This window comes from Gadus chalcogrammus, chromosome 5, assembly GCF_026213295.1.
Source record: "Gadus chalcogrammus isolate NIFS_2021 chromosome 5, NIFS_Gcha_1.0, whole genome shotgun sequence".
NCBI lineage: Eukaryota > Metazoa > Chordata > Actinopteri > Gadiformes > Gadidae > Gadus > Gadus chalcogrammus.
In genome coordinates this window covers 7,898,145-7,960,041 of record NC_079416.1, presented here as the reverse complement: position 1 = coordinate 7,960,041, position 61,897 = coordinate 7,898,145, and the positions used below count along the sequence as shown (strand labels likewise).

The 61,897-nt window shown below is 47.5% G+C and overlaps 3 protein-coding genes across 5 annotated transcripts; 2 read left to right on the top strand and 1 right to left on the bottom strand.

Moving 5' to 3' along the window:
- Positions 1–2,403: 2,403 nt before the first annotated feature.
- si:dkey-16j16.4 (uncharacterized) lies at positions 2,404–17,854 on the top strand. Its single transcript, XM_056590291.1, has 5 exons — positions 2,404–3,053; positions 6,517–6,598; positions 6,736–7,319; positions 11,512–11,565; positions 15,649–17,854. Exons 1-5 carry the CDS (start codon positions 2,985–2,987, stop codon positions 15,784–15,786), a joined length of 927 nt encoding a protein of 308 aa, XP_056446266.1. The 5' UTR covers positions 2,404–2,984; the 3' UTR covers positions 15,787–17,854.
- Positions 17,855–18,425: 571 nt separating this feature from the next.
- Positions 18,426–29,910, bottom strand: slc4a1ap (solute carrier family 4 member 1 adaptor protein). The gene is made up of 14 exons (XM_056590289.1): positions 29,070–29,910; positions 28,758–28,986; positions 28,323–28,451; positions 27,347–27,407; positions 27,080–27,219; positions 26,554–26,714; positions 26,198–26,267; positions 24,997–25,186; positions 22,647–22,740; positions 22,063–22,300; positions 21,489–21,566; positions 20,676–20,755; positions 20,293–20,356; positions 18,426–19,902 (listed from the first exon to the last, which is right to left on the bottom strand). The coding sequence occupies exons 1-14, from the start codon at positions 29,907–29,909 to the stop codon at positions 19,853–19,855; spliced, it is 2,424 nt and encodes an 807-aa protein (XP_056446264.1). The 5' UTR covers position 29,910; the 3' UTR covers positions 18,426–19,852.
- A 224-nt stretch (positions 29,911–30,134) lies between these two features.
- On the top strand, positions 30,135–38,417 carry supt7l (SPT7 like, STAGA complex subunit gamma). Of its 3 annotated transcripts, none has more exons than XM_056591182.1 (5): positions 30,135–30,207; positions 30,397–30,826; positions 31,370–31,658; positions 32,683–32,920; positions 34,787–38,417. In XM_056591182.1, the coding sequence occupies exons 2-5, from the start codon at positions 30,402–30,404 to the stop codon at positions 35,110–35,112; spliced, it is 1,278 nt and encodes a 425-aa protein (XP_056447157.1). In that variant the 5' UTR covers positions 30,135–30,207; positions 30,397–30,401; the 3' UTR covers positions 35,113–38,417. The 3 variants fall into 3 exon arrangements, with proteins under 3 accessions (XP_056447157.1, XP_056447156.1, XP_056447158.1); XM_056591181.1 differs by having other exon boundaries at positions 31,370–31,694; positions 34,787–38,415; XM_056591183.1 differs by lacking the exon at positions 30,135–30,207 and having other exon boundaries at positions 30,402–30,826; positions 31,370–31,694.
- Positions 38,418–61,897: the final 23,480 nt, after the last annotated feature.

Here is a 61,897-nt window from a genome sequence, read left to right as displayed (position 1 = left end):
CATGGTGGGAATAAAAATGTGCAAAAGATCCTTTTGACCTGGAAGGGAGCCATGAGTCACCAGGTCATTGACCTGAGCCCAAACATGTAAAGCTCTCAGGTTGGCTACTGTGAACGTGTGTAAGCAGATACATATAATGAATCCAACCTATTATCTCTTTCTGCTTCTACCTGTACACAGTGACAGCTGAGTGCATACTGTTTACTAATACAGCTTGAAGGGGTAAACAGACCCCAGCATGATGATGCATGGGTCTGCATTGTCATAGCTATAATAGGCCAATATGCTTCAAGAGGTATAGTTGCTATTTGTAAATCTATATTTTTAGCAACATTCATATATATTTGGGAACATTATCTTTGTGATTGATTACATTTTATAATTGAATCAAAGGAACTGATAGTTCACATGCAATGCAAATGTACGCACACACACCCATACACCGAACGCACACACACACCAGACACACACAAACACACACACACACACACACACACACACACACACACACACACACACACACACACACACACACACACACACACACACACAACCACACACACACACACACACACACACGAAAACACTTCAAACCACACGCACACAAATAAACACACACACACACACACACACACACATACACATTACAAACCACATACACACGAAGAAAAGACATACACACACACACACACACACACACACACACACACACACACACACATGAAAACACTTCAAACCACACGCACACAAATAAACACACACACACACATACACATTACAAACCACGTACCGGTACACACGAAGAAAAGACATACACACACACACACACACACACACACACACACACACACACACACACACACACACACACACACACACACACACACACACACACACACACACACACACACACACACATCTGGACAAACAGACCACATTTGCAACTACTGTCTGTTACGGAAAGTAGTTGCAAAGAATGACCTCATTGAAACCGGATGCCTCACTCACAGCAATAATACATGACTTTCTCTCTTTCTGTAATAGCCTGCAAGTCCAATGGTCTGCAAGGTGCCTGACCTGATTACAAGGAGATCACAGGGATTCTGCATGGGGGATTTTGCTCCGTGACTTTTCAAGTACTATTAGTATTTTCAAGAAAAAAATCGTCAAGTACCTTAAATTAGGTTGTTGAAAACATTTTCCAAAATGCAGTATTTTTTCCGCATGATAAAGCTCCTTATTGTGTGTGGTTTAAGAGGGCCTGGGGTAAAACGCATCATCCCTGGTCCTCAGTGTGGAAACTGGAAGGAATTGAACTGAACCAGTGGGCTTGTGTTGCAAGTAAGGGGGGGGTCGCCATGGCTGCCGACCCAGACAACCAGCCCCATGCCATGGCCAGATATCACTAGTGGACAGACAAGCTCCTGCAAGGATTCATCTATCTCTATGCAGGCCTATATGTGCATGTGTTGTGTAGCATCGCCCAGTCCCTTATTCAGACTCTAACCACATCCAAACAGCATCAAATTATTTAACCTTGCAAATCCACAATTCTCGGCCAATAATGCCTTTGAGTAAACTTCTCCAATAAACCCATGTATCTTTGATTGGTATGGTTGTGGGTTTGAGAAATAATGATGACCCATTCTACACACTCATGGTAGTGTAAGACGCTTTGGATAAAAGCATTTACCAAATATTGTATTAACATGATTATGATGACACAATTTTATTCCATCATTGAGTATCACTCCTTCCCTTTGCAGCAGTGTGTAAAACATAACATTGCTGCTGGCTTAACACTCAGTAAGCCAGCAGCCCTAATGGGAGAAGCTATGCAGGTGGTCTACACGGCTAAGTATATAGACCGTGGCGTGATGCCAAACGGAAAATGGGGCTTAGTGGTACCTGGAAAGCACAGTCAGGCAATCATGTCATAGTTTGTGGGCTTGATTTCACGTAAACAATGCAAAGTACAGTTGGATATTATGTACACAGCACAGTAAAACTCTGCCTTAATAACTAACCCACAAAATGAGTAGTACATATATTTATTATATTTTTGTTACAATGTAGATCATTAGGAAAATCTTCAATACATCTTAAAGCCATTTGGCTCATCGGGAACCGAGTAACGCTTTTCTGTAAAGATACCGGAATTTAGTTGAATAAGAAGAGGCATGGCACTTTCAAATGAATAGTGTTGTAATCTAAACATAGACACTACAAACCGAGACACATAATATGCCTACATGTTGTATAGGCCTATCTTGGTATCAGATGAGTTGAACAGATGAGTGAATGTGGCTTTAAACGCTCCCCTCCTCCCTGGGTCGAAACATGACATCACTGAGCCGAGCAGCCAATGAGCGAACAGGATGCACAAGCGAGAGGAGTACTATGAGTGTTCATCATGTAAACGAAGTGCATTTTGTTGTGTGTATGTATGCGAGTGTGCGTGTGTGCGTGTCTGGGGCGCAAAGAAAGTTGCTTCTTTTTTTATTCGTGTTCTTTTCAACGTGACGTGTTAGGCCTATGTACATTCTTCGTCCCAGTCTTTAAGATGAAGAAGGACGGACAGAGTGAGGTTACCGGTTCATCCACTGAGCTCCGGGAACGCGACTGTTCGAGACGCGTCGCAATGCAACTCCAATGAACGCGCAATAACAAGCGTATTAACTACTTGCAAACTTCCAAAATGCCTATTGACGCAGTTTCACCTATTTCGATATCACTCTCGGCAACAAGATAAGTTTGGTGGTGATCGATGGTCGGTCTCGGAGCTGACTGCAGCTGTTCAACAGTATTGTTTTTGTACATACGTTTTGCAATCAGCAGAAGTGAAAGTCCTGTGCCTTTTAATGTGCGAAGTGGTACAATTTAATGAAGCGTAGTTGACGTGCTGCGTCGGTCCAGTATTTTTTATTTTTTACAGCTACGACATTTATAGTAGAACAATAAGCCATAAGCAAAGCAGGGGGACAATGCTGAAGACGTTGACAAAGAAGCTTAGAAGACATTCGCTCAATGAGATCCATCCCTTCCAGCTAAAGGTACGTATTGGTGTGGAATTATAACGCATAATAACTCATTGTGTGCTCGTCCCATTAGGTTGGACCAGTTGGCTATAAATCCTACGCAGAATAGTTGTAACTTTTTGATACGTGTCCTGGATTATTGCCTTTAGTAGGCCTACAATACACCTTCGAAAATAGCACTAAAAAGAAAGTGGTTCGTGTTTGTGAAAGGTGTGGGTTTGCTTTGATTATGTGACATGCTGCTTAGTAGGCCATAGGCTATGCAGTTATTGTTTTCATCGAACTAAGTTATGGTGCATTCATGTAAGGAATTGGGTTTTGTTCCATTGCTTAAGTCTAAATACTAATGCGTCCAAAAGGCTGAGATCAGCATTGGTTGGCCTACACATGCACGCACACACACGCACACGCACACGCGCACACACACACACACACACACACACACACACACACACACACACACACACCACACACACCACACACACACAACCTAACACACACACACACACACACACACACACACACACCACATACACTGTACATTCTGTAACACGTCATCTAACACACATTCTCATCCTCTTTCTCACCCTCTTCTCTCACACACGACCACACACACAACCACACTCCCCCCCCCCCCCCCCCCTGCACACACGGACAGAAACAGATAAGCTTACAGTTAATAAGCTGAGATACTGTGTGCTATTTTAATTATTATCAGCAGCCATCTGCTCTCTTTTAGAATACCGTATAGCAAATAATCTATCGGTCATTGATGCCCTCGCACATGCTCATAATGCTTTATGATACCATCAGACGGTATATGATACCATGAGTGACTATGTGTTCCTTCTCTTGCCTAACTCGTCTCACGGTGCCACTGACTTGTGGATTTAACAGGACAACATGTCTTCCACTGGGACAATGCTATTTGGTCATCTGTTGATTTTAAATGAAAAGCAAGGACATTACAACCCTCGCTTTGCAGATTGAGCCATTTGTTTACACTTCATCTCCAAAAACAGTCCAGGCCACGAAGGGCCCTCCGCACAACGCCAAACACACGAGTGCGTTGAACTCTTCCTCACTCCCTCCCTACCTGAATGCCTAACTGAAACGCCACACAGAGTCCTGGAGGCTGTCAACCGAGAATAAGTGTTAAGGGTTAATGAGCATCGCTCCACTAGGGGACTTAGGCCTCTATTGACCCGGTTTCGGTCCTGGTGCAGGGTAGCTTACCCTGATCAAGACTATTTACACTATGGCCATGGAGGTAGATCTGTTAAAGCCAAGCTGACCGTGATATGTGGATTTGCATTGTTTTTTTCGGTGCGTGTGTGTGTTTACTTGTGTTTGTGTGTGCGTGACCCAGAGAGGAAAAGGGAGAGCTAGAGTGTCCCTTGTCCATGCGGAAGGGCAGAGCAATGCTGATGCCTTGTATGTGTGTCCCTGTAGGTGTTTATGTGTGTGTAGTTGAGTGTATTTGTGTGAGTGTGTGTGTGTGTGTGTGTGTGTGTGTGTAGCAGAGAGAAGGCAGAGGGAGGACGAGTGAGAGAGTATTGGGTGGCATGCGTATACGCGGTGACATTGCGCGCTGCAGGACTGCCATTGATCCCGATTAGTAGACGGCTCAGCGATGCAAGTCAGAGACAAGGATTCCATTCAACTACTCCTGACACACAAACGCACTAAACACAGTCTCTCCATACCCCCCCCCCCCCCCCCCCCCCCTTTTAGCATCTTACGCACGATAAGCACCTAGTAGCTAATTTATGCTGTCTCAACACTTTTTTTTTAAGTCTCCATTGAGACATTGAATGGAATTAAACATGCTGTAATAATCTATGAGTAACACATGCATAAGCAAATCTTCAATCTTCGTGTTTGTTTCAAATTGGCTAAATCATTCATCATTCACACAATACTTCACGGCGTGCAGCGTTGTTAACAAATGGGTGTCAGACCGGTGACGGTCAGTGTTAATGGTGGTGTCATTGTTGCGTGACACAATAGTTCATTTACCTGACTGAAATGGTTTCTGAGGAGTTCCAAAGAACATTCGATGTCACCCCACCCATAAGGATTAACTACTTGTTACCACTTATATATCGGCTGATACATTTAAGTACAGTTCTTAATTATTATTACTGTTATTTATAAAGTATAAGTCATCTTCTCCTTGAGAGAAATCGAACATGGTCCCTATAAGTTAACAAAGTTTCAAATCAAGTAGCTTTTCTTTAATATCGCAGACATTTGATATCGCAAACACCGTTCATCTGTGGCTGGGGATCCGGGCTTGTAGGAAATACCATTGTCAGGGTGGATGCATACCTGCTTCCCTCCCCAGTATATTTCTAAAGCCTTTGTGAGATTCCTCTTAGATGGAGAAAGACAGCAGGACCCGGCTATGCGTGGGTTGTTGTTGTTTATCTTAAGACTTGCTGCGGAAACGTGTGGATCTTGAATCAACAATCTTACTTTAAATGAAGTCATTAGGACCATGCTCAAATGTTTCCCTAACCCAAATCTCTCCCCAAAAAAAACACACTCCCGTTTTAATTGCCTGTGAATGCGAGTACAGAGAAGGCGTGTAGGCAAGTATGAATTGCACAGTGGAGGGGGGACACTGTTGGTGCGTGCATGTGTTTCTGTGTGTGTGTGTGCGTGTGTGTGTGTGTGCATGTGTGTGCGTGCCTCCCTTCACACATATAGACGCACACACCCAGTGTGTGTGTGCACACAGGCCCAGATGGCAGCTGCTCGCCCATGCCTCAGTGTGGTAATTACGGAGTGTGAGCAGCATTACTTAACTCTTCGCACTGCAATCAGCCAGCTTTCTGTTTTGTTGCTACTGCTGTACAGAGAAGGAATAGATTTATTTTTTTATAGAACTAGAACTTGATCAGATGCTGAAACAAAACGGAAGTAGCTACCAGTTTAGCCGGTGCCACATACAAATAAGCTGATTCATCTGCTCTTGTTAATGCTAATGCAAGTAAGTGTTGCTTGTTGGCACTGTTAACAAAGACAGCAGTTAGAATAAAGTATTTTATGTAATTGTTGGTATTGTGGTGGTTAAAACCTGTTATTTATGTCATGGTTGTAGAGCAGTGATGTGCGTTTTCCCCTTGTGGCTTGAACTAAGCACAATGTTGTAACTTGGAAGTTACTTAATAATAAGGTCACTCTTGATTTTTGCCACTGCAGTGTTTGTGGTGTGCTTAAACGTCCAGTATGTGTTCTTTTTTAAGGTGAATAAGGGTCAGGGTTGTAATTCTTATTTTGGTCAGTTTTGTTCACTCTATGTTAGGATAAATAATGCTTTGCTATCTCTTTGCTATTCAAATAAATCACTGACCTCGAATGGCTTCAATTCATGAGAAGGGAAATGGAAACACAACTCATTTAGTATACAAAGGGTTTCACAGCGATGTCATGCATTTGAGCGAACCTTAATACATGCGTGCTTTTTTCTCAGATTTCTTACCATGGCAGTGGGGAAGGGTTTGAGAGTGATGACTCAGAGGGGGAAAATCAGGAACTTGCACAAATCGACAGAGGTGTGTATGTAGTTCTTTACCAAACCCCATGGGTTTATAATTAGTTATTGCATTAGTTTATCGTCATGACAACGCATTAACATTTGACGTTCAAATGTGTGTGTGTGGGTGTGTGGCTGTGTTGCGTTGTGGGGCAGAGAGGCGTCGGAACTGCGGCCTCACCCCGTTGGCCACCAGCCAGCAGCACAACCAGGGGCCGCTCTCCCCGGCCCGTCTACGCAGGCTCCGCCTACTCCTGGACGCCAACCTGGACCGCCACTCGTCGGAGGAGGAGCTTGAGCGCATCAGCCGAATCGGCGAAGGCAGGAAGTGGGCGTCGGCCTTGCACCAGCGCCACGGCGACCGCCACAGCAGTGCCTCCAGCGACGAGGAGGTGAGGGACCTGTGCGGCGCGGCCGGCGGTGGCGGCGGCGGAGGCGGCACAGGGGTCATCGGCTGCGTGTCGCCCGTAAACCCGGCCAACCCTTCCAGGCCTCTGGTGGTGGTGGAGCAGCCTGGGGCTCGCCTGGCCGCCTCCCCCAGCCCGGTGCTCTTCAGCTCCAGCCCCCCGCACAGCCTCAAGCCGCCCCCGCTGAGGTTCCAGCTGCAGGTAGTGCAGCCGGTGGCACGGCCCATCCTCCTGACCCACTTTGACCAGTCGGCCGCCCCGTACCGCAGGAACCGCCACGGCTACGCCGGGGAGCCGCGCCGGCCCAGTCTGGACCTGGAGAAGATGCAACAGGTTAGTGTGGCGAGGTGGTCTCGGCGTCCATCATGGACCACGACTTACTCAGCTGTCAGCTGTTTGTATTTAATCTCTGTCATTACAAAATAAAATAAATCAAAATTACAATATCAATCAGACACCATATAGTATTGAGTCTGAAATATGCTGTACAGTATTGAATTCAAGGAAATACATTTCAGGAAATCATTACAATCCACCAATCATTATGCTAATTGGATTGTCTGTCTCCTTAAATAAATCTTCCAAATATTAATCTGCGTAAATAAAATTTAGTATCATGCCAGGCTCATATCTGGCAGGAAGATAGTACGTAATAATAATAACAAAATCATTATGTAAATCAGAGTAAGTTTCAGACTATGAAGTGGTGTAACGGGCCTCGCAGTGCTTAATTACAAGGGGCGAGTATTCTGGCCCACCAGCCTTTGTCAGAGACAGACACAGACACACTAACGCACGCACACACATACACAAACGTATGCACGTACGTACATACGTACACACATACAAAACTCACACCCCCACACCCACACACACAGGCACACGCACACACACACACACACACACACACACACACACACACACACACACACACACACACACACACACACACCAGACCCACACACACATAAGCACACACATACACAAAGACACACGCACGTCTCCTCCGGTGTGCAGCCGGATGCCACACCACCCCGGTGGTGTGCGCTGGGTGGGGATGAAGGAGAGGGAGGCAGGGACGGCAGATGTCCGCCCTGGGTTTCTCCCCAAAGCTGCGGCGCGGGGCTGGGGACGGGGACGGAGGGGCGCGGGCAGAAGGAGAGGATTAAATAAACCAGAGGGAAAGAAACGCTGAGCGCTAATGAGTGGCAGAGAGGCCGCGTTGCTGATCATTAAAATCCAATAGACTTGTTGGCCCACACCGTACACGGGACAGGGTGTGTAGGAGTGTGTGTGTGAGTGTGTGTGTGTGTGTGTTGTTGTTGGATGCTAAACTGCAGGTTCTGAGGGTCCATATGCTCCGGCTAGTTTTCAGAGGGACGGAGCAGATGATGACAGACAGCGGGGCAGTAATGAAAGGAGGAGAAATGACAAAAGAGTTGTGTGTGTGTGGATGGATGTGCATGTCTTTGTGTTTGTGTATGTGTTTTTGTGTGTGTAATTGTAAGCTTGCCCGCGTGCATTTTGTATACGTTGTTTTATGTGTTTGTGTGTCTGGTTGCGTGTGCGCGTTCATGTACACTTGTATCTGTGCGCGTGGCTGTGTCTGCCCTTCTCCCCGCACGATTCGATCTATCCTGAACCTCACTCAGAACGTATATCCGCGTTTCAGGGTGTCTCCCAGTCTGTTACGCTGGGAGTGTGTGCGCGTGCGCGTGTCTGAGTGCGTCTCACTGTGACAGCACATGCACGGTCACTCAAGTGGAATGGGTGGTGCTGGGGGGAATACAATAGGGGGCCAACGGAGGTAGCTGGCAGCAGACACCGCGGGGCTCTACCATTAACCCTTTAGCGGGGCCACAGTCGTCCGCCACGGGGGCCGCCCGCCTCCCTCCCTCCCTCAGTGTACCCCTCAACATCTGCCCCCCCCCAGGGCACATCCTCCGTGGATGACCGTGCGCTCGTTTCTCTTTGTTTGTTGTGAACGTCTGTTTGTTTTGCCTGTTTGCTCGCCCGCTCGCGGTGCTTTCTTTCCTTCTGTCGCTATCTCTCGCTTGCTTTCCCTCCACCTTTTGTTCTTTCCCATTGTTTTAGTCACGCTGGGAAGTTTGCGTGAAGTTGTGTGTAAAGCGGAGAAAGTACATTTTACCCAGAGTCGTGCTGGAGGAATACACACACCAACAGACAAACCCTTTCCTCCAGCAGTCAGAAAGTGCAGTGAAGGGAGTTCATCTTTAAGTGTTTACATCCACTTTTTCACTTGGGTTGCACTCTGGTTCGGTTTGTGTGAGCGTTGCGACGTGATTATGTCAAGGTTAAAAGGGCCAGTGGGTTGCTTTCTCTTAGCCTTGGCTAATCCACCATGCATGCTAATCCTCTCCCAATTGCTCAGATGTGACAGTGCCATTGTTTGTTGGCCTGATTATGGTGGACAGACAACTCTTCGTTGGACAGCAGATGTATAGACGTATATTTCCTCATGACCTGTTCACTCCATCACACACAAAAGAGGTTCAACATCAAGACAGGCCTTTGACACTTATTTTAAACATTTTAAACATTGGATGCAACTCGAAAAGCATCACGGAGCTATGCATAAACATATGTTTCAAACGAGGGTGGTCAGATACCGATACAAGCTGAGTGTGTTATCATTGTAAAATACATAAAAGTGAAAGGGGTCTGGGATCGGGGTGATAGTGATGGTGGGGGGGCTGTGATGTTGTTGGTGCTGGTGCTGGTGATGGTAGTGGTGGTGGTGGTGGTGGTGGTGGTGGTGATGGTGGTGGTGATGGTGGTGGTGCTGGTGCTGGTGATGGTAGTGGTGGTGGTGGTGGTGGTGGTGGTGGTGGTGGTCTAGGTGGTGGTGGTCTAGGTGGTGGTGGTGGTGGTGGTGGTGGTGGTCTAGGTGGTGGTGGTGGTCTAGGTGGTCTAGGTGGTGGTGGTGGTGGTCTAGGTGGTGGTGGTGGTGGTGGTGGTGGTGGTCTAGGTGGTCTAGGTGGTGGTGGTCTAGGTGGTGGTGGTGGTGGTCTAGGTGGTCTAGGTGGTGGTGGTCTAGGTGGTCTAGGTGGTGGTGGTGGTGGTGGTGGTGGTCTAGGTGGTCTAGGTGGTGGTGGTCCAGGTGGTCTAGGTGGTGGTGGTGGTGGTCTAGGTGGTCTAGGTGGTGGTGGTCCAGGTGGTCTAGGTGGTGGTGGTGGTGGTCTAGGTGGTCTAGGTGGTGGTGGTCTAGGTGGTCTAGGTGGTGGTGGTGGTGGTGGTGGTGGTCTAGGTGGTCTAGGTGGTGGTGGTGGTGGTGGTCTAGGTGGTCTAGGTGGTGGTGGTGGTGGTCTAGGTGGTCTAGGTGGTGGTGGTCTAGGTGGTCTAGGTGGTGGTGGTGGTGGTGGTGGTGGTCTAGGTGGTCTAGGTGGTGGTGGTCCAGGTGGTCTAGGTGGTGGTGGTGGTGGTCTAGGTGGTCTAGGTGGTGGTGGTCCAGGTGGTCTAGGTGGTGGTGGTGGTGGTCTAGGTGGTCTAGGTGGTGGTGGTCTAGGTGGTCTAGGTGGTGGTGGTCTAGGTGGTGGTGGTCTAGGTGGTCTAGGTGGTGGTGGTCTAGGTGGTGGTGGTGGTGGTCTAGGTGGTCTAGGTGGTGGTGGTCTAGGTGGTCTAGGTGGTGGTGGTCTAGGTGGTCTAGGTGGTGGTGGTGATGGTGGGAGGTTGATTTGTGGTGGGGGTTGTAGTGGTGTGTGGTTGCGTGCGATGTATGTGAGTGTGTTTGAGTGTGTGTGTGTGTGTGTGTGTGTGTGCTAGGGCCGGTGTGTGTGTTTGTGGGGGGGGGGGGGGGGGGGGGGGTACCTAAGCGTGGGGGCAAGTGCACAGCGAGTCTCCCACTCGACTCCCCAGCAGCAGGAGTCTTGTGTTTCCATTCTTCCACCCGGGGCACCCATCCCCCCCCACCTGCTCCCCCCATCCCCCCCACCTGCTCCCCCCATCCCCCCAGACAACCCCCTGTATTGTGAGGTCCTCTACAGCCGCCCCCACCGCTGGGCGAGAGCGGCCGGGCTGCATTGCCCCAGAGTGGGAGACAGGATGTTGCATAAGCCCACTTGTTTGGTTATGTCTGTGTGTGTGTGTGCCTGCGTGTGTGTCTGTGTCTGTGTGTCTGTGTGTCTGTGTGTGTGTGTGTGTGTGTGTGTGTGTGGAGACCCTGATAGGTTCTCTTATATGTCAAAAAAAAACTGCCCCTCCCCCTCCATTCTTCACGCAAGCACGCACATACGCACACACACACACCTGACTGGAATGATTAGTGTCCTCTGAAAATGTGGTTTCAATAACGACGTGATGCTTTGGTTGATGCGTTTGTGTGTTTGGGCTTCATAAGGTTAGAAACTATATATTTGGCATGGGATGAATCAGATGATGGCAACCACTATCAATTTTGCAGCCCCCAAAAAAACCAAAAAACCTAATGAGGCAGGAAATGTGCGGCTGAATGGAAGCTTGGTTTTCTTAATTGTAGTTGACTCTGATTTCTGTTTATTCTCCACAGAAAATGCTGCTGAAAAAGAACTGTGGCGGGAAAACTCGATCTATAAAGATCAGGGTGAGTTAATAAACAAAACCTCTCTTTATTGAAACCCATGTCTCAGACACACACCCACCCACACCCACACCACACACACAGAAGACACACACACACACACACACACACACACACACACACACACACACACACACACACACACACACACACCACACACACAGAAGACACACACACACACACACACACACACACACACACACACACACACACACACACACACACACACACACACACACACACACACACACACACACACACACACACAGAAGACACACACACACACACACACACACACACACACACACACACACACACACACACACACACACACACACACACACACACACACACACACACACACACACACACACACACACACACACACACGCCTTTCCATACCCTCTGCAGAGCCACAATGGGCTGGTCAGTGGGAGGGGTCCACCACAGTGACGGTAAGGTTGTGAGAGCCTCCTCTCTGCCGTTTCACTGCCAAGCGCCTCGCATCTCCCTCCAAATGCATGCTGGGACGGCATCTGGCCATGGCACTTGTTCCCATGCCCTGCTCGTAGAAACAGAGCAATAACGTCAGGAAACCAACGGGTTTATCTGCACTTTGGCTTCGAATAAGGAACCCAAAATGACGGGGAATGTAGTGTATTTAAAACGGAGGATTCCCCACTTTGCAGGCTAGTTAGCTAGACGCGTAATAGTCACATAGAATCCTTCTCATTTAAAAACAAGCCAACCTCCGGGGCCGGGCGCACTAGCAGGCAACGCAGCCCATCGGTTGGAGCTGGTTCATCGGGGAGGGCCAGAGAGAGCAGGTTGTGGTGCGGGAGAACCAGCTTGGAAGGAGGAGCGGCGGCGCTGGCACGGCGGCCGAGGGCTCCAGAAGGGAGCGCTGCGTGGTGAGCAGCGAGGCGGGGCGCCAGTGACGTCCTCGTCACGCCGCGTGGGACGGTGTCAACCGACGCCGATGACGCACTTTGTTGTGTGTGTGTGTGTGTGTGTGTCTGCGTGCTTGGTGTTTGTGTGTGTGTGTGTGTGTGTGTGTGTGTTTGTGTGTGTGTGTGTCTCTGTGTGGATGTGTCATGGACGACGACACACGCCCACACACACACACACACACACTCGCACACACACACACACACACACACACACACACACACACACACACACACACACACACACACACACACACACACACACACACACACACACACCAAGCACCTAGCCCCCCCTCCAACCTGATGGAGGGGGTGCTCCTCAGCCGTCTCGGAGCGAAACCAGCGGGGTAATCTTTCTTCGATGGGAGATTAATCGTTTTGAGAAGTGCCGTGCGGGCGAGGGAGAAGAGATGGGGATGGAAACTCCCCGCCCCTCCCTCCCTTCCTCCCTCCCTCCCCTCCCTCCCTTCCTCCCTCCCTCCCTCCTTTCCTCCCCTTTCCCTGTACACTACAGGGGATGAAGTCATCTTCCATTTATAGCCACCCGTGGCTGTTATCCTGTTCGGGATCCACTGATCTAGCGCTGCCATATCTCCAATTATCCTCCTATTCTTCCCCCAGTCCAGTTAGTGGCCATCTTGTGGTTGTTGTTGTGTTTGTTGCTGTCGTTAGCCGTGCCCCAGGCACAAGCCGTTTTCCGGTTGAAGACATCTGCTAGCACAGTGGGTCTGGGGGCAATCGATGGGATGGGCATTTGCCCTCCTCTCCCCCTTCCTCCACTCTGCTCTGTTGTAGTTTTGCCTTTTTCTATGGCAGTGTGATCCTTTCTGTCACTTAGTGTCCCTCCCCCACACACACACACACACACACACACACACACACACACACACACACACACTCACACACAGAAAAACACTTGTTGCCCAACCCCTATAAACACATCTATTTCAAGAGGAGATGAGTGGATGTCGGCATTGGTAGTGGATCTCTTTGGGGTTGATTTATGGGGGGCTTCACTTTCCAGCGGAAAAATCCAGCAGTGACAAAATGCCCCCACTTGTGTCTTCAGGTCATGACCCCTTGAACTACTTATACTCTGTTTGACATCTCCGGGAAGCACCCTCAACATTTATATTGCACTGCAGAAGCCAGGAAGGGGAATGCTACCACCCACACGCACTCAAGCACGCACGCACGCACGCACACACACACACTCATGCGTGCGCACTGAGGACACAGATGTGTTCAGGGATCCTCCTCAAAATGGGAGAGGCATAAGCCAGGACAGGGAGTTGATTAACAACAGCCATGTGGAGAACCTCTCAACTCTCTCTCCCTTCTCCAAACCTAAAAACATTCCTTGCATGCTCACTGTCACTTCTCAATGTTCTGCGGCAGCAAAATGATTAGAACCAAACTTTTTTGATTATCACCATTTGCATGTAAACATGCATGTTTTAAGCATGCATGTTTCCAAAGTGTATTCCCTGTGCGTTAGTAAGTGGCCATCTTGAGCCATGGAACATCAGTAAGTGGTGTAGGGAGTTGTTGCCGTGCTACCGTGACCCAGTTGTCAGTACAGAATCCCCATAGATGTCCACTGGCGCCATGGCAACATTATGTTTGGAGATAGCTGAGAGTTGGTGTGTCGCGAAGGTTCTTTTCCAATTCTCCTGCCCAGTTTCCCGGAGCATCAGGGCTCTTAGTGGACTGCAGCAGATGTAAGCTTTGCAAAGGAGACACACGCACACGGTTTGAGAGGCAGACATCTGCATACACGTACACGACACACACACACACACAGGGACACACACAAACAGCATACAACTCACACACACAGACACACACTTATGCTTGCATGTACACTGACCAGGCATGAAGTATGACGTACACACATTATGCATGCACGTAAAACACACATGCACACACACATTGCCTGTAGCCCTCTTAGCAGTGGGGTCAGTTCCTGATTACATTGAGAGACCATCTATCTTGGTGGTTCCAGTCTCTCTCACTCCCCAGCCTACCTTCTCCTGACCCCCCCCCCCCCCACCCTCCCCTCCCTCCCTCAGTAGGGTCTGGAGAAAGTACTGCCTGGCTGCCAAATCACACAAAGCCGCTTCCTGTCATTTCCTGCCGGTAGGAAAATGACTGTGGGGCTAATTTTAGCTGCAGAGAGAGAGAGAGACATAGAGAGAGAGAGAGAGAGAGAGAGAGAGAGAGAGAGAGAGAGAGAGAGAGAGAGAGAGAGAGAGAGAGAGAGAGAGAGAGAGAGAGAGAGAGAGAGAGAGAGAGAGAGAGAGAGAGAGAGAGAGAGAGAGAGAGAGAGAGCTAGGAGCAGAGAGAAGGCTGGGCATTGCTTGGGGGGTGGGGAGGGCAGAACAACCTGAAGGATAAGTTCAGTGCGGAAAAAAACCCAGAATGAAATGTTGCTTCCAAGCAGCAGAGAGGATCGCTGCTTGCACACTTTGCACATTTCATGGCCTGATGTGTAGACTTTTTCCCACACTGCGCTGCCCCACGGGAAGATCTCTAGCATCTTCCATTGAAGTCAAGAAATGGAAGTTTGAAAAAACAGGACTCGAGGACTAAAACTAAAAAAGCGAACCAAAAGGCTCACATCTGTGCATGATGCAACGCTCCTGGCCTGGTGCTCGCTCACATCATCTGCAGCTCGGCCCCGGCCGGCTGGGCTGTGCTGTACGGCCCCGGCCTGCGTGTCCGTGAGGCGACGTGGCCGAGGCTGGCCAGTTGTAAACGGATCAATCACTTCCGTGGCACGGAGAGGCTACAAGTAATCCTCCACTGGCAACTTCTGTCCAACCGGGTCTCAAGACCTGCCACGGATTAACCTAAATGTCCTTACTGTGCAAGACAGCGATGTATATCGCTGTTTCTCTTTCTTCGGTCGGATGTACTTACTGTTAGTCGCTTTGGATAAAAGCGTCTGCTAAATTCTCTAAATGTAACTGTAAATAAAACGGCCAAGAGTTTCCCTTTAGCATCCTGAGCATGCTGGTACTTTGTTGCTGTATAGGGTGGGGTGGGGGGTGAGCAGTGAATCCATCTATACTGTATGTGTGGGTCTCTCACTAAGCCCCATCCCCCTCTCTCTCCCTCTCTCCTGTGTCCTCAGAGCCTGGCCGCTGGCCGGCCCCCGGCCCCCAGGTACACGGGCCCCTACGACCCCTCCGTCTTTGCGTTCCGTTCGCTGAGCACCGCCCCCCCCTGCAGTCCGCTGATGCCGTCCGAGGAGCCCCTGTCGGCGCCCTGATCGAATCCCGCCGTTGACAGTGTCTCCCAGTGTCCCCCCCCCCCCCCCCCCACACACCCCTTCTCTCGCCCACCCATTCCAAGACCCCTCTCTCAAAGGACCAAAGGCGAAGGAGGATGTTCGACACAGAGCGAAGCTGGAGGGAGACACGACCCCATAGTGACAATGTTGTTTTTGCACACTCAGGTTCCCCGCCCCCCCTCCCCCCCTCCTCCCTCTCTCTCGCTCTGTCATGCTGTCATCCTCGTCCACCCGTGTTCACTATGAGGGGAAATACCCATGAACATTTTCCAGGAGGAGGAGACGTTGGACTGGAGTTTGACGTCAGGCCAGTGTGGGTCTGCAGAGGTACTTCAGGTTGTCCACTCAATCCCCCAGCGTGGGTGGAACTGTGAAACGTGGACCAGAGACAGTACAGACGGTGTCCCTTTATGGTCTTCAGGGGCGGAGTAAGTCGCGTTTCGACGTCAGGTCTTTTAGGGGAAGCGCATGCGAGACAATCGGAGCGGTTTAATGTGCTTCGACCTTTGAGGGTTCTTGGTTCTCTTGCTATCTGCTACAAAACGTCCACCTAATTATTGTTCTGGTTAAACTTAACACACACACGCACACCTTGTGTAATGTAGTTGGGACACGGCCTACAGTGTGTCTTTATTTGGTGTACTATATCAAAGCGCAGGACACCGGCTGGCTGTAGCAGACTCTACAACGATAGTAGTTAAGTAGTGATTCTCTTTGACCTTGTACCACAATGTACCCTCATTACTGACTTTTAGTGCGAAGGGGTAAAAAAGTACTTGTTTCCCGCTCTACCTGCATGAATGCAACTGTTTTTGCAGACGCCAGGGAGGTCTGACTCAAAAAGTATGGAAATTGTTTGCTGTGCAAAAATCAGGCGAGTCAAACTGGTGCTTTCTAGGCTACAGTGTAGTGTGTGCCATGTTGTGTCCTCTGTATAGATGAAGGCCACCACCACGGTAAAGATGACACATTTATGGTCGTTTTCTTCTTCTCTTTCAAACCCCTTAATGCCTTGAAATGACATTCCTGCTGTGTTGGATGTAATATTAGGCACTTAAAGTTCAATAGTAGTAATGGCGTGGTGGGGTGTAGACACACTGGGCAACCCTTGCTCAACATCGCCGCTAGGTCCTATGAATGTGTCTCATTGTTGGCTATGCTAATCAAACACAATGCCGCCACTGTAATTGTGGTTTGCTGGAGTGAATGTAACATCGTGACATGTTCCCCCTGCTGCATACAAATGAACTAATAAATGCCCTCTGGCCTCTTGTTTATGAAGTACTTGTCATTTGTGGGACAGTCAATGCACCGTTCACACCCCTTATTTTCAATGCATCATAACTTGGGCCGTGTGTGTGACATGTCTTCCGGGATTTGGTTTTATAGATAGATAGAAAACCTGTCACTCATCGCTAAGTTAAGCCACACATTCACACTCTCTCCATCTTTGGCAATAAAAACATTGTATACCACCAACAATTGAGTCATTCGAATGATCGAAGTGATGTTGTGTAGTCACAAAGCAGGTGCTAAACATTCTGGGAAGCAGTACAGAAAAAGGAGGCCCACTCCATGTCCTGAAAAACATCAAGACATCTCCTGACTTGAGGGGGCTGAGAAATGTTGGAAGGAAAGTACAGAGTGGTATGCTATCGCGCTATGCTACATAGGACATCGCGGAAATACATTTTCTTGCAGCATTTTCTTCAACGATAACACAAAAGGAATGACATTTTGTGTATATTTTCAGGTTACTATCCCAATCCAAATCAAAACTTAATGCTGGTGCTGTATTTAAAATGACCTCAAGTTGTCTTATCATAACAAGAACAAGATGTGCACTGTGGATTGAGTCTAGAAGGTGAAGGGTTTGTTTAATAAAGTATAGTACCTGTTTGTTTACAGTCGGGGAGCTTTGTTGATGAATCATACCCGGAACATTAACAAAGGCAAGCCTTCTGGTTTAAATCATGGCAACAATGACCCTTAGGAGCAAACTAGGAAGCATCACATATAACTAATCTGAAACAAGTTTTTTTTGTCACGCACTTCTCTTAAAAAACATCGTTATATGCAACACATGGCAGTTTTTTTTGGGGGGGGGGGGGCTTTTGAGGTTTGGTTAAACAAGGACAACAGTTGATTTAGTTGCATCAAGATGTTATCTCCCTACTCAGAAACCAACCGGGAAGCTTCCTGGAGCGCTAAATATGGAACCCTGTGCTTGATAGCCTTGTTTATGAGGAGGATGACGGCTGACTTGTTTATAACGCAACAAATCTATCCCGTTACGTAGTGTGCGTGTCTCTTTCATAACGTATGTGTGCAGGCAGCTAATGGTGTGACACATTGTGTGACCTCGTAATTAGTAGAACTATGAGGTAAAACAAACAACCGGGCAGAGCCCATATTAATCCTTGATTGACTGACTATTAGTGAATTCTGGCTTGAAATGTAAAACTAAGAACAATTTTGAGAGCTGTACAAGTGGACAAGGAGAGGGACTGAAAGTGAAGGAGGAGGTAGAGGAGGTCAGAGGAGGTCAAATATGTTTACACAAATCCCAGAGTATGTCTGAGAGGCAAGCAGAAAGAATAAAATAAAAAGACACTGATGCAAAGCAGAGGTTCCAACTCAATTGAAAACAGGCGTCAACAGGAAGCACTGAAAATGAACCTCACAAACAAAATCAAGAAACCTGGTTCAACACATAATTACACAGACATTTATTAAACAGGTTACAAAATACAAAAGCTATTTTCATGGTTTCACAATGGTTTAAATTCAGAGGCAGGCTGCGACGTGGTTGGATAAAATACAACAAAAGAAAGCTGTGGAAAGAGAATGGTTGTGTGTATAGATTTGGCCTTAAGACAGCATACCACGCACACAAAACACACACAAGGTTGAGTCACAGTTACAGACAATCCTGTCAAAAGAAGTACTCCGTACAGAGATGGGCTGTGTGTGTGTGTGTGTGTGTGTGTGTGTGTGTGTGTGTGTGTGTGTGTGTGTGTGTGTGTGTGTGTGTGTGTATACACTCATACACACACGCATAGAATAAACTACACTTAGCTTGACTCATTATCATCTTGCGTTTCATCTAGTAAGCTATCCAAGTGTCCAGATGGTCAGAAAAGCTGCTTCAATGCTCACTTTATCTACCACCGCACCCCCCCTTCTGTCTCTCTTTGATGCACTCGCCTTTAAAAAAAAAAAAAGGTCATGCCAAAACCTCTAGAGCAGCCAAGTAGGGGTGTGGGTCCAGATTGGATGTCAGGTGGATTAAGCTGAAATGGGTGCGGCAGAGAGCCTCTTTAATCTGAACAGAGATCAGTCGGTACGATGGGACTGCCTGCTTCTTGGATGACATACAACAGGCTAGTGTGGTTATATAGATCATGGCAAACGAGCGCCGTACGCATATAGATAGAGGAAGGTTCTTTATGGCCCTCCGTTTGCACTCTATAGGGCACTATACAGTATGGGGGGAGCATGTTTGCCTAACCACACCAAGCGGTAGTGATATACATCAAGAGTGGCCAGGGGTTATTTGACTGTTACAAAACAGTTGGGGGGGGGGGGGGGGGGGTTAAAGTAGTTTGAATGACCTGCTCCTGGGTGGGATGACAGATGATGTGGAACACGCCAGATCGCCGCTTCCTCGTTCCTCACAGGCCCCTTAAAGGGTTAGCGCTTTACACCATTTCCAATGTCCTATGTGCAGGCACAAAACATCCACTGAAGTATTTCTGGACTTCCGACCCGCTTTGACCGAGGTCGAGAAAGGGTCCATAGATCGCAGGCCCAATCGTTTATCGCCATATATCATTTAAATAAGGTTGCGAATCGGTGACATGTTGCGTGGAGTCCGTTAATGAGGTGTAAGCTCATCTCGAAGAGGCCCTTCTCTCCGCCCCGGGGGGGGCCGAGAGGTGGACCCCACGGGCGTTCCCTAAGTGCTGACGATTCTCTCGCTCTGGGTTCACGGTGGAAAATATGAATGGAGGAAAGAAAGTGCCTTAGTCGCAAGGGTCTCCCTCTAGTAGCCAAATTTCTCGTTCAGGTGGGTGCGGCCATCTCCACTCTGGCCTGCGGAGACAAGAGGAGCCGTGTTACCCTTTAACTTCCTTGAATGCGTCACTGAATTCATGGAAGATGAGACAACAGGTGTGGCCGGCAGCATTCCACCCTTTAGGATGGCAGAGGTTGGCCACACGGGGTTCTCTCTCTCCCCGGCCCCGAGTGCACGGGGACCTGCATTTCTCCCAAGGCAATTCATCGTTGTCGTTAAAACTTATTCATTGGCGATTACAAACATGCGTGTGATTCTGACCGCTACTCCGAACGCTACTCCGAACGCTACTCCGAACGCTACTCCGAACGCTACTCCGACCAACGGAAAGGAGTAGGACAAACATGCTGTCAGGAGATGTTTCCCGGGTTTGGGGTGTGAAGCGGTCAACGAAACCCTGTTCCTACCTGTGGGAGGCAGCCAGACACAATAATCTGGGTCGTCCTCAGGGTACGGTCCAGTCACCGGGGGCTGCGGAAGAAAAGTTTTAGAAGAATTACAAAACGGCTGGAGTTTACATACCAAAAATCACCCCTTATTAATGTTAGTGTTTACGGCACTGGCTTCACCGATCCTTTTTGATTCGTTTTGTTTCATGTGTTCTGTGAAGCTGAAAATAAGTCGACGAGTTTGCAGACAGTAAAATATTCATCCATGCATCCATCGAGTGGAGTTAAAGGTTGGTTGACTTGTGCGTTGGCCGGCTGACCGCAGCACAGACAGGGGTGGCGGGGGCGTCTGGGTGCGTGACATGAATTCAAACAGACAAGGCCTGGCAAGGAGGGCTCACCCTGCTGGGTCCCAGCGCTTTCTTTCTGCCACTCCTCTTTGGACTGGGCTGCACCGCTGTCTCTCCTCCTTCTCCCGGGGCTGGGGCCAGACAGGCACAGAGACAGACAGAGGGAGGGAGAGAGAGAGAGACAGGCACAGAGACAGAGAGACAGACAGAGTGAGGGAGAGACAGGCACAGAGACAGAGAGAGGGAGAGAGAGAGAGACAGGCACAGAGACAGAGAGACATACAGAGGGAGGGAGAGACAGACAGAGGGAGGGAGAGACAGGCACAGAGACAGAGAGACAGACAGAGGGAGGGAGAGACAGGCACAGAGACAGAGACGAGGGAGGGAGGGAGAGACAGAGAGACAGACAGAGGGAGGGCCAGACAGGCACAGAGAGACAGACACAGAGAGGGAGGGCCAGACAGGCACAGAGACAGACCGAGAGACAGGCACCGAGACAGACAGAGGGAGGACCAGACAGGCAGAGAGACAGACCGAGGGAGGGAGAGACAGAGACCCAGAGAGGGAGGGAGAGACAGACAGAGGAACAGAGAGGCAGAGAGACAGACAGAGAAACAGAGAGACAGATAGACAGACAGAGGAACAGAGAGACAGAGACAGAGACAGAAACAGAGCGAGAGAGACAGCAATAGGCCGAGAGAGACGGACGGAGAGGGAGAGACAGACAGAGAGATAGAGAGGGAGACAGAGACAGCAATAGGCCGTGAGAGACGGACGGAAGCAGTTGCACGAGGGCCAATATTGCTAAGCTGCAGATAATGACATAAAATGATTGAATGAGTTCATCGAAAAAGAAATGCCCACCAGGACTTGAAGAGGGAGCCATCTTGGGGCTGATGGAAGGTCGCTGCTTCTCCTCTGCCCTCGGCTCGTCTCGGTGCTCTGATAGAAAATAATAAAAACATGAAAAGACATTGAATGAAGAAAGACATGAAAAATTCCCAAGGATTGGTGTAAATATATTTTAACCTTACTATCAAGAAATAATGGATTTGTTTGTCGTTTGGCTAAACAGATACATTTTTTGAAACAGGAAATGAAGTGGACCTTTTTTGCCAATGGATCATTTGTTTAGTCATTCAGTTTGAGGAAGGTCATGCATCTCAAGCAAGATGCCCGTGTGCTTCATAACTACTGCCACCCAGTGGCAGTAATAAATAAAGAAAGGAGGGGTTTACGAGTTATTAACCATTTCAATTCAAAAGGTAAAGTTGAAATAGAGCAGCCTTCAAGAAGAGCCTGTAATTAAACCGTACAGCATCACATGGACCCTCTCCAGCACACACTAAACTACCCCATGGTAATCCTCCGAATCAAAGAGGTGCACCGTGGGAGCCCTGACGGCGTTCGGCACGGCGCCTTCTCCATCCCCTCTCACCGTCGCTGGTCAGGGAGGAGGCGGGCTGCTCGTCCTCCACGGCCCGCGCGGGGGACCCGGCCTGGGGCTCCGCGGGGGCCGGAGAGCCCCCGTCGCCGTCTTTACTGCTGTCCATCTTCTCCTGAAGTTTCACAGCTCGCTCTTCTTCCTCGTCATCTTCATCCTCTTCCTCCTCCACCCCTCCGCCTTTCATGTTGAAGAGCTCCGCTGGAAGGTTGGCGCGTTTAGGGGGCAGCTTCTACAAGAGAGAGAGAGAGAGAGACAGAGACAGAGAAGGAGAGACAGAGACAGAGACAGAGACAGAGACAGAGACAGAGACAGAGAGCGAGAGCGAGAATCGAGAGAGACAGAGACAGAGACAGAGACAGAGAGAGAGACAGAGAGAGAGAGACAGAGAAAGAGACAGAGACAGAGAGAGAAAGAAGAGAGAAAGAGAAAAGGGATGTGCTTTAGTAATGAAAATGAAAGGCAGTTGAGGGAAGGTGAGGTCAATGATCAGAGGACAACAACTACACATTTACTGGTCACGCTACTAATTGAATTATGACAATCATAAGAGACTGGACTAAAACGTTTGTACCTACCCCGATAGTACCGGTCTTCAGTTTGTATTTGGTGCCTCCCTTCATGGCCCCAAACAATGGTAAGGCCTTCTTTGCCTTCAGTGGATCTGAGGAACTGCCATCCGCCATGCACACATCACGGTGACATTTGGTTCATTAAGCTTCAGCTAAGGTAAACATCTAGGTGGACACGCCCACCAGTGATGTCATAAGGGGCAGATTTCCAAAACGGCTTGTAACTGCTAATCACACCACACCGGGTGGCATGTCATGGGACCTTTAAATTACGCTTGGAATTGATATTTACAATGCTAAAAAGCGGTGAAATATTCTTGAATGACGCTTAAAGGTTGGGTATGGGATTTGCGAAACGCCAGCAGATTTTGAAAATACACAACTCAAATGGTCCTACCCCCTCTCCTTCAACGCTGACTCTGACTCCACCCATTCCAAATACCTGGACGCTCAATCATGCACGAGCGCGAACACAGATGCGCGAGAGCGAGCCAGGCTAGCGTAGGTTTTTGTTAAATAACATGGCGAATAGAATTGTCTTCTACTGCTAGGTCCAAATGTGGATTAACTAGTTCCAGTAGCTACCGCAAGATAACAACAAACAGGAGCTTGCTCTGGGTCACGAGCTCTGGGTCACGAGTACTGCACGAAGGGGCGGGGCACGGGGAGTGCAGTACGACCGTTTGATTGACGTACTTACTGTCCAATGCAACTCGGTGGCTCTGGAAATCATTGGCTGGAGTTTTTCTATGGAGTTAGATTCATGCCAAAACCCCTCACACACGTAAAACGTGTTTTGCTCACGCAAAACGATTTTTGCTCACGCATAACGATTCACACGCACACAAAACGTGTTTTACTCACGCAAAATGATTCACACACACGCTCAGTGTGGTTTGCAAATGCAAAACATCATTCACAAACTAAAGCATTTTGCTTCAGAAACAAATACAGTATGTTTTACACAAAGTACAAAAAAAAATCCTTCAAGTACACAAAACAATTCTACAAGCACGGAACACGAAAGCTGCGCGTGGATCGGAATGCATTTGCGCACGGATCGGATTGCATTTGCGCACGGATCGGATTGCATTTGTGTGAGGAACAGCAAGGCGGAAAATTAGTGCCAAAAGTCACGTGACAAATAAATGTCCTGTTATTCACACTACACAACAGCAGGTGGCGGTGTTGAGTCAGTTTAAGGACGCCAGGACGATCTTTTTTCTCCCCAAAATCTTTATTTGATGCCGGCCAAACGTGTGTGGATTCAACTCCATACTATGCGACTTGCCGCCCCTTTGTCACGGAATCGTACGACACGGAGAAAAGCTAGTTTGGGAGATTAAATTGAACAAAATGAGCGGCCAACAGGTGAGTCCAATGGAAGTGTCGCCACTCTGTTTTGGAATCAAATAAAGATTTTGGGGAGAAAAAAGATCGTCCTGGCGGCCTTAAACTGACTCAACACCGCCACCTGCTGTTGTGTAGTGTGAATAACAGGACATTTATTTGTCACGTGACTTTTGGCACTAATTTTCCGCCTTGCTGTTCCTCACACAAATGCAATCCGATCCGTGCGCAAATGCATTCCGATCCACGCGCAGCTTTCGTGTTCCGTACTTGTAGAATTGTTTTGTGTACTTGAAGGATTTTTTTTTGTACTTTGTGTAAAACATACTGTATTTGTTTCTGAAGCAAAATGCTTTAGTTTGTGAATGATGTTTTGCATTTGCAAACCACACTGAGCGTGTGTGTGAATCATTTTGCGTGAGTAAAACACGTTTTGTGTGCGTGTGAATCGTTATGCGTGAGCAAAACACGTTTTGCGTGAGCAAAACACGTTTTGCGTGAGCAAAACACGTTTTGCGTGTGTGAGGGGTTTTGGCATGAATCTAACTCCATATTTTTCGAGCCCTGCCCGTTCCACAGATGATTGACTTATTTAATTTTCCTGTCAGTACTTCTAACTCAGTGGCTGTAAGTGGGTTATGATAAGGATTTCAAGTAATTTTGCAAAAATGGCCAAAAAAGCGAATTCCATACCAACCTTTAAGCGGGAGAATGTTTAAAATATGTGTATTCATTGTGATGTCACCGCAAATCAATTTTCTCAAAAATGTTTCCCTTCATCCCAACTGTCTTTAGCGCATGCACACAAACCCCAAAATCCCTTTATAAAAATGACTTTTCAGAACAAAAAAACGTCTTATCGACATTGCTACATGCTATTATTAACCAAGTAGGGGTTATTAATAAAACATTAAACTCAGGAATGCTAACTGGCACAGACTGCAGGGATGGGGGTTGGACCCCAGAACCTGTGGGTGCTGGGAGCCAGGCCCCGGGGGGCCCTCACCTGGGCTGCAGGGAGGGCAGCTGGGCCGGCCTGGTGAGCTCCACCAGCTTCTGGAGCCTCTGCACCTCCTTGCGCATGTCGGCCACGTGCACGTGGAGCTTCCGGCGCTCCACCGCGTCCATGGCCGCCTCGCTGCGCACGGCGCTCATGAAGGCGTCCAGGGGGTCCTCGCTGGAGGAGCCCGAGGTGTCTGTGGAAAGAGTGAGGGGGAGGTTGAGGTAACGGAGAGATACAATGACGACCACTAGGAGGAGCACTAAACTATGTGTACTACATTGAGTATTATGTAGGGGTTATGAGGGTGGATTCAGACCCATTCAGACGCAGACTGCTGCAATGGTTTGGGTGCGAGTGTCACTTCATGGCCCATTTGTGCGACGCCATGTTGTAATACAACGCCAATCGACTGCACGGCGATTCACGTCTTCGTACTTCCTCGTGGCAGCTCTGGAAAGAACCACATGGCTGCGAGTGCGACCTGTCGTACTTCCAACTTCCCAGCTGCACGGTAAACAGCGAATGTCACAATGCGGACGTGACATTCGGTAAACATGGTTCTTCTCCCAGTGGGCGTGTTCCGGTCGGATCGCTGGCTTATGGGATTGATCAGCGCAGTGACGTTAGGATGCGTTTCTCCGAAAGTTCGCATTACCCCCATTCAAATGAATGGTTGAACTGGGTTTTTAACAGTGGTGTTCTGCCTGGTACTCCAACAATCCACCTGTTATACACAAGTTGCTCTATTAAAGCTGCAAATGGAATGCGCAATTTGCCTCAAGGGAACTTAAGTAGGACATTACTTTTTATTAGAATCTTTTTTAAAGATTAAAATATATTTACAATTAAATAGGCCTATATTATCCATCTTGGTTTGAACTTTCAGTAATCTATTTGGTGTACAATAACATATTTTGTTACTGCCATAAAATGTTTGTTGTTTCACAATATTTTTTATTTCACAATAAAAAGCAGCATTTATGATTTAGTCTGCATTCAATTACACTGGGAAATAACAATAAATAAATAGCATATACGGCTCTGTCCGTTTTCATAGCAACCGAATAACAACTATATCATACTCTATACAGAGCACACAAAAACTTTTATAGAGGGCTTGGCTAAGAGGCAAGGAACCCAAAGCACACCCTATGGACCCATTCGTGCCCAACACACACACACACACACACACACACACACTTACCTTTGCCCCCGGCGTTGAGCTTTTTCAGGCTCTCGCTCAGCTCTTTCTCCACACCTGCCAGTTTGGCAACCTTAACAGAAACAAACACACTCAGGACAAATGGAGGTGAAAGCTGAAGCCGTTGATTCACTGTAATGCGTGTGTAAACCCCGACTGACCCTGAGGAATGTCTTCAGGTTCTACTTTCCTACGGCTATAACCGAGAAACAACAAAGATACAAAAGTATCCGTATATCTAAAAGGAGAATGCATGCACTATGGTTTTTGATTTGGGGGGCTAATTTCCTTAGAAAAATGCTCTTTAAATATCGCTCTTTATAAAAAAGCGTAAACAGCGAGGGGTGTGCGGTTCGTACCAGCGAGTCGTACGTCTCCGGCCGCTCTGCGATCTTGCCGGCCTTCTTCATGCGGTCCTTCCTCTTCTTCTCCACGGCGCCCGTGCGGTCCAGGAAGGTGTCGTCGTCGCTGCCGTAGTAGTCCTCGTCCTCCCAGTTCTTCTTCCTACGCTTGCGGGACACTGCGTGTTCCAGTGCGGTGGGGGGGGGGGGCAGTGGGCAGGGGAGGGGAGGCCAATGAGAGGAAAGATGAATTCAGTTCAAAACTGAAAAGTCGAAGTCTAACCTTTGCTTATCCTTATTTTTACTTGTCTAGGTGTTTTTGGTCTTTAAAGTTTTGAAGGTCATTTTTTCCCTTGATATTTCTCAGTTATTTGTCTTTTCTTGGTCGTTCCGTTTTTCCTTTCGCACGATCCGCGCAGACATATCAGCACACACTCCTTTAAGTCCCTGTGTGTTTAAAAACAAAGCGCTTGGCTTTGGCTTGACAACTATTGGCTCCTCAAAAAGGTTGTTTCGAGGAGCCAAATCCGATTGGACGCCTCACCGGCTTCCTGGCGCAGCACGCCCCTGGCCTCCAAGATGCGACAGGACTCCAGGCAGCACTGGATGGCTGCGTCTTTCTTCTTCCCAGTGTGGGTCACCTCGGCAACCAGCTGCTTGCCTGAAGCATCGTCCACTGGCAGCCTGGAGGGTACACAGTACGGACATGAGCTGCTGGATGAAGGTACACCGACACACTAGTGGCCCAGACCTTTGATGTTAACACTGAGTTTACCACCACAGTACAAATGTATTTCTCTTCCGTCCTTACCTTATCCTACAGAGCCACGCGCCGTGGTTTTGGTCCTCGTATTCAAACTCCAGCTCCTCTCCTAGGCGGAAGAGTGACATATAGTCGTCCATTTAGAAGGTTTGAAGGGTGACATCATAGTTATAATAATGATCCATTAATGGGTTTGTACATGTTGTTAATGTACACATCAGACAACTGCATTTTTTCAAGCCTCAGAACAAACCATGAAAAAAACAAACCTTTTTTTCATGGCTCAAAATAACTCATAGTTGCCGTTTTGTGTCAGGTCATTGCATTGAAGGAACACACACACACACACTCTTTGTACATTTCTAATCTAAGGCTTTACAACCGTTAAACATGCAGTTCCGTCCAAGAAAGGAGTCAATCCCATGTCTCTGGGAGTGTGAAGGAACACTTCAAACGAATCCCCCCCCCTCAGAACCATGCCCCTTTGGGGAGGTCCCAGACACGAGAGCCCTGTGCCGTGTTCCAATACCCGTACTTCCATGAGTATACTTAAAGGAAGTACACTATCTGCACTATCCGTACTCACTTGAGTACGGTAATTTTTCAGATGTGAGTGCCGTTCCAAATCGAGTACTCCGTGGTGCACTTACCGGAAATTACGATCACGACTGCCGCCGCGGCTCCTCCCCCGCAATAAACATCCCGCTTTGAACGGTGAACTCTTTACGCCTAGCAGCTATAAAAAGCTATAAAAACTATAAAAACTACAAAATAACTCTATTAATGGAGGCTATGTGGAAAATGCGCCGACTTTGGCTCAGCCTGGCTCCGCCTCCGCTACGTAGCTAAGATGGCTGCTGTTGAGTACGGGGAGTGTCCTTCGATCCACACTTCACGATTAGCCCGTTTTGAGTACGGCATCCGGGTCCTTGAAGTATACTTCTTTTCGCCGGATCTGAATTGGAATAGTACGCAGTACGGACAGTACGGGTATTGGAACACGGCCCTGGTCTTTTGATCTCACCTTCTCTGTCATAGAAGCCCTGCAGAGCTTTCTTAGGGTCCTTCAGGTAGGCTGCCTCCTGGTCCTCCTGGAACTCTGTGGCAAACGGGTTCTCCTCATCCTCGTCCTCCTCGGGAGCAGCCTCCTCAGCTGCAGCACAGACAGAGAGAGTCAATGCAAAGGTTTGTTTGTCTGTTGGCGGGAGGCTTAATACAAGCAATTTGACAAACGATATTTCTTCCAGTATGTGTATACAATCTAGAATGTATACAAAGAAAAAGAAAAAAGATAGATGGTATTAACTAGTAGCGTCATTCTTGAATAAGCTTTATTTAACCTGCGGCCATCTCGGTTCTAAAGGCCAGCTAGTGAGGGCAATGAACATTATAGGTAGACGAGCCAACGCAGGGCTACTTGACACAGGTGTAGCTCATTCATTATGCATTCCAAGCTTACCCATTCCCCAGGAGCAGCCTGAATCTCCTTTCTTTCCTTTCCCCAGGTTCTTGTTGCCTGCTCCTTCCCCCTCCATCTCTCCCTCCTTGACGTCCTTATCCTCATCCTCCTCCTCATCAGAGCCTTCTCCCATCATCCTCTTCTCGAGCTCTGCTCTCTGCTTGCGGGACCGCTCCTTCAACTCTGTCACCGTATGCTTCGACTCCTCCTCCTCGTCGAACTCCGGACCCTGTGGAATGGTTATTAAGATGCAAATGTTTATCTCGTAGAAGCACACTGCAGCAATGTATTACTTAGAGATCAATTCTTTACCTGCAGAATAAAGAGTCTGGTGCTCCCGCCAAACTTTAGCACATGGCCTACATGCAATCTGACGTATGTCTTTGGAGGAATTTTGATTTTGTTCACAACGGTGCCGTGTGTGCTTCCTAGGTCATGGATGTAGAATCCTCTCTCCTCGCCCTCAATGCCTTCTTCTCCAGACTGGCTCCGGAACTGCAAGACCGCGTGATACCTGGAGATGGAGGGATGCTCCAACGAGACGTCACACACGGGTAGACGACCGACTACGAAGTAACTGCTGTGTGTGAGAGGTAATGTGTCCAAAATAGCACCGTTCTTCAAGATTTCGAGTTCATACGGAATCTCTGACGCAATCCCTCCCCACAATGGCTCTGTGTATGGGATCGGGGGGTGAGGCTTGAATTTAGCAGCAGGTGGACCGTTGACTGGATATATCCTTGGTCCCGCTTCCTTGGTTTTCAGAGGTGCGACCACCTTTTCCTGGACGGATGCCATATCTCCATCTTCTTGATCTGTATTTGGAGACGTGCTTTCGTTTATAGAACTCGAACTTGGACCCCGAGGAATTTCGTCTTCAACTTTGCGTTTATCCTTCTCTGGTCGCGCTTCTGCGACCAGAGGTTCGAGTACTGGCTTGGAAGGAGTAACACCGCGCTTGATGGCGAGGGACGGTGCTGCAAAAAGAGCTGGTATCTTAAAAGTGTCATCAACTTCTTTTTCTTCTTGATTAAGATTTAATTTCTTTACGACACAATTATCAGTATTCATGGCCTCGTTAGTTTCCATGGCAGAGTGGGTTTCTTGTACTGCAATATTTTCATGCACTTCTGACTGAGAGGAGTCCGCCATGTTTATTTGGTTCTCTCATAAAAGTGTCCGGGTCCTAAATCACAAAATTACCAATTTTGAATTGAGAAATCATATACATATATATATATATACGCTTTAAATTTAATGATATGCATATAAATCTAAAATAATATTCACGATGATTTGATGTTCACTACATTTAATGCGATTTACTTTATTTTGTAGCGGAACCAATACCTAGGCGTAGGGTTGTTCACCCGAAGTGTTTTGCAAGAAGGACTGTAGCTTCGGTTCTGTGTCGTTCATACTAAACTACATGATTCACAGTTTCAAAGATGTAAGTTAATTTACTTTGGTTGAATACACTATCTTTATATATAAAAAAATCTAATAATAAATACCAATGCTAAACTTCTATATGCAACTGTTTGTAAATTAATTGTATTCCAACATCTTGGGATGTTGGAATACAACGTGATGTTTATGTGACGTTTATTGATAAAAACCTGTTTGTATCTTTAATCAGTCAACATGATGAGGTATTGGGGAGAGATCCCGGGACCGGCTGCCGCCCCTCCTAGCCGCAGCTCCTTTGACCTGCTACAGCGCGAGTTTCGCTCCGTGGAGGTGCAGGACCCACCACTCCACCAGCCGTCCGCCCAGCGTCCCCGACCCACCACAATGCTGGACATCCCGTCCGAGCCCTGCAGCCTCACCATTCACACAGTACAGCTCTGCCAGCATGTCCGCCGCCTCCGTAGCCTGCTGACAGCTGCCCAGACACAGGGCTCATCAACCTCTGAGGGCGGCAACAGACTCGAGGAGGCCGATACAAACCTTCCCCTTCGACCCCCGACACCACCAGCCATGCCAGACGACCTCTTGCCCCTGGACAGCAAAGCCCCTCGGCAGCCCTTCCAACTCCGCCACAGTGATCCTGAAAGTGATTTCTATATGTGAGTTGTACTGGGATCATAAGGACTGAGCGATATCAACAAAACCTTGATACTAGGCCCTTTATGTAACCCAATAATAATAACACTATAATTAGTTACTGAGTTACAGAGTGACCCAGTAACTTACTAAGACCCCGTAGTATGATCGATTTGTTCAACACTCCTCCTCCTCTGATGATGATGCTGCAACCTCCAGTAGTCTGGTGCAACACAACTGCTTTCATTTGTTACCTGTTTGTTAATATTGATAGACCAGGCTACTGCGGCATAGCAGCAGCCAATATATGTGAGTTATAGTTGAAAAGCATTGACACATTTGTTTCAACGCGGTAGAAACAGGATCCTGCTGAATTCATCTTTAGGAAGTACGTATCTTGAAAGATTGATTGGAGAATCCTGAAAGTATTCAACCTCACTGTTTGGAATAGGATCCCCCATATGAGACCCAGGAAAGATGGATCCATTAGGCTAATTCTTTTGGCTCCAAAAACTAAAATTATGTTCTATCCCCATCTCTCTCGCCCCCGTCTCCCTCCGCCTCAGAGGCAAAGGCGAGCCGGTGACGGAGCTCAGCTGGCCGTCCTGCCGGCAGCTGCTCTACCAGTCGGTGGCCACGGTGCTGGCCCACGCCGGCTTCCAGTCGGCCCAGGAGAGCGTCCTGGAGACCCTCACCGACCTGGTGCACGAGCGCTACCTGCGGCTCGGCCGGCTGCTGCGCGTGGCGGTGGACCGGGAGGCGCGCGTGGGTGCCAGCCCCTTCCCCGACGTGGTGGAGCAGGTGTTCCACGAGGTGGGCATCGGCAGCGTGCTGAGCCTGCAGCGCTTCTGGCAGGTGCGCATCAAGGACTACCACAGCAACATGCTGCAGGTGAGCAGAGGGAGCAATCGACGGGGTGATGGTGGATCCATCGACGGGGTGATGGTGGATCCATCGACGGGGTGATGGTGGATCCATCGACGGGGTGATGGTGGATCCATCGACGGGGTGATGGTGGATCCATCGACGGGGTGATGGTGGATCAATCGACGGGGTGAAGGTGGATCAATCGACGGGGTGATGGTGGATCAATCAACGGAGTAATGGTGGATCAATCGTCGGGGTGATGGTGGATCAATCGACGGGGTAATGGTGGATCAATCAACGGGGTAATGGTGGATCATCGACGGGGTGAAGGTGGATCAATCGACGGGGTGATGGTGGATCAATCAACGGGGTAATGGTGGATCAACCGACGGGGTAATGGTGGATCAACCGACGGGGTGATGGTGGATCAACCGACGGGGTAGTGGTGTGGATCAATCGATGGGGTAATGGTGGATCGTCGGCGGTTTAATGGTGGATTGGGTTGTTTATGGTTTGTCGCTTGTGTTTCTGCTGAGAATGCCATCTTCAAGATGACAGATTTTATGTTTGATTTGTACCTTTTTTAGAATGGTGTGGTTAACAGCTTGGTTTATTATATCTGTCTTCTATCTTGTTTATTGAATTATTATGTACTTATTATTATGAATAGGTGATTGCTTCTCCAGATCAAAATTGTCTTTTAATGCAATAAAGATCTGTGGTTAGTGAGCAAATGAGAACAGAGAAAATGCAATACCTTGGTTTAATCAATTACTTTCAATTCATCAATTGGAAATTCAGAGAAACAACGTGAGCACTGATGCGTCTACGTAGACAATTAAATCTGCATAATCGGGCTTAATTCAGAAACATGTAGGAATTGTGTCCGAATTTTCTACATGGACCTTACCTCCAGTAAACGGTGATATGTGGCCCCCAGGACGGGGATCCCCTCTCCCCCCTGGGTCCCCTCTCCCGGCAGTAGCACTCACCCCGCGGCCTCTCTCCCCAGGTGAGCAAGGACCTGGCCGAGGAGTATGAGCGGCTGGTGAACCCGGAGAAGGCCCTGGAGGACTCCAAGCCCCCGCGGATCAAGGAGGAGCCCCTGAGCGACATCTCCTTCCCCGTCAGCGAGGAGCCCGAGGCCGACCCGGCGTCCGGGGACCAGGCCCTGCCCATCGGTGTGCTCGGGGCCCACGGCGAGAGGCTCCCCGCGGGCCTGGACGGAGACCCCTCCCCACACGCCTCAGGTGGGCCCCACTGTTTAGTACATTTGATGTTTGGGAAACGTTGTTTGGAGTGGGTTGCTGTGGCACAATACTTCATGTGGGCTTACTGTTTGAGTATTGGTGCTAAAATACAATTAGTTATTATTCATTATTTTCATTAATCCCAAATGGGAAAGGAGGGTGTGATAGCCAAATTGTTATGTATTTATAAATGTGTGAGTGTGTGTGTATATATGCATACATACATACATACATACATACATACATACATACATACATACATACATACATACATACATACATACATACATACATACATACATACATACATACGTACGTAAATACGTACGTACGTAAATACGTACGTACGTAAATACGTACATACATACAGAGAATTAAAACTACAAAAATATAGAGGTAGATATATCTTTTATCCCTGGAAGAAGGGATCCCCTACACTGCGTTTCTTCTCAAGATTTCTTCCTTGCTGATTCAAGGGAGTTTTTTCTTGCCCGTGTGGGGGCATGGGTAAAGGGGGGTGTCACAAATATTTGGCCTGTTAAGCCCTTTGAGACTGTAATGGTGATTAAGGGCTATACAAATAAAATTGAATTGAATTGAATTGAAATGAATCTTTACACAAAGAGTAGTAGAATTCTAGATGAATATAATAATAGATGTTAACATTACCGGCAAATGTGGTAGACTTTAATGGCAGTATAAGATGCATTATTGGATCAATACTTTATTGACCATTGAAACATGCGTATCTAAAGTGTCCCATTCAGCCCCTCCTGAGAGTCCAGATATGCAATCAGCATTGTGCAAGTGTCCAGGGAAATGTGCAGCAGTTGTACGGGTAATGGCCAGTTTTAATGAGTTACAGATACATAAATGTTGGGTCCAGAACGGTGGAAAATTCATTACTGTGTCTTCCATTCCACATCCGATACATACAAAGGAAATATGGATTACAAACCACAGAAGGTATAGCGCACACACGTCCCCTATGGGTACACAATACGTGCGCACACACACTTTCATCCCACCATAATGTGCAATGGGGAAAATAAGACAAAAGAACAATCAAACAAAAGTGCTCTTGCTGCTTATCATTAAAAGTCGATTGCTTCGAGTGAGGATTGCACGTATATTTGTTCTTGTTGGCCATCAGTGGCCACACACAGTCAATTTAATTGTGGATGGGGAGGGAGAGGTAGAGGGACAAGGAGATGAACAGTTGGGAGGGAGAGGAACCGGGAGGTAGGGAGAAGGGGATGGTGCCTTCTTTTATGCTCCAAAAACCCTCCAGTGCACAGCCAGGTCATGTGTCTGACTGAGTGGTTTTTGTGGTTGGCCGTAACCTTTCCTGCAGCGTGGACCGCCGCTCTGGTGATCTCCCGCTCCCCGCTCACAGGCGGACCGCCATGCTGGGCTGTTGCTGTTAGAATGAGACGGAACACTCTCCGCCGAGCACTGCCGGGCCGCCCCCTGTGCCTCTGAGCAGCTCTCAGAACCACGGGACTGCCTCTCCCCTCTCCGCTCTCCATCCAGAATAAATAACAAGATCACATTTGGAACTACTAGGACACACATAGGCATTGGGTGACTATTGAATATAGGAATAGTTTGTAATGTTTTAACGTGAGGGTTGTGAGTCCACATTGGTCCACATTCAAGTGTCATTTACAGGGAAAGGTTAGTACTAATTAGCCATCCACAGTCCTGCCATGATGCTATCAGGTATTTCATGTGTCAGAATGAAATACCTCCAAGCCATACACACTCCAGTCCTCCTACTGTCCAGGAGGCACACCCCCGACTCTCTGGAAGGCCTCCTCCCTAGCGTACAGCAGTCCCATAACCCCCCCTCTTCTCTCCCTGAAGGCGGCGGCCGAGGCGGCAGTCCCTCTCTCTGGCCACACGTGAAGATGGAGCCCCAAGAAGGGGAGGAGGGCCAGGGAGCCAACCACCACCACCACCAGCCCCATCCCCACCCCCACCACCAGCCCCACCACCTGGGGGGGGACGTGTTTGAGGAGGGCGGGCCCATGTCCACCATGAGCGAGTCGGGCGGCGCCATGGCGCCATCCCCCACGGGCGGGGGGGCGGCGGCCTCGGACGGCAGCTACGCCTCGCACTCGCCCGACTCCCTGTTGGAGGCCTCGCCCGTCTTCAACCAGAGGCCCCGCAAGCGGGCCAAGAAGATGTGAGGATAATCTCTGACGCACGCACGCACAGGCACACACACACACACACACACACACACACACACACACACACACACACACACACACACACACTTTGTCAACGGAGCTTGTCAAAGGCACTTGAGCTCCCGGCAAAGTCTGCCACGTCGGTCGATCTGCCATCTGACAAATGGTGTGTCAGGCGGGTAAGGAGCGTTTTGCCGCACCACCGCTCCAGAAGAGTCGGGTGGACGCCGCAGCGGTTGGTGAGGGGACGCTCCACCCTATTAACACCGCACCTGGACGTGTGTAAGCCCTGCCAGGTGGTGAGGGGAACCCCAGGCCGTTACAGTGCAGATCCACGAGGAGGTGGGACACACTAAATCATAAAAAGAGGGGGGGGGTGGGGCTTATTAAGTATGTTGTGCTTCTTTTTTTTTTTTATCTTGTGTTTGTAAATGCAATGTATGATCTATGTTCAGCGTTTTGTAGTGGAATATAGGGTTTGTGATTTACAACTGAAAGTGTACTTTTTTCAAGTTTGAAATCTATAGATGAAATATCCGATGACTAGCCTATGAATCACCATGGGTTGTTTATTTCATGAGCATCTCACACCTCGTTTCTACACCAAACTTGTTTGTTTCATGCAGCATGCAGTATATCTTTAACGGCGTTAGCTTCTGCTGCTGAGTGCCTAGCTATAAACACTCAGGATGGCGGCATCTGTTGTTGCAAATAAGGAAAGCTGTGAATGCAGCTCCACAGTCTGTAATGGCTTGGTTATCTGCATCATAAAGACGACATTAATCCTGCGGTAATGGCTCATTAATTACAGCATTAATACATTTGGCATGCAAAATTAGCAAGCGCTTTTTAAAAGACTTCTCTTACTTATCAATTTGAGCGATAGACGGGTGCGTCCCTTTGACCCTGAGGACAAACAGATTTGGTTGTTATGAGTGCTTATCTGTTGTCCTTCCACATTTGTATTGAATTCATTTGAAATGATGTTTATTTGCACTGTCCCTATGGTGCTGCGGCTGAAATCCATTAAAACATTTTCCACTTATTATTAGTTTCCAGAGAAGATCAAAATGCAGCCTTCAGTCTGTGGTCGCCTGTCCTTTTTATGTAAATCTCCCTTGGCGAAATCAAATTAGACTCCATATTGTGTACAAAGCTGTGTTCGCAAATGGGGCGAAGAAGGGGTGGGGTGGGGACACATTGTGTCCCCACCCCCACCCCTACACATTGTGTCCCCACCTGTGGGCTGTGTTTATAAGAAAGCCACAGTGTTTCGTTTAAGGCTTGTTCCTCGTATTAAGGTAAAGGGGTGGGTGCCAGCAATTAATCATAACGCTCACTATGTGGGGCGGAGGGGGGGTTACTACCTACCGCTGGAATCTAATCTGTCCAGCAGTGTTTCGGGAATGTGGTAAGCGTAAGAATTGTGTCAAATTGAACTAATGAGGAACGAGGGGAGGCGATGATTCAGGTAGAGCTGTCGGTAGGGGGACAAATTAGAGCAGAAACAGCAGCGTCATGGAAACGGGAGTAATGTGTGTGTCTTTATTTCTCTGATGATTTGGCGATTTGAGCTTCCGTGTAAGCATAATTAAACCACAATTAGGTTGATGGCTTCCTCGAGGTGCTGCATCTCTCAAGGAACTTTATTTGTTGTGATTATGTAAATCGCTAACAAAAAGGTTTTGGGCTAAATAGAAAAGCATACAAGGAGGAGGTAATACCAGCGGCAATTAAATGGCTGTACGCATGGGATACCACAAGTAATAAAGAAATCATGTTCTACCGGCTGTCGCTATTTTAGCTTGTGAGATGCCATTCATGGTGGTTAATAAATGATATACTAGGATAGGCTACCAGCCTTACCGTAATAGTTGCCCGCAATCCATCCATTTGCCATTGAATAAACTATATTCCAACTGTAGTATAAATAAAAAACAATACTTTTTTTCTCAAGGGATTTCAAGACGACGGCATTAAAAGATCTAGACACAACCTCTACTATTCCACTGGATGGCACCATTGTGCTACCAACATCCTCGACAATGGCCTACAAATCTATATTCTGGTCTAGGGAGAAAAGTATCAACCTTCTGGTTAACACTGTAATGGGCACTCCCCCAAACTCCCCAACTACCAAAGGAGGCACCCGTGTGAAGCCTCTCAATGGACATCATGTGTTTATCTATCGATGACGTTGGCTGATTCTTGATGAATGGACACATTTCATTAACAAAGAAAGACTAGCCTTATTTTGTTTTAATTGACCATACATTTTTCAATGAATGAATGTCGCCAGAAACTGCTAGCACGTATCACGCAGAATATCTTGTTAGTAATTCTGCTCCCAATACCATTATCTATTCTAGTGACGATGACGATTGATGATTCTATATATACCAGAGGTGATGAGTGAGCCAGATGCATCGTTGTTTATTTGATAGAGGTGGCTCTTTGAATCAGTGTTTTACTTGTAATTGTTTTGCCGTTTTAGCAACTTGAATTTGAGGGGGTTTCTCCACTACTTTATTGCAACAAAGGTCAAGCATAACCAATTAAGTGTTGCATCTCCAAGCTAGGTAGCAAGAGAGATCACAAAAATGCATAACAAGTAATTAGATGGCCTCTTGGTGCTCTACTCCCCCACGTGTGTGAAGTGATATGCAACTGCTTGTGGTGTACTCACGTTCAGGCTCTAAGTGAAGGGCCCGTTAGATTATATAATAAACAGCCCCCCTTTCTCCGATCTTAATATGCGACACAATTATTTTCAATACAATCTCCTAGTCCCACGGTCCCGATTTAACTGACCGCGAGTAATACATGCACTGGATTGGACCTTGGAGTTGGCCGCAGAGCAACTCCCTCTACATTCACGCCCATGGAAACACACACACACACACACACACACACACACACACACACACACACACACACACACACACACACACACACACACACACCAAAGGCGCAGCAATGAACACAAAAAGAGCAGCAATGAACGCACCCTCTCTGACCCCTATAGGTGTCTCTCCATTTCTCTCTCCCACTCTCTCACAGAGACATGCACACACACGCGCACACACATACACACATGCGCACACACACCTCATCTAAGTGATTGGGTGGAAGATGGATGGGAGGTTCGGAGAAGATGGACAGTCAGTCCTCAGTGTCAGAGGACCTGACGCAGTGTATAGGACATAGTTCCATCATGTCCCGTAGACGCCCTGCCTCACCAAATCAAATAAAGGCTATTTGACTCTCAAGGGCCCTGTTTGACGCCGATAAGAACTTGGTTGGGTGGATCCCCGATGAATCCAGCATGGCTGGTCGGCATCGTTGAGCAAGACGCCAATAATAGAAATACCAAAAAATCACTTAGTCCTTGGAGATAAAAAAGCGACTGCTGAATTACAAACAAATCATTAATAAAGAACATAAGTTAACAAAATACACATCCAAAGGGGCCGCAAGGGAGGGTAACGGCACAGCTCGACGCTTCAAGATAACAGGCCGTATAAATGGATCCATTGTTGTCTTTATCTTCCTACTTCTTGAGTCTAATTGTTATTCCTCTTACTTTTCCAAATTAGACTACTAATGACTTGTCATACTAAATTCCAGTGCTTACAGATCAAAGCTTTTCTGTGTATCTTAATATCCTGAATGAATCTCTTCAATGGTGCTTCTGTGTCATTCAGTGTTTTCTTTAATGATTGTTTGCATGCAGGAGTTGGGCGTAGGAGCCGGAATGTAATGAATGTTATTGTGTAGTAAGTCACGGGCAGTGCATGTAATACATGCACTCAGAATTACCAGAGCCGCTATAAGTGCAAGTCAAATAGCTTTTGAGTTCCTTATGGATTTCACTTGACTTGTTCATGCTTGCTAATCCTTTACAGGGACTTTAACTTAACTTAACGTCATTGAGCTGACTATTGGCAGTGCTCTCAGTCTAACTTTTAAATCATTTACAAAGCTTTTGCAGGGGCTGCTGGCTGCAGTTATTCATGTTCATTTTAAAAGCTGGTCGACGTCTCTTGAAAGGGTATCAATTGCGTTCATATTTGATGCGATTACCAATGTCAAGATTTTCGTGGATGATAAGGTTTTTTCAGAAAAAAAAGAACCATGGAGTAAGCCAAGCCATGAAAGGGAAGGTGAACAAATCTGACCCTGGTAGAAACTTTAAGTGAGCAAAATATCCCCCTTGTCTGTTTGCTGAACTCTTCAGTGACTTCTCCCTCTTCCTTCATACCTCCAACATCTCTAAAAAGTTGGATGGTCAGTCCCTCTTAGAGACACTGTGATGGTATACCAGTTACATAAATGGTGTTATTATTTGGACTCCTTTTAGCATGTCAAGCTAAGCCTGCGGCTAAATGAGGCTTGAATACATGATGAGAATACAGTAAGCGACCAGATTTGCCCGCTACTCACGGGCCTTGAGCTAGAGTATATATAGACTTGTATGCTTCAACGTAACCCTGCTGTCCAATGCTAAAGGAATCATCTGAGAGGGCTTCGCCGCCTCGGATGCTCTTTGGTTTTATATTGTTTGGCCTTCAAATGCCTTTGCTACACAAATTATTCAATTACTCCTTTTTAGCGTGCGGTGAGCGATAACGTTTGGCTGCCAGGGAGGGAGGAGAGAATGAAATTAACCTCAACTATCTTTCTGTTTGCCTTACCACTTTTATAATGAATTGTTATTAAGGACTCGCCGATCCAATAATGAATGTTGGACCTCGTACATAGATCCTTTTATTTTTGTTCATGGCCAACGAGGGACTGTGGTGGTAGTGTGACATTGATTTCCGGCAGACCCGTGTTAAATCTTGCTTGGATTAAAAATGAGAGGTTAAAGTTGAAAGGAAAACAGTTTGATGGTGAAACATTAATTATTTATCCCTTTCATTTCATGAATCTAAACATGACGCAGAAGGACCCAAACCGTGTTTGACTAAAACAAGAAAAGTACACCGGAAGAGTGGAAGTGACAAGCTACACTTGCTTGGCACGACATTCTAATTAGAATTCGTGTTCCGTGCTGATGTGCTTTTGCTGGAAAATATCTGCTAATGATCAGAAATACCCTCTAGGGCAGGAGACCTCTGTGATTTATATAGGCTGTCTTTAAACGCAAGTTTGTACACTGGGGGTGCCGGCTTTCTCCCTTGAATCCTAAAAAGGAGGCAATAAACAAGCACTGACGGCATGTAATCAGAGATCTAATATTTGTTAAGACGCTTCATAAACTCACTGCAGCTCGCCTCGTCCCCAAACAATCATCCCTTTCATCTTTTAGACGTCTTTCAAACAGGTAGCTTTCTAAAGCGTTCTCTTTCCCTCGTTCTCTTTCTGTCTTCGCCCTTCCCCTCTCTCTGCCAGCAGCATCCATACATCGAATGGAAACAGTTCAGGAACTCGGCTCAATGTTGATTCCTGCAATTCGGAAGTTTTTTCCGTTTATTTTGTGCCCTGCCTACTTGAGTATGCGAAGCTGCACGCATTCCTTTCCCCAAAAGCGGCAAGTAAAGGAGGAGGTGAAGGAGGTGGAGGAGCGGGACGGCTCACGGTAGGAGGGTGGAGGGTTGACGGATGACTCCTTGCTGCAACACAGTCGGCAGTCAGAATAAAGTGGGCCTCGAACAGCGTCTCTTCAATCTATAAGGATGAGGCCTCACATCCCCTAATAGAATCCCGTCTCACTTGCCTGCCTCTTCTGGGGGGAGTCCACAGACCTGTGTTATGGCATGATATGGCATGTGTAGAGCAGTATCATGTAGTAGTATATTAAGTCCAGTTTTGAATGGTGGCAGACCAAACCAAAGGACACAGCAGTTTGGCATCCAAAAACGTGAGAAGGACCCACATTTATTTCAATGGAAGCCTTTGTGTGACCTGTAAGATTTGCTCCATTTTGGCACCACAAGAAAAAACACCTCATCAAATTTGTGAAACGTCCAAAAGTTGGGAAAGCCATCCTCATGTTTGGCGATGCATCATTTGGAAACTCAAACAATGGTACGAAGACAACCGCGGCTTGACACATCCGCTTATCAACAATGGGGACTTGTCATTTCCATAACCTAACCCCCTCCTAGCTCCCACTCTGTGCTATAATTCAACTTATTAATGCAGACGAAGCAATCCCTACGGTCATTCTGAGCTCACGTCTGTGGGCGTAATAGAATTACAAACATCACGTAACACGTTGGTAAGCCTGCTTATTTTATAATACTCCCAAAAGTGCTGCTAGTCTACGTATAGGCTATCATGTCTCAAAGAACACTGTGTGTGTGTGTTTGTTTGTGTGGAAATGACTATAATGATCATAAAGAAGGCAATATAATAATAAAGCAGTTATTATGAGTAAACCTACAGAAGCATGGGTATGTATTCCATAACCCAGTTACAGGGAATAGAAGCGTTTCCCCCATTACAGTTGCGAATTGCACATGAATTAAAGATATTTGCCGTTTGGTTTTGTTTCTGTGGGCTTCGAAGAGGAAGAGAGAGACCTAGAGGGACACAGAAGACCTAAACGTATATCTGTGGAAGGGGGGGGCTGTGTCATAACTTGTCTTACTTGTACAATCTATTATCGTCTGTGCGACTCAAATCCTCAGCACAGCTCCACGCAGATCCCCGCCTCATCCCCTCCTCGTATACCCCACCGCGGCCACCTTGGTTGTAGCTCCCCTCCTCCACCCCCCTTTTCCTCCCTCACACACACACACACACTGGCATCATTCTTCATCCACAATAGAAAACATTGTGAACAAGTCTGGCTGGACCAGGGCCAAGGTGGTGAACTTTCAAGCTACACCTGCAAACAGGCGTAGCGACACCGGCGTGTGAGTGCTGACTGAGACCCCCCCCCCCCCCCCCCCCAAACCCGGGTCTGAGTGGACACGGACTCTGAAAGCGCCCGCGACAGCCTTGGCATCCAGCAGGACGGATTTTCTTTTCTTCGGGAACAAGGTGGCTGGGGGCTGTTGCCATAGTAACCGTTCATCCCGGCGTCTGTCTGTACAATCTGATCGTGTGTATTGAGTTCTTCTTATTATTTTCTTTGTGTTTTTTTGCGGCAGCTGGATGGAAACATGTCCCGGTCTGTTGTCTTCACCAGGCAATAAGAACATGTTCTAGAAGGAATTAATGGAGACAAAAACAATAGAGGTTTTCTTTCACACTGCCAGGGAACCTTTCGCCCTGCCGTATTATTCATTACTAGTCGGCTCCTTTTTTTATTTTGAGCCCCTTTTGTCTCTCGGCGTCCTCCTCAGGAAATTCTGCAAGGTTAAAGTAGTTAATTACTCTACCACGGTCTTGCTTGTGGAGTAATTACACTCTCTCGTTATCTGCACCCACCTCACAAAGACCACCTTTTCCTCCTCCCTCATGCACAGACCCTGTCCTCATCTGAACTGCTCATAGGCTTGTGAGTGGTATGCTCATGGTATTTCCACTGTTCATATTATGGGTTGTTCTATTTTCTTTCATGAACATGTCGTTTGAATCGTCCTCCTCGGAGCGGCCATTATAGATAATCTTGATGAGTCATTCTTTTTTTCCCTCTGTGTTCCAGATGTCAATGCATGGCTCACATTTAAAGTTAGTGTCTGAAGGGGTGGGGAGGAACCCTCCGCTGTTGAGGTGATGGTTCAGCGTCTTCAACCTCGGAGGGGGATCTAATGGTCATTCTGTAGCTGGTGACCTGCGGACGCTTGGAGAAGTACAGCCCATAAAGCCCAGAAGGCCCTTGTGAAACGATTCCCAAGGCGTTATTGTTTTTTCCCATACAGTTCTGTTTAAGCCACGCCCCCTAGCATAGTGATTGGACAATGAACTGGCTTGTTGACCATTGCCACTTGGTGATAAGATTGCTGATATATCGGGGAGTGGTCAACGAGCCAGTCAGAAACCATCACGCACTTTCAGGCTGCTCCGTCATTTAAATAATAAATAAAGAGCTGATTGATGTAGGTAAATCTCAACCCTCGATGTAAACCTACAAGATAGATATAACCACGTATAGCCCTGTAATGCTAACATTGATGTATCTCAGCCAACAGTGAAACTCTGTTTTCTGCTTGCCGGCATCACTACAAAGCATAGTGCAGCACAGCAGAGCCCTGACTAATTGGGATAATGGCATCATACTTCATATTTCATACACTTGTTAACTGGATTGGAATCTGAAATAGGACAGAATAATCAATCTTTCAATTTACACCGTTTCAAAAATACAATCTGACAATTGTACAAAAACAAAACAAAACAAAGCAAAGCCCTGGGGACATGCGCAAGAAGAATCAGAAGCTCGTGGGTGAGATGCAGTGATTGCTTGCTATTCTTTTCTGGCTCATATTTACCCTCCTAGCTGCAGTTTGCTACAGTTAACTCAGCAGGTGCTCAGCACTCATGGTGAGAATGTCAAGCCTTACCAACACGTGCTTGGGAAAGCGGTACATATGATCACTCATATCCTCCCAAGTATCTTTTCTGGGATGGAGGGAGTACTTTTTCCGCTTTATTTGTCACAATTCATCTAGGATCTATCCTTTCTGCCTTTATGATGTTGTCCTGTTGGGTTGTTATATATGTTTCTAAGATGACAGCAAAGTGCTGATCACCGAGTTAATATTTGTTTCTATATATATATATATATATATATATATATATAGAGAGAGAGAGAGAGAGAGAGAGAGAGAGAGAGAGAGAGAGAGAGAGAGAGAGAGAGAGAGAGAGAGAGAGAGAGAGAGAGAGAGAGAGAGAGATATTGGGGTACTGCACTGCCAGGCTGTTTCCTCCTCCCGAGGGGACCATCGCTCTCTCTCTCTCTCTCTCTCTCTCTCTCTCTCTCTCTCTCTCTCTCTCTCTCTCTCTCTCTCTCTCTCCCTCCCTCCCTCCCTCCCTCTCCCCCCCCAGGGGAAGAGCTGTGATACACCGAGAGGCAACGGCACCCAAATCCGGTGGCATTGAAACACAGCTTGAGATCTGTCGGGGCGCGTGGAAGACCCCCCTCCCCCCCCCCCCCCCCCCGCCACCATCAGTATCAACAAAGCCAAGTGTGCGCCGCCATGCGTGCCTTTGAACCGGTCCCTCCCACCCCCAACCTACCACTTTGCACTTCCCTTCCTCCTGATTCATTCTCAGAAGGCCTCAGTGCAACTTTATTTCATAGATACTCTTTTTATGTGACAACCTAAAGTCTCTTCTTCTCGTTAAGCCTGTGTGGGTGTGCGCGCGCGCGTGTGTGTGTCTCTCCGTGCACATGTCAGTGTGTGTGTACGCATGCGTGCGTGCGTGTCTAAGAGAGTAAGACGGCGTGGCTTTTTATATGTCCATCGCTGATCCTTCTCTCTTGGTATCTCTGCCTGTCGATTTCCCTCCTCCTCCTGCGTGTTTGGCAGAGCCTGAAATCTTGCTTGCCACTGACCATGCTAAGGTCACGGCCCCCAGAATAGAGGATGGCCCCCTCTCCCTCTTCAGGGACTGTAGGGCACAGCTGGCACAGTTCCGCTGCTGCCCACACACTAAAGACTATTACAGCAGGTTGGGGCTCGGCCATTTTACTCCACATCTCTCTCCCCCTCTGCGAAGACATTTCAGCTTCTATTCTGGTCACATTCAGCAACCCTCCCCCCCAAACCCCTTTCCTGAGGAGCACACAGCTACTTCCACTGCAGTTTTTCTAGTGCCGGAAGATGAGATAAATATGTGGCGTAATAACATTGCACTCATCGTGTGGATGGGGTGAAACTTTTGGCAATAATTGCACATCCTTTCGCAAATGAGAATCTTCATTCTTTCCAAAGTTCTCCCTTAAAATGAAAAGGATTTGAGAGGAGCTCTAATCAGGTCCCAGAGTGCACCAGGGCATGCTGAGTCAGGCTCTCCTCAAGGTGTCATGACAACAATAATAATAACATCCTATTATTGTCTGGTGACTGTGGGAATTGGTTATCAACTGTTGTTTTAATCTTGCCGGGCTTGGTGCTCCCCGTTAGACATTCGAACATGCCATCCTTCTTGGCTGTCTCCCGTGAAACGTTGACTTCAGGGCACTGGCCAATCTTATTCATTATTATTAACTTCCTACTTCATAATTATGATTTAATAATTATTATTCAGCATGTACGGTTATCTACTACCGACTTCAACCTGTACAGAGAGTTGTCCCATTAGCAACCTCTAGTGGCCTTGGTTGTAGCAGTAATAGCTAGCAGATGACAGTTACTGTTATCCCAAGACTATTTATAAAGAGTTTCCTGGATTGATTGACTTGGCACATTTTAGCTCAGATATTATTTGAATGCAGCAAATAGCTGAAGTAGAATAGTCTATGTTTTAAGATGAAACATCTTCCGTTAAGATTGGAACCGTCTTTTGTGCACCGGCGTCGGTCGCCACCAGTCATGTACCTCAAATTGTTTTATTTCCTTTGTTATCTGAGCTATCGATGCGTATCCTAATTCACCAGTGTCTATGTACAAGGATGTGTCTTTATTCAGGCCCAGTTGGTAATTTCCCACTGCGCAATAGAGTGGCGATGAGGCTTGGCAGGTTGTCATTAACTTCTTTTAAGTTGCTCCCATTTATTTATAAAGCGTTGTTCAAGTGTTATTCACCACCGGCCAAAGTGAAACTAACCCACTAAACATTGGACGTTGGAAAGACGTGCAGATCATGTCTATATCTGGTCCGTCGGTCCATGAAATGTAAGGGGCGTGCCCCTAAAGTTGCTCGCCCCTTTTAAGTTGCCCCCATAAATATATGGGAGCAACTTAAAAGAAGTTAATGACAACCTGCCAAGCCTCATAAAGCCTTTTAATGAACCTCTGACTTGGACTACGTCAATGTCAGAGGATATGTGGCCTCGTTGGGCATTTTCGGTGATGTGCTTAGGTATTGTGCATGACATCCTCTTAAATCCAACGCTTTATCTAAAAGTGGCCTGAACCCGTATAACAGGAGTTGGCCTCCACTGGTTGGCTGTGGACTAGCTCGTTAAGCGAGGTCATTTTCGTTAAACGAGGTGGTGGCTTCCCGCCTTCTGTGTACTAATTGCTCCAATTGATTTTATTGCTTGTATAATTGGATGGCTTTAATGATACGCTGAAAACATACTCAAACAAGCTTTTGTTGGTGTCTTTTGTTGGTCTTAACTCTGTTGAGGACCAGAATAATAAAGATCTTGTCAACACCTAATGTTGGTTGGAGGGTTTTAAAGGGTAGTATCACACTGTATGCAATCAAGTGATTCCAAAAATATTCCAAAAATAAATGTATTATAAAGCAATTGAGTTATTAATCTACATAGGATACTTCAGTGAACAATTTGTTTCCTTAAAGAGAATTAAGAATGTGGGACAAGATCGGAACACAAAAAATATGTAATTAGATAGATATGTATACTTTTGTGTAGACGATAAGATCTGAAATTATAAAACAACCATAACGTATTACAAATTGATTTATCCACTACCCACCTACTAATATAGTATAGTTTGAACTTCTTCAGAGTCTGAAACAAAGCCAAAAGGCAGTGTCCCTGTAATGTGAGCGGCCTGTCTTGACCACATTAGTCACCCGCTTGGCTACGTAGCCGAGAGGGGAGATAGACTCAACCCATTCAATCTTTAGTCAAAGGCAATTAGTACACACAATATAAATCATGAATTACAGTCTGATGTCAACCATTTAACAGTAATCATCATGTAACGTTTAGATTCCCCCCCCCCCCCCCCCCCCCGCTATATTGTTATTTCTGGAAGAAAAAAGGATTATATAGGGTAGCATAGGGTTGTCTTACCTCCCAATCCATTACAAATCACCTGCACATTGTAGATAGCAGAACCACCATGTGTTGGTACGGTTACAAAACTCAACCATCTGTGGTTTGGAATGGTTCTAGTTATTTTCCCCTTATGGCCTTCCAGGCCTTTTCTGTTGGTTTGGCTAATGGCTTGGGGACAGAAGGTGCGCTGTCCGCTACATCAGACACTCAACTCATCCTTATAGTAATGTAAACAACATCCACTGTGCAGCCTAATCAGCAAAACCAAATGGCTTGTCCAATGCCATGTTGATGTTGCATTTTGTGTGTGTTAATATAACTTCTTATGGTTCACAATGAGAATATAGTATCATTATGTTGGTTTAATAACAGAAAAATGCAGTTGAATATTTAGCTGAGAAAACAAAAGAAAATACATTATCGAGTGTATAGAAAATAAATTACTATGAGGGAACACCCTTTGCAAAGTGGGTAATAGTCAATTCAGTTTGTGCTGCTTAGGGATTTTTCCAGCTTAGCTAAATCACAGCTCTTTATTTTCTTCAGTTTACCTCATAAGCACATCATTTGATAAGGCATGAAGCTCTCTCGGGGGTTTTGTGCATTTTCATCCTCCATTTGAAACTCAAGCGCAGGCTCCGAAGGATTCCCCCCTTCACAGAGTTCCCCTCGAAACGGGGACTCATGCAAAGGAACAGCCAGGACCTTTGGGGGCCCTGAGGGAAATGACAGAAGTGGAACGGACTAAATGAAGATTGTTTAGAGAAGAACTCTCTGGTTGCAAGCATCACAGAAGAAAAGCACATTAGAAACCTTCGGGCTAATGGTGATGGTTTCTATAGGGATTCAGTTGTCCTGAGTTGATTTACAACGTGTGCCTTAAGAAATGGCAGTTTAAATGGAGTGAGACTGAAAATGGACTTTTTTGAATTAGTAACGCAAAACTACAGAGAAACAACAGCAGCCAAACACTTGATTTGTGTAGTTGTTCATAGCTCTTCACTTATGAAAACAATAAAAGTATTTTGATATACCGTTATATATTGTATTAGTTCGGTTTTCTAACATGACTGAAATTAGCTGACGCGTTAACAAAAAATAATAATAATCCTATTTTATTCTATTTACTTTAAACTATACTAAAGCAACTATTGTACACAGGATACATAGAGACACTATACCAAACTATACTATAACATGCTAGCTCTGTTCTCCCAAGTATGTGGTCTTTTGCAGCCTAAATGTCGTGGGCATAGTAGCATCACTCGGTCACCCATCCCATCCTGTCCAGCACTTCAGACAGTCTGAGGGATTGTGGCCGGAGCCCCTGGTGTTAGAGTGGCTCAAATGGCTCCCTACCACCACGTTAAAACTGCTGACCATTCTCACTCAAGAGCTGTCAAAAAGGACAAAAGTGGGATTATACAGTTTTATATCAGTCTCATTCTATCATTTTTTCTTTTCTTTATTTCTCTTTCTGTCTTGTTCTTTCTTTCTTTCTTTCTTGCAAACCATTAACTCCGTAATTAATTATAGTCATGCAATTCCATTTATTTTATACATTATTACAGTTATACCTTATATATCGGCAATACAAGCATGCTAAAGTAAGTATTCCTGTCTAATATATTCCCCACTCCATCAACTCAAGGCCTCAATGCTGCGTAGCAGTAATCTGGGGCTTTTAATAAGAGCCTTTAGCCTCATTGGGTCAAAACTACAGGGGGCAGAATAACAGCCCTTGCTATCACTATCATGGATGACATAGAAGACCAAGACACGACACCAGCAGAGAAGGGTGCCCAGAACATTTCCCCTAAATGAGAATAGGCAGATCATTAACACCAGGTCAGGTGGCACACTAGCTATGATTATGTGCTGTAATGTGTGAAAGCGTTTCTGATGGGATGTCGAAAGTGAGTTTAATTCAGCACTGTTAATGAAAAATGTCTGGAGTCAGCTCCTTGACAATAACAATAACAAAGTGACAGCTAGACAGACGGACGGAAAAGCAGACACAATTTAAAACTTCCCAGAGTGCAGAAGAAGAAAATCCATATTTGAAATGATTGTTTGTCATCGAGGAATTAACTGTTTGGTATTTGAGAGATATTGTGACAATGATGGTTACATGTAATCACTCCAACAACAGTGCAGAGATATTCATGCTTTGCTAAAATTAATGTGATTACGGTGATGAAAACACATGTTGCGCACAGCACCTGAAAAAACACATCATTTAGAGAGTATATATTTTCCTGTTGCTCATTTGTAATCTGAGATGAATAAATAGAAAAACCTGCAAGGTTATATTTGCACAAACTATAGATGCTTCCTGTAGAAAAAAGTACTGTTACACTGTATATTCTGAGAACCTTTAAACACGTTAAAACATAATCGGCTCTATGGCTACATCTAGCTGCTTTTGAGAGGCAAACACAATGTTTTGTTTTCGATTAACTATCTCACGCTTGTGGAAGCTTGTTTCTGTGCAGTCGGAAATTCATACAGTTGACACGTACACAAATATATTCCATAATCCTGATCTGCCATGATGATACCTACAACTTCAATATCAATTGATATCCTCTTGAATCGGCAAAAGTGTTATAAAATTCGTGTGCGTCCCTGTCTGCAAATAAATCCACCCATCGCTTCGTTGCCATTCATTTAAACGGACGGATAAAACCCATGTCTGCTGCGATCAATCAGCACCCACAGGGGGGCTGCCCTAACCTCCAGCACGTGTGTTCCTGCTCGTGTTTGCCTGGTGGACCACCTGTGGAGGAGGTGGACTCTGCACTGTGTGAAGAGCGGCAGCAGCGTCTGTCCCCAAGCCATGGTCCTCCTATGGACAGAGGCCTTGATCTCTTGAAGTCGAGGTCTCTCCACCACCTACCATCTGAAGCTCCAAATCCATACTGCTGCTACATGCAGGGGGAACCCTCCCCTCTCTCCACGTGGAGGTGATCCATCTCCTTGTTGCAAAACGGGGGGTTGGGGGATCTCACCGCAGTTACCTCTTGAAATCTGAAAGGTTTTTGCAATTACACCGCCTGGTTCCTGGGCCTCTCTCTCTCTCTCTCTCTCTCTCTCTCTCTCTCTCTCTCTCTCTCTCTCTCTCTCTCTCTCTCTCTCTCTCTCTCTCTCTCTCTCTCACAGCTCCCTCTCCCTCTCCCTCCCCCTCCCCCTCTCCCTCTCTCTCTCTCTCTCTCTCTCTCTCTCTCTCTCTCTCTCACAGCTCCCTCTCCCTCTCCCTCCCCCTCCCCCTCTCCCTCTCTCTCTCTCTCTCTCTCTCTCTCTCTCTCTCTCTCTCTCTCACCATCCCTCCACCCTCCTCCTGCTACCTGCCTCTCTCCCCGTCTCCTCACTCTCCTCCTGTGGCCTTCAGCTCTGTAGAGGGGTTCCAACGTTCTCCCCGGGCTCTCCGGGGAGCTTCTATAATTGCTCCCCCCACCCACAGCCTGCTCCTCATCCCCTTCTCCTCTCTCCAACTGGAGTTGCTTTAAGGTATGACAGCTCACTCTGGGGGGGGGGGGGGGGTCCTGATGCTTTGTGGTTTCTCCACGCTTAACCCCCTTTGCACCAAAAACGAACAGAAGATGGCCTTAATCATACAGAGCCCCCCGCATGCATGGATCAGCATGCAGCGCTCCTTTGAAGTTACCCCTCGCGAAGATCCTCCACCTCGTCAAAGTCCGGCCCCCCCATGCCCTCCCTGCTAGGGGGGGGGGCTCCTCACCCGGGGTCCCTAGGGGGGTCCTTCCGTTCTCGGCTCCCCTCTGTGTCGTACCATGGACGACCCCGAGGGCCTCGTCACACTCGCCGCCTCCGCCAACCCCCCGTCTCCGAGCATTTCATCCCCCCCCCCCCCCCCCCCCCCCCACACACACACACACACACACACAGTGCACTCTCAATGTGTTGTAGAGGCTCCCTTGGCGCGTGTTCCTGATCCATCTGTCTGTTGCTGAGTCTTCCAAATGTCAGCACTGTGTCCATATGGCTGTCAACCAGAGGTCACTGAGGTGTGACTGACCGGACAATGGTAGCCACTGCAGTGCGGACGCGTCGATGCTACTCAGTAGAAGCTACATTAACAGCGATACGATAACCGGAGGGCACACAGGATGTTTGTCCTATTTTTGATTGATGGAACTTTTTGTAGCAAGTCAAATCTTTAAAGCTGCCTGCGAAAGTAAAAGTACCTGTAATATTTTCTCTTTAAAAATGTGTTTTCGTTTTCTTGACAAGCTCAAGGAATACAATCTTTCCAGTGCCGCGCTCTGTCCAAAACGTATTGTCGTCCTTTATCTGTGGCAGATTTACTTCTGAAGGGGAAGGGATGGCTTTTATATCTACTATGCCGTATCCAAAAGTAAACATACCAGTAAGATATGCAGGAGCAATCATAGAAAAAAAAAAAGGGCAGCTTGTAGACGCGGGCTAAATATAACGACGTGAGAAAATATCCCAATGTTATTATTTTTTTTCTTTGTGTCACAGGAATTTTCTTTTTAGGTGGCTTGAAGCAACCCATTGGAAGGGAGCCAGGAGCTGCCGCCTCAGACATAACATGCCCACAAAGATCAGAAGCAACGCCTTAAAGCCAGGGTAGGCAATTTATTTAGGAAACATTTTCTGTCATATTCGTTAAAACTCTTTTTACATCCCGACAGCAATCAATAACTCAAATGCTCCAACTTTAAAAAGAACAGAATCCGGCCTCTGTGGCTGTCGCACACTGCCGATGGTGATAACAAGCCCGTCCATCATTTAATTCCGCCCCGAATAAAATGATTGGATGGCTTACCTGTCACACAAGGCTAGGCAGACCTGTTGCTAAAGCTAGTGAGCTAGTCCCGTTTTTTGGGAGATGCTTTTGGATGAAGGCCTGCAGGGAGGGGTGGGATTATTTTTTCGGTTGGGTAATACTTTACATATCTAGCTTACTTTGGATGGTTTCTCCGAATTGCCTTCCCCTGCTCTGAGAGCCATCGAGGATAAGTGCTTCAGGGGAGGAGCTACAACATAACAACTTTGGCAGAAGGTCATGTTTTCAGTAGTTTTCAGTGGTCAGCAGTCAGTAGTTTTTGTTCACCTGCAAACAGAAGATACGGCCCCAGACCACTTGTCGATAGAAAGTATATACAACAATGAGTTAACAATCTCCCCCCGGGATGGGACGGTTTTTGCAGACGAAGTGGCGGTTGATCCTCTTGTGAATGGGTGCTCTCTCACTTTTAGTTTGTTACTTTGTGAGAGAAAATTGCTTTCATACAAAAATACTAGCAAATACCCAGGCCACTGAAACATATACAACATGCACTTTTCTTGGTCTTGTATCAGAACTATAATGAAAAAACCTTTCACACGCTAAACATATTCAAAGCATTACAGAGTCAATTACGGGATAATCAAGCGACAGGGTGCCAGCTCCGTGAACACGAATCAGCACCACGGGCCACACATTATTACGTTATTCAGCCGACGGGAATCCACTGTTCTTGGAAAACCTCCCGGTCACGGACGATGAGCTGCCCAGATGCAGGGTGAAAATGTGGGAGATTTTCTGCATAGTCAGTAATGATAGCCCCTTACAGCTCCAACCCCCACCCTCCGCGCTAACCAATTGTCAGCGATCAGAACACTGACAGCATCATAGGCTACGCGGCTAATGTGAGCACTGTGGGGAAAAAGAGCCGATAATCACCCCCGGTTTGCGATAAGAAAGCAGCCAACGGGTATAGGCAGGGGTCTGGTTGAGGGGGGGGGGGGGGGGACTGATTGCTGCTCTCTCAGCCTTCGTGAGCTGGAGCTCTCCTTATCTCCCATGGAGATGAGTCATACCAGAGGGAGACAAGAGCATCTCCTGGACCGACTGCCGCGTTTTCTCTTTGGACGTGTTGACTGCAGCACGGTCTTGACAAATACAATGCTTATACTATTATGATGTCGGAAATGAACAAGGGCCATCGGGATCCCGGGTTCATTACTTTGTTTTGAATGGGCCTTTTCGTCGCAACCAAAAGACAAGAGCTGTAGTGTTGTCTAAATAAGGGGATTGCAGATAAAACATCTTGTCGTTTTGCTGTGGTGCAGCACTAGCTGGTGTTTGATGGACACGAGGATCATTTTATTAAACTTACAGATAACAGTTGAGATATTTGTTATTTGTGTCTGTCACATTGTATATGATTATTCTGTTTCTGTGCCGTATACAGTGTAGCGCGCTATTTTGTACCGAACCAAAAGTGGAGGAACACCATTGTAGAGGATTATTTATTTTATAATCAACATTCCGAAAACCTGTCCGTATACAATAATAACATTTTTTATTTTTTTTTATTATTAATGAAAAAAATATCATACATATCCGTATATAGTATCAGTGATAAATATTAGCAGTGATCACACACACACACACAAACACAAACAATCACACACACACACACACACACACACACACACACACACACACACACACACACACACACACACACACACACACACACACACACACACACACACACACACACACACACACCCTTCCTTTCCACACCTGTTGGAATCCAAGATCTCCATTCAAACGGAGACGGCCCCCCCCTTCCTCACCTCACTACGTACCCCTCACATCGGCCCTCCCCGCCAACAGGCCTGTGTGAACACACCCATTAAATTGGTTTCCCTTGCTTGCCTGCGGGGAGGAGAGTGACAAGGCAAAGAGCAGAAGAAGAGATGTAGAAAAAAGAGAACAGGAAACCTGGATGATGTGCATTTTGGGGGGGATGGGGGGGGAAGGACGGCTGACAGGGAAAACAGTCCCGGGTGTAATATCACGGCTGTTTGGTCTGCTTAAGCTCCAATTTCCACCGGGGTCCAACCCGCTGATGTGTTTCAGACACAGTCCATTTGGAGGGATAAATGATTAGGGTTTAAGTGCCCGGCGAGGCTTTCGACGTTGGGACTTTATTCCCCGGGAGACATTCTGTCCTAAAACGTGTGTCAATGCGGTGTGTCATCTCCCAAATTCGTGTTTTGTCGATGTTTCCCGCTCGTATCGATATCAAATTCCACTACGGTAGCCACTGCCTTCACCGCCCCGCTGTCCCTGACGTTCCCCTCAGCGACCGGCCACAGGAGCTGGATCCAAGCCAAGAGAAGTCCAACGTTTAGACAAAGACGGAATAGCACCAGCCCGTCCCCCACCCTACCCCAGGCCCATTGCCCCCCCCCCCCGCCGTGAATCAGGTCAGGTGTACACGACCGGTGGTCCCGTCGCCGGGCACCCTCTCGGGGAGGGCTAGCCGGTAGCCGTATTCCATATCCTCGTGTCCTCGTGTTCTTCATCTTCTGCAGCAGACAAGGTAACCTCCAGTCCATTACCTTCCAATTAAAACGGGTCATAAAAAAAAATGGCCGCTGTGCTCGTTGGACGCCTCGTTCTGGCGGCGGGCCAGGAAAGCCCTGGCTCTGTTGAAAAAAGATTAGACTGGGACCGTGAGACCGGTTTGGGAAGCACGGCTGGGACAGTGGGCTCACGCCGTGGGGGTAGGGACAGGGGGGACGACGCAGGGTGGCTAGGATCGGAGACGGCTGCTCCATTGTGTCCGATTTGTCCAAAACGACATCAAAATCCTTGTTTCTGTCTCCTTCCGTGCGGCTCTTCATAGTCAAGGTGAGACACTCTTTCATACCAGACCATGGTGGATCAAAAAGACTAATTGTTTGTTTGCACACAACGATCGTTCGACATTGAAAAGCTTTCTAAAAGAAAATGTGTGTAGCTTAACCTCGCTCTCTCCCTCTATCTCTGTAGACGTTGTATGGCAGTGTTTGCAACCACTTTTTGCTATTGTTTGCTCGACTGTTGAACCTTGAGGCGGGTGAATTTGTGCGTTCGCTTTTTCCGCCCGACACCGTTCTGCTCACACAAGACACGCTCCCCCCCCCCCCCCCTGCGGCTACGCTTCCTTGAGACAACGTAAGGCGGCGCCGGATGAATCGGCCCGCTTGATGGATGGACGGAGGATGCCGACTGCACATGATGATGGACTATTGATTTGACACATCATGATGGCGGACATCACCTCCCCCCCGCCCCCCTATGCCCTACCCCGATACCCTCTTCTATAGCCCACTGTCTGTCCGAGAACACCAAGGGCATCGCATTAGCCTGCAACCCCGCTCTGCTTTATTTATCTCTGCGAAAGTGATAGGAAACGGCTTTGGTGGGGTCACCGAGGACACTGGGGTGCTGACACGGTCTTCAATATATCAGGGAAGTGCCGCAACCCCCCCGTCCCTGTCCCCATCCCCGTCCCCTCTCAGAGCCCGGTGGAGAGGACTGACCCCTGGCGAGGGACGGTGTGGGAGGTCCAGTGTCATTTGGTCGAATCGGTCGCCATTAAAAAAGATTGAGTAAACAAGGTCGGTAAACTAGCCTGGCATGTATTCACACACACAGACACATATATATATATATATATATATATATATTGTATGAGTACAAAGCTTGTCTAAACACTGTGACTCTGAGCAAACTCTCAATGCATATCCAGGGAAATATAAAATGCAGTCCTATAATTCTTGGGCCGCGCCTCTTCCTCCCAACAACTCCCAACAAATGAGTTAAAGCCCCGGCCCACTGCATCACCTTGCAGAACAACAACAACGTACCTAGCGCCGGCTGGCTTTCTCCTCTTTAATGTGTTTGTGTGTGCCCGCAAAAGGAGATTAATGTCAGAAATCATGGGTCGATGCAAAGGGCCTCTCTTTCCGAGCATGCCCCGAGAAGCTGGTTTAATCCAGTTTGGCTTAATAAAGGTTACACATAGCCCTGACAGCACAGCCGCGCATGGAAAAACAAGGTAATATGATAAAAGTGACGCTAATTCTCAGGCGTTTCCTGGATCATGATTAATCCCGGATGACAAAAACACGGGACACCAGGTAAAGAGTCAGGTGGGTTGCTCTGTGCTTGATCCACGTGTGGTAGTCATGTTGTTATGGAAACGACACAAATACGAGTGCTATTTCCAATCATTGCCATGTTGCACTGGGCTGGGCAGATGCTAAGCAGGGGTCATCCTCCACTGACCAGAGGTTGAGTGTGGTGATTATTATTTTGGGATTTTTGTTTGTTTTTCCTTGTTGTTCTTATGTTGGGGGCTATCATTATATTCTACTATATTTGGTGGTATTATTAAACCTCATTATTTGTACAGATTTATATTCAAGGGATCATTCGTCTGCATCACAAATGATGAGTTACTGTTCAGGAAGATTTTTGAATCATGGAATATGATTATAATAATAGTGTGTGTGTGTTTATCTGTGCATGCGTGTATCAGCTGCATCTGTGGACATCTCCTTTGTTCTTAAATTCAGTGTGCACGATTCATCAGCCAGAAGAGGGTGAACATGGCTTGCGGGCTTGCCGCCCGCAAGCCAAGGAGGGGAAACAGATGCTGATCTCATCATTACCACGCAAATATATAAATACCATGATTTATGCTTTGTAGGAATTGCCCTAACAAGTGAATCTTTGTGCGAGAGAACACAAGCTGCACGGTCTAAATGGGGATTCCGCGACTCAACGTTTATTTGATTTAGACCCTTACGGGTAAAGACAACGACGTTGATCTGATTTATTAGATCTGAAAGAAAAGGAAAAAAAACGCAACCAAAACACATGAACCCGTCATGCGTAATGATAGACGGGATAACACATCGGAGGGACAGAGACGATAAGAGACTGGTGGCAGACATGCCCTGTCAGAGACAAGAGGCGGCGTCCCATAGCGGGGCACTTTGTTAGCGAGAGCAAACAAACACAGCCCAGAGGACAGCGGGCCCCTCTGTCCACTGGGCCCGCACACTGAATCATGGCTTTATCTGTTGCAGCTGAGTATCAGTGGCCTTCATCTCTATATTAAGTCCTCAATGGCAGCCGGCAGACAGGACAGCCAGTCATCTCTTGTCGCCGGGGTAGAAAAAAGGAAAAAGAGAGAGCGAGAGAGCAAACGTTTTTTTTTTGGCGGGGGGGGGATGTGGGAGAGATCGGGGCGGATCAGAAAGAGCCCAGTAAATAAATAAAGTACCCTTTCAATTCCACAGACAGATAGAGGCTGGTGGGCGACGGTAGCACTATATCATGTTGGTCGGGAGAAGACTGCAGACCACAAAAAAATGACGATGTCACCTGTGAGGGCAATATCAATATACACCGACTTCCAATTTTGGTATTTGTACTCGTTTGTCAGGATTTTTGCAATGAAAGTAGAGTGAGGGTTTAATATGATTCTAACAATAAAGGCCCTTCAGTCAAGCCACTGTCAGTTTATATCTGTAGGGGACTGTTTGGTCAATTAAAAATGATATGCTACCAAATTAATACATCTTAGACACACAGACAGGCAGGCAGGCAGACAGACAGGCAGGCACACATACAGAGAGAGCGACAGACAGACAGACAGACAGACAGACAGACAGACAGACAGACAGACAGACAGACAGACAGACAGACAGACAGACAGACAGACAGACAGACAGAGCGACAGACAGACAGACAGACAGAAAGGCAGGCAGGCAGGCAGGCAGGCAGGCAGGCAGGCAGGCAGGCAGGCAGGCAGGCAGGCAGGCAGGCAGGCAGGCAGACAGAAAGACAGGCATACACACACACACACACACACACACACACATACAGACAGACAGACAGACAGACAGACAGACAGACAGACAGACAGACAGACAGACAGACAGACAGACAGACAGACAGACAGACAGACAGGCAGCAGATAAATAGATGCATAGATAGATATAGATAGACAGAGCGAGTAGATAGATAGATGGATCTATGCTTCTCATAACAGGTCCCTGGAGTTGCATATATAACACCAGAGGGAAAGGTTGCCCGAAGATGGAAACCTTCCCTTCCAGACATGGAGAGGTTCTCACCGGTCCACCAGCAACACATGTTATTATGTTATTTACTCTGCACCCCCTTAATTAAAGATTCCTGACTTGTTGTGTGGCATTACTAGAGACGCAGGAGGCCTGTTGTAATACATATTAATTAATCGTGCAATAGATAATCCTTTAGGTGTGTGTGTGTGTGTGTGTGTGTGTGTGTGTGTGTGTGTGTGTGTGTGTGTGTGTGTGTGTGTGTGTGTGCGTGAGTGCCGGCGGCGGCTTTATGAAAGGCGCACAACAAACGCTGAAAGACCATCTGTTGTTTCTTCCCCGCTTGGACTGACAGGATGGTCGCAATGAAGAGACAGAAAGGGAAGCGATACACACCAACAAGGCTTTCTGTCAGGCAAGAAAAAAGAGAGAAAGACTACTGATACTACTGCCCACCCCTCATCCAATAAGAAAAAAACAACTTTAAACCGACACAAGGTAGACAAAGCAGGTGAATGTTGGGGATTTCGAGGGGACACTGTTAAATCCAACGAAGGGCTTTAATGGCAGTGGTTGGTCATGTTCCTGCACACCAGGACCCTGCTCTCTCTTAGGGAATAATGGCTGGAGCGGTAAGCCTACTGTCGTCTGCACGGGATTCCAGTAAGCACTCCTGGCTGGGTTCAAAGCGTCTGTCTCTCTCTTAAGCTTTCTTTCACCAAACTACTCTTTCACCCCACTAGGATTCACTGTGTAGGTGTGTGTGTGTGTGTGTGTGTGTGTGTGTGTGTGTGTGTGTGTGTGTGTGTGTGTGTGTGTGTGTGTGTGTGTGTGTGTGGGTGTGTGTGTGTGTGGGGGGGATGTATGTATGTGTCAATCTCGTTGATGTCTTTTGCTTCTACACACAGACACGCACACATTCACACACACACACACACACACACACACACACACACACACACACACACACACACACACACACACACACACACACACACACACACACACACACACACACACACACACACACACACACACACACAACGCATACACACGGACAGACACACACCTGCACACACACACACACACACACACACACACACACACACACACACACACACACACACACACACACACACACACACACACACACACACACACACACACACGCACAGAGTCAGAATAGGCACACCAGCTTTCTGGAAGAGAAGCCACATTGTGGAAACAAATGACGTGGACAGCCACCGCCACGACGGTGAGGCAGGAGTTCATTTGTTAGTTTACCAGATTGATGCGACCGACAAATGTCGGGTCCAGTCCTCAGGTGTTTCAACAGAGCCCGTCTGATTCTAGGTTAGGGCCCCGACAGAGGTCGGGGCGCGGCCAGCTCACATTGTTTGACTGGAAGGCCGATCATTGACCAAGAATGTCATCTCCATTCCACCTCGGCCAGTGAGAACATGGTGGGAGTCCTTTTGCGTATTCATGTAGTCGGCAGTTTTTTTTTTTTTTCCTTCCCCCCCGGTTGCAAATCCCAGCCCTAAAGAGTCAACGGGTCCACTTTGGCAGCGTGGTTAATGATGCAGACGCTTCCACGAGACCCAAGCAGTGTCTATCACATGAAGACACGCGACAACAGACACTTAACACCATCGCACCCACCAACCCCACCCAGCCAACCCCGGCCCCCGACAACCCAACACGTGGATTACATGTCTCGAGCCCCTGATGGCCCCCCCCCCCCCACCCCCCCTAAAAAATCACCACCAACCCCATTCTCAGCTGACTGGATGCTTAGCAGCAGCATCCAGTCAGCTGAGGGGAAGCCATGGAGGAAGTCCATATAGGGGCGCCGGGTGCTGTCGCGGCCAATACTTCTGGCGTGGTGAGAGCTGGGCCGGCCGACGTGCACTAATTGCTTTATTGATTGGGGGTTTGGCTGTGCGACAGCGTCTGATAAACACATCAGCTCTGAGGCCGGGAAGAAAGTATATTGACCCCTGCATGGGCTTTTGTGTTCCCGCTGTCCCGTCCCTACACACTCTTACACCCACACACACACACACATACACAGACACACACAAACACACACATAGCCATGGTTTTGTTTAACGCAGGAGAGAGTAGCATCAGGGAAGATGGAGGACAGCTTCTGCTTCTTCATTAGCCTTAGTCTCTTTACATCCCAGCCACTACGAGACAGACGGCGCCGTTTGACGTTGTTCTTCCCGGGGACCCACCAGGGGGGGGGGGGGGGGCTGTGGGCGGTGGCGGCGGCGTGCCGACGCACACCAAAGAAGTGCGTCTTTTGACAAAGGGTCCCCTTTTTGTCTGGAGCCCTGCTTCACGTCTCGCTCGGCGGAGCAACAAGAGAGCAGCGCAACGCCGCGGTGGTTTCATTAAAAAGCCAGACTCTCGCCCGTCGCCATTTGCCTGCCTTTGTTTAGCACTGCCTAAGCAGGTGAGGTACAACAGGGAACGTGTAGAGAGGAGGCTGGTTGGGGCTGGGGGTTGGAGGGGGGTTGGGGAGGGGGGGCTGGTGGGGGTCTCTGTCAAAGCCACCGACTTGGTTATTATAAGCCGTGATGGAGCGCAGCTGTTAACAAGAGACACCCGAGACCGGCTGTACCCCTTGTGATGTGATCAACCCGGGGTATTAAATATTAGCCGTGCACAACTGCCTGCAGCCACCGCCGATGCATTTGCGACCACGCTTTCACCCACTAAATCAATATCTGCCTTCCCCATACATCATGAATATTAGTCGCCAAAACTCAGCTTCGGGGGGACAATTTAATTAGTGTGTCAAGCTCAAAGCATAATAGATGCGCATCGACGGCAACGAACAAGCCCCATGAATCACTCTTTTTTTGGTGTTCTTTTCCGTGTATTTGTTAATTAGCCATGTTGCCGTTTCAATTAGGCTTGTGTGGGTTTGTGTGTGTGTATATGCGTGTGTGTGTGTGTGTGGGGGGTGTTTGTGTGTGTGTGTGTGTGTGTGTGTTAATGTGTGTAAGTGTGTGTGTGTGGGGGGGGGGGGGATGGGAAGCAATCTGTGGATCCAGCTCTCGTTTGGATTTTCTTTATGAATGTTTTTTTTTTTTGATGAAGGTTACTCTAGCCGAGCATTAACAAGCCTGAGTGCTTACTGAGGAAGAACAAAATGGGAGGAGTGGTGAGACAAAGAATGCTGCCTTCTTCCACCCAGAAGTTGACAACGCAACGGAACAGCATGATGACAATGCTGTTCAATAAAAAAAACCCTTGCTCCAATTGATGTTTAACAGTGTCAACCAAAGCCTGTGTCTGCCAAGCCGCACTCACACAGTGTCGACGCTGAATTGTGTCAACGTGGAATCAAAGCGTCATTCCCCGCCGAGTTATCCTACATTTCTTTGTGCGTTAACACTTCTGTGTGAACACAGCAGCAGTCCTAGCCACAGCTCAACACTCAATGTAACGTGATGTAACGGATGCAACGTGTTCCACTGTTGCAGCCATTACCGAACCCCCCATGTTATTCCAGCTCTTCTAAAAACTTACTCTGTCGGCGCGGCATGGATCCCATGGTTCTCAACTTTACTTTAGTGTGCGGAAACGGGCCCAGACGAGACCTCATCCGCTCCCAGCGTGTGAGGACGTACAGACGGGAGACGGGTGGGGATGAGTGTCTTCGCCAGACACCGGGGGAGGAACAGACCCCGCTAATGAGCCGCTTAGACATCTCAGCCGAGTTGTCCCTGACAACCTCTATACTGTGCACCCTTTTCCTTAAATATAAGTGGGTTCCCCTGCACCAACGCGAGGAGCGGAAGGGTGCCAAAACGGGTGTTTAGCACCGTGGCTCGATTCAGCCGTGGGCCATCCAACCTAGTTAAGGTCAGGACAGGCAAAGATCAATGGAAACTGAATGTACTTGTGTGTGTGTGTGTGTGTGTGTGTGTGTGTGTGTGTGTGTGTGTGTGTGTGTGTGTGTGTGTGTGTGTGGGCGGTGTGGAAGGAAAAGGATCTATAATCTTGAGTCAAAATGCACCATTAACATTTATTAAGCCTTCAGTGTGGCAC

Bases quoted from the DNA above. Each gene is read 5' to 3' on its own strand.
- si:dkey-16j16.4 (XM_056590291.1), top strand. From the start codon at position 2,985: ATGCTGAAGACGTTGACAAAGAAGCTTAGAAGACATTCGCTCAATGAG. The intron at 7,320-11,511 runs GTTAGTGTGGCG...TATTCTCCACAG, and splicing joins ACCTGGAGAAGATGCAACAG to AAAATGCTGCTGAAAAAGAA. The intron at 11,566-15,648 runs GTGAGTTAATAA...CTGTGTCCTCAG, and splicing joins CTCGATCTATAAAGATCAGG to AGCCTGGCCGCTGGCCGGCC.
- slc4a1ap (XM_056590289.1), bottom strand. From the start codon at position 29,909: ATGGCGGACTCCTCTCAGTCAGAAGTGCATGAAAATATTGCAGTACAA. The intron at 20,756-21,488 runs GTGGGCATTTCT...GTCTGGCCCCAG, and splicing joins GGCTCCCTCTTCAAGTCCTG to CCCCGGGAGAAGGAGGAGAG. The intron at 20,357-20,675 runs GTGAGCCCTCCT...TTTCTTCCGCAG, and splicing joins AAGCGCTGGGACCCAGCAGG to CCCCCGGTGACTGGACCGTA.
- supt7l (XM_056591183.1), top strand. From the start codon at position 30,402: ATGATGAGGTATTGGGGAGAGATCCCGGGACCGGCTGCCGCCCCTCCT. The intron at 30,827-31,369 runs GTGAGTTGTACT...CCTCCGCCTCAG, and splicing joins CCTGAAAGTGATTTCTATAT to AGGCAAAGGCGAGCCGGTGA. The intron at 32,921-34,786 runs GTGGGCCCCACT...CTCTCCCTGAAG, and splicing joins CCCCTCCCCACACGCCTCAG to GCGGCGGCCGAGGCGGCAGT.